Source organism: Nerophis ophidion, linkage group LG24, assembly GCF_033978795.1.
Source record: "Nerophis ophidion isolate RoL-2023_Sa linkage group LG24, RoL_Noph_v1.0, whole genome shotgun sequence".
Lineage (NCBI taxonomy): Eukaryota > Metazoa > Chordata > Actinopteri > Syngnathiformes > Syngnathidae > Nerophis > Nerophis ophidion.
The window spans coordinates 31,229,145-31,301,233 of NC_084634.1; the positions used below are offsets into that span (position 1 = coordinate 31,229,145).

Genomic DNA, 72,089 nt, shown 5'->3' on the forward strand with positions numbered 1-72,089 from the left:
ACGAAATGGTAAGCGATTCCAAGGAATTGATACACTCGGAAACAAAGAACGATTTTTGATTCCCAACCCTACCTAGATACCAACATCATATATTATTCAAATTGATATTTAGAGGACATAAATAGATTATTTGAACAAGTATCTCACTGCATGATTAACGGCTTATTGAATTAAGAAATGTGAAAATGGCAGACGATACTAAAATGTTTTTTGTGTTTAAACTCCAATAAAGTAACTGATGGTTACAACCCTGCATAAATAAATCATGCACATTTAAATTGGAGAAGCCTCACATTCTCCCTAATGATTGGGCAATTATCTCTCTTAAGCACTTTTGCTTCCCCTAAAAAGTGCTAACTTTTGTAACGTCTGCAAAAGTCTTCAACTGCCTTTGATGTCTGCCGTCCACCGGGAGGACAACTTTGGGAACTGACAAGGTTGGACCGCCGTCTCTCAGGATACAGGGTGCACTTTGTAGTTTGTACTGTACTTTCATTAGTTTAACTCACCGGTGTCAAACTCAAGGCCCGGGGGCCAGATCTGGCCCGCGACATTTTATCTGGCCCGCAAACACCTGGAAATTATGTGTCAATAAAGTATGTAATATTTTCTCAATAAATGTAATGAATTTTTTTCATTTTGACAGAAAAAACATATGTACTGCTAGAAATTGCATACGTTTTAAACTTCAATAGCATTCAATATTTAAACAAATATTACAGTATATTATCATACTTTCCAAACATGTTTTTCTATGAATACAAATAAATGAAAATACTTAACGTTACAGCAAACAAACCATCAAATTAATACAAATGACAATACATTTTGCTTTGTTTTTTTTTTTTTTTTTTAAATACCAGTTTTTGCCTTAAAATTCAGTTGTTTTTTTGTTTTTTTAAATTTGGTCCAAAATTCTGTTTATTGAACTGCCGGTTTTTGACTGTAAAATCTACGGTTGTTGTTTTTAAGGGTGTATTACTGGAAATGGAAAGACGATACATTTTTACAGTCGAAAAACTGGCAGCTAAATAGCCAAAATAAAAAAAGAACTTGCACTGTTTTTCCATTAACGACATAAAGTTGTACAAAGCAATGTACAAACCACGTATCTATATGAGTTGGGAAATTGTGTTAAATGTAAAAATAAACGGAATACAATGATTTGCAAATTCTTTTTAACCCATATTCAGTTAAAAATATGCTACAAAGACAACATATTTGATGTTCAAACTGATAAACATTTTTTTTTTGCAAAAAATCATTAACTTTAGAATTTGATCCCAGCAATACGTGACAAAGAAGTTGGGAAAGGTAGCAATAAATACTGATGAAGTTGAGGAATGCTCATCAAACACTAGTTTTTTTAAATCCCACAGGTGTGCAGGCTAATTGGGAACAGGTGGGTTCCTTGATTGGGTATAAGAACAGCTTCCCAAAAATGCTCAGTCTTTCACAAAAAAAGGATGGGGCGAGGTACACCACTGTGTCCACAACTGCGTGAGCAAATAGTCAAACAGTTTAAGAACAATGTTTCTCAAAGTGCAATTGCAAGAAATTTAGGGATTTCAACATCCATCCATCCATCCATCCATTTTCTACCGCTTATTCCCTTTCGGGGTTCATAATATCATCAAAAGGTTCAGAGAATCTGGAGAAATCACTCCATGTAAGCGGCATGGCCGGAAACCAACATTGAATGACCGTGACCTTCGATCCCTCTGACGGCACTGTATCAAAAACCGACATTAATCTCTAAAGGATATCACCACATGGGCTCAGGAACACTTCAGAAAACCACTGTCACTAAATACAGTTTGTCACTACATCTGTAAGTGCAAGTTAAAGCTCTACTATGCAAAGCGACAGCCATTTATCAACAACATCCAGAAACGCCGCCAGCTTCTCTGGGCCCGAGATCATCTAAGATGGACTGATGCAAAGTGGAAAAGTGTTCTGTGGTCTGACGAGTCCACATTTCAAATTGTTTTTGGAAATATTCGACATCGTGTCATCCGGACCAAATTGGAAAGGAACCATCCAGACTGTTATCGACGCAAAGTTCAAAAGCCAGCATCTGTAATGATATAGGGGTGCATTAGTGCCCAAGGCATGGGTAACTTACGCATCTGTGAAGGCACCATTAAAAGCTGAAAGGTACATACAGGTTTTGGAACAACATATGCTGCCATCTAAGCGCCGTCTTTTTCATGGACGCCCCTGCTTATTTCAGCAAGACAATGCCAAGCCACATTCAGCACGTGTTACAACAGTGTGACTTCGTGAAAAAAGGAGTTCGGGTACTTTCCTGGCCCGCCTGCAGTCCAGACCTGTCTCCCATCGAAAATGTGTGGCGCATTATGAAGTGCAAAATATGACAGCGGAGACCCCAGACTGTTGAACCACTGATGGGAAAGAATTCCACTTTCAAACCTTCAACAATTAGTTTCGTCAGTTCCCAAACGTTTATTGAGTGTTGTTAAAAGAAAAGCCAATGTAACACAGTGGTGAACATGCCCTTTCCTAACTACTTTGGCTTCTGTTGCAGCCATGAAATTCTAAGTTAATTATTATTTGCAAAAAAAAAAAAAAAAGTTTGAGTTTGATCATCAAATATCTTGTCTTTGTAGTGCATTGTTACGTTGCAGATGGCTCGAAGTCTAGGGATCATAGGGGAACGCAACATAAAAGTGTACAAATCAAATGAGTTGTAAATTAAAGACACTGAAGCCAAGAATTGAAAACAAAAACTAGTGTATTGAAAAGTGACCAGGTGGTGGGGCGGGTACAACAAGGACACAACGCTAGCCTAGCTTGGGACTACTGGTGCTGTCAAAGAAATGAACAAAACATACCAAAATACACCTCAAGAAAAGAAAGGTAAGCTGACTAACTAAAGCTATTTAATAAGCATAAACCAAAAACCTACCTAACTACTCCAACCAAAAAACATACAAGGGTGACAGCCACCACTAAGCCTGGTGTCTCTATACACAAACAAAAATCCTACGTGTGTAGTGTATAGAAGCCTCTGTCTAACCCAGTGGTTCCCAAAGTGGGCGGTACCGCCCCCCTGGGGCGGTGGAAAGATCTGGGGGGGCGGTGAGGAAGAAGGGGGCGGTAGGGGGGCGGCAGTCCGAAGTCGACGTCAGAAGTTCGAACGTTTGTTTGACGATTTGTACACAACACGTGCAGCAGGACGAGTCAGTGGACGACGCATCAGGGTCCGGTTACCACACGCCGCTCTGGCCCAGTCAGATCCGTCGTAGATCCGCGGGGATCTACGACTTCTTCTTAGTGAGTTCCAGCCTGATGTTGAGAAGCCTATGTCCCTGCACCAAGCACATCCATCCCATTAATATTAAGTGTGAGACAATGAAGGCTACTGGTGGAATGTTTATTTACCATTCTATGTTGCTGAAACACTTAAAACTGCTAAAAAATAAATTGGTTTACTAATTGGGTTTTATTTGTGAAATACACATTTGTGTTTAACCTTTTTATTTTCAAATTGCAGCATACCAAATATCACGAAAGAGGTGTTTGTTTCCATTGGTGTCTGTGGGGGTTGGGGGGGTTGGGGGTGCGCGCTAGGAATTCACTGGGCAGCCAAGGGGGCGCCAGCCTGCAAAAGTTTGGGAACCATTGGTCTAACCTTTCCCAAGACTAGGCTGCAGATACTCACAAAGGTTGAAAGGTCCAAAAAAACTGAAGAGAAAAAAAAAGTCCTCACCTATGGTCATGAGCTTTGGGTCATGACCAAAAGGATAAGATCACGGGTACAAGCGGCCGAAATGAGTTTCCTCCGCCGTGTGGCGGGGCTCTCCCTTAGAGATAGGGTGAGAAGCTCTGCCATCCGGGAGGAACTCAAAGTAAAGCTGCTGCTCGTCCACATCGAAAGGAGTCAAATGAGGTGGTTCGGGCATCTGGTCAGGATGCCACCCGAACGCCTCCCTAGGGAGGTGTTTAGGGCACGTCCAACCGGTAGGAGGCCACGGGGAAGACCCAGGACACGTTGGGAAGACTATGTCTCCCGGCTGGCCTGGGAATGCCTCGGGATCCCCCGGGAAGAGCTAGACGAAGTGGCTGGGGAGAGGGAAGTCTGGGTTTCCCTGCTTAGGCTGTTGCCCCTGCGACCAGACCTCGGATAAAAGGAAGAAGATGGATGGATGGATGGATGTCAGAAAATGAATTCCCCTTTCCAGTGGTGAGCAAGTGATTTAAAGCAGCACAGGAGGATGAATAGTGGACCGGGATTGGCTGGTTGATCAACAGGTGAAATGAGGAACAGCTGGGAACAGAAACCGGTTGATTGGCAGCAGAGGTCGTGGTTGAGTGTGACCTGTTCAAACGAAAGAAGAAACACAAACAACCACTACGTGGAACGTAACATGCATTCAATTGACTATGGGTTGAAATGGCTTTGCAAATCATTGTATTCCGTTTATATTTACATCTAACACAATTTCCTAACGGGCTTCACGGTGGCAGAGGGGTTAGTGCGTCTGCCTCACAATACGAAGTTCCTGCAGTCCTGGGTTCAAATCCAGGCTCGGGATCTTTCTGTGTGGAGTTTGCATGTTCTCCCCGTGAATGCGTGGGTTCCCTCCGGGTACTCCGGCTTCCTCACACTTCCAAAGACATGCACCTGGGGATAGATTGATTGGCAACACTAAATTGGCCCTAGTGTGTGAATGTTGTCTGTCTATCTGTGTTGGCCCTGCGATGAGGTGGCGACTTGTCCAGGGTGTACCCCGCCTTCCGCCCGATTGTAGCTGAGATAGTCGCCAGCGCCCTCCGCGACCCCGAAAGGGAATAAGCGGTAGAAAATGGATGGATGGATGGATGGACAATTTCCTAACTCATATGGAGACCAGTGTTTGTACATCCAACACAATTTGCCAACTCATATGGAGACCAGTGTTTGTACATCCAACACAATTTGCCAACTCATATGGAAACAGGGTTTGTAGTAGGGCTAAATCAGTTTCTGACCCCCGTCATAGACTAACAGGCCACATACAGACAAAAGTATTCACACTTGCATTCATACACCTCAGTTAAACTAACATTCAGGATTTTGGGATGTCAGAGGAAAGCACCCAAAGAAAACCCAGAAAGTGCAAACTCCACACAAAGATGTCCAGTTGAGACTCCAACACGATCTGTTGACTTGTGAACCACTATGATACCGTGATTCTACTTTTAAATTACAACTGTTAAAAATATACTTTAAGCAAAAAAAAACTATCTGTTTTACATTGTTTTTGATAAGAAAACAATGAGACCATAGCGGTTTTTCTACGTTCACGGCAACATAGCCTCCATCAACTCATACAATGAACCAAATCCCTCACACGGACCCAAGTGACCTATACAGAAAATAAACCAGAGTTTATCGCGGAGGTTCTTCATTCAGATTGGTGCCCTTTCAAAGCAGCTTTAGCAAGTCCTCCCTCTGTGGACGATTGTGCGGGAATTAGATGTCAGTCCTTTCCTTTGGAAATACAACACGCCTCTTCTGAAGGGTCGAGGCATTATGGAGTCTCCCCCCCCCCCCCCCCCCCCCTCCCGGTCACAATGGGGATTATTGTGAGATAAAGTGGCAATAACTCACGTCGCTGTGGGGGTGGACGCAGTCAACCGTTGAAATGTATCAATACGATGCAGAAAGACTTCTAAAAGAACAGGATTGCATTAACTCTGCTTCTTTGAACCGCTTTTTGGTTGAATTTTGCTAGTGTAAATATGATGATCATATCTATCACGAGCGGAGTTTTCTGTCGGTGAGATTTATGACGACGCACCCGGATGTTGTCTGAATGTCAAACATGGCACCCATGCGGCAGGGACTTGTTTCTTACATGTAAATATTACATTTTTGATTTAATGATGTAACAATGAGCGGTAAATCTCCTGACGATTGGTATTACTGTTTAAAATTAAACTGATCGTAAAACCGCGATAAACTCACGAACCGGTGATACTGATCATTTACTGGAGAAGCAAGCTAGCGCACTAATAGCGCCTTTTGGTCCGGGACCCTTTGGGACTGTGTGACAAGGGGTGTCACTTTCGTGACCTCTGTGGTGCTTTTTTTTGTGGACTTCTGGATCTGCCTCCCGGGAGCCTTTTGGCCATGGAGACCAGCTGCAGGGTCTCTGCCACACTGGAGTCGGTTTGGAGGGACTGGAGGAGATGCGGATGAGGGGACAGGGCTGCGGAGCTAGCACTGAGCGCTGGGACGGAGAGGCTTTGCGGTGTCTTGGCTGGGTGAGCAGGTGTCGGACACCTCAGTCTCCTTGGACGTATCATTGCTCATCCATGCGGACTGGACACTGGCCGAGAGTGGAGTCGGCTGTCTTGGTTGCTTTGTTGGGTCTGCTCCTGTCTCTGGCCATGCTCCCTCCACCCCAGCGGACGATGGCGTGGAACACCGCAGAGGCCACCACAGTGGATATGTTTATTTTACTTTTTATTCATAGCTGTATGTAGAAGTGTCTGGTTGTATCTGCTGCTTTAATGTCTTTAATGTCCTCTGTGTTCTTTGATGTTTGATGTTTCCCTCTTACACACATGGAAGAGGGATGTGTACTATGGCTATGAGTTGTTGTTTTTTTCCCTTGGCCTCAGTCTGCACCCCCTCTCCAGGGCACTGGCTAAGACCGATTTTTTTATTTTATTTTAATCTTCTATTTTTTTCTCCCCTCCTTGTTTACCTGTTTCTCATCTTTTTTTGTAAGGGGCGCTGGAAGCCGGCAGACCCGTCAGCGATCCTGTTCTGTCTCCCCTTAATGTTTGTCTGATCTTGAATGGGATTGTGCTGAAAATTTTAATTTTCCTGAAGGAACTCTGCTGACGGAATAAATAAAGTTCTATCTATCTATCTATCTATCTAATAGCTGGCTAACTAACTTAAATTGGCTATTGTACCCCAATGATTTTTTTTGTATTAATGTGACACTGTTGTTGCAAATATTCATTGCATTTGAGAGAAATGCTATTCAAATGGAAACGCATACCGTTTCAGTATCTTATTTTGGTAAACAAGATGTACTTAACAGGATGTTTCAGGAGGTGTTTGATATCCATGATGGCAAAATGTATATTTTAGTATGATTTTATTTTAACCACCATTTAAGGCTAAATGTTTGCATTGTGGTTTATTCTCCTTAATTGCCAGTGCCTAGGTTTTGTCAAAGATAAGACACTTTTATGACCCTTCTTGGGGCTTGCTGCGGATATCTCCAAACCCCTCGCCCACAGCTGTGATGGTGGTTGATCATTAATTTAGGTTGTATTCGTATTTTGGTCAAAATGTTACTCTGGTGGTGGCTCTTGTTCTTAGGAAATTGGACTCTTAAAAGATAGCGGTAGTTGGATTTTAGGAAGAAGCGTACTGTATATACAATAATGACATCGGGTAAGAGCCCCCACCGGTAGGAGTAGAGATCAGGGTTTGGAGGTCACCCGACTCCATTGAGCAAAGTGACAACGCCCAGGTGTTGTCTGCATTGTCTGCAAACAAACTGGGTGTTGTCCAAACTGGCCGGCCCCAAGGCTAAAACAAAGAGCAACTGTCTTTGTGTAAAAGGTATTTAAAGGGGAACATTATCACCAAACCTATGCAAGCGTCAATATATACCTTGATGTTGCAAAAAAAGACCATGTATTTTTTTAACCGATTTCCGAACTCTAAATGGGTGAATTTTGGCAGATTAAACGCCCTTCTGTTTATCGGTCTTTTAGCGATGATGTCAGAACGTGACGTCACCGAGGTAACACACCCGCCATATTAATTTTCACATTACAAACACCGGGTATCAGCTCTGTTATTTTCCATTTTTTCGACTATTTTTTGGAACCTTGGAGACATCATGCCTCGTCGGTGTGTTGTCGGAGGGTGTAACAACACTAACAGGGAGGGATTCAAGTTGCACCACTGGCAAGAAATCTGCCGCCAGACCCCCATTGAATGTACCAGAGTGTCTTCACATTTTGACCGGCGATGCTAAGACAAACATGGCACAGAGATGTATGGATAGCCTGCAGATGCATTTTCAACGATTAAGTCAACGAAATCACAAAGGTGAGTTTTGTTGATGTTGTTGACTTATGTGCTAATCAGACATATTTGGTCACGGCTTGACTGCCAGCTAATCGATGCTAACATGCTATTTGCGCTAGCTGTATGTACATTTGAAACTAGACACCCACATTTAATGCGAAACAAACACTTACCAATCGACAGATTTAAGTTTCTCCAGTGTCACAAGATGCGAAAGTCCTGATCGTTTGGTCCGCACATTTTACCGGCGATGCTAGTAAGGCAGCCATGCTATGGGCCACTTCATTAGGTACACCCACGCTATGGCCGAATAGCGTCAATAGCTATTCGCTCAATAGCTTCAATTTCTTCTTCAATTTCGTTTTCGCTATCTGCCTCCATACTCCGACCATCTGTTTCAATACATGCGTAATCTGTTGAATCGCTTAAACCGCTGAAATCAGAGTCTGAATCCGAGCTAATGTCGCTACATCTTGCTGTGGTAACCGCCATGTTGTTTGTATTGGCAGCCCTGTATGACGTCACAGGGAAATGGATATCGATTTCGAAGATAGCGAAAATAAGGCACTTAAAGCTTTATTTAGGGATATTCCGGGACCAGTAAAATTTTGAAAAAAAATAAAAAAAATACAACTAGCCACTGGGAACTGCTTTTTATTGTTTTTAACCCTTTTGAAATTGTGATAATGTTCCCCTTTAAGGATAGTTGTCCAAGAAGACAGGAGAAGAGTTATCAGGGCCATACTCTTTATCCTGGTAACTGCAGTTCCAATCTGCAGCTTGCTTGCTGAAACAAATAAAGCTTTTTGTTCGACGATTCCTTGTTGTCGTCTTTTTGGCTCATCACCCATCACACGACCAACAAATAAACAACACCAGTTTTTTTGCAGACTAGTTTGTTGTGCATAATATTTGACCGTCCAATGACCAGAGACCACAACATTTTGGACAACATTTTTGTCTAAAACAGAATTCCTCGAAAAATGGTGTGTACAAAAACCAATGTGCTATTACATTAGCATGTGATTCTGGACAGAAACTAAAGCTGCAAGCTTTGAATTTTTGACTTGATTAAATATGAAGTTCATGTGGTAACATGAATGATTAACAATATTGAATTAACAGCTTATCCAAGCATTAAGCTTTGGCTCACTGTGTGATGCAAGGAGTGAAACATACTGCCAAGTAACTTGAAAATTGTATGAATTATTTTTATATTGTACATAGTGTATATTCATTGACATGACTACATCCTTACCATAGGGTCAGAAAGCCTAATCAATGTCAGTAACATGTCATCAAAGAGTAAAAATGCATGTATTTCAAAATGCATCATAAAAAAAACGGAATATTAAAAGAATGGATAGATGTTGATAGTCCAACTCAAACTGACTGGTAAAACTGCATTTAGTTTAGATAATAATGGGTCATATATTAGAATGTGGGATCCTTTATACAAGTTTGTTTTAACTATTAAATGAACCTGAAATATGACTTATTTTAGCTTTTTGGAAATTATTGGACACAATGTGTTGTCAAGCTTATGAGATGCATTGCGATTCTAAGCCACTGTTCATTTTTAAAATATTTTTATTTTATTTTTTTATAAATGGCTGTGATGATAATGTCATTGAGGGATCTCTAATCACTGCTATGTTGGAATTCTTATTATTATTGATATTTATACTCCTTTTTTTTGTAGTAATTTTTTTAAATTACATTTTTAGAATTATTTTTTTTGGGGGGGGGGGCAGTAGTTTTGTCAGTATCTGTATTATGATTTCCCTATTAAATAAATAAATTATTATTATTAAAAAAAATATTGATACTGTTGTTGATATTATTCATTTTTGTTTGACTACTTTTGGATTGTTTTGTGTCATGATTGTGTGTCCTCTCAATTGCTCTGATTGCTTTTCTGAATGTTGCTGGGTTGGTTTTGGAATAAGGATTGTATTTTTATTGTATTAATGTTTATTATTTTGTTGGACTGATTAATAATGATTTAAATGAAAATACAATTAAAAATTGTATTTTCATTTAAATCGTATAAAGACTCCGGCTTATTAGTGATTCCTAGAGCCCAAAAAAAGTCTGCGGGCTATAGAGCGTTTTCCGTTCGGGCTCCAGTACTCTGGAATGCCCTCCCGGTAACAGTTCGAGATGCTACCTCAGTAGAAGCAATTAAGTCTCACCTTAAAACTCATCTGTATACTCTAGCCTTTAAATAGACCTCCTTTTTAGACCAGTTGATCTGCCGCTTCTTTTCTTTCTCCTATGCCCCCCCCTCCCTTGTGGAGGGGGTCCGGTCCGATGACCATGGATGAAGTACTGGCTGTCCAGAGTCGAGACCCAGGATGGACCGCTCGCCTGTATCGGTTGGGGACATCTCTACGCTGCTGATCCGCTTGAGATGGTTTCCTGTGGACGAGACTCTCGCTGCTGTCTTGGATCCGCTTGAACTGAACTCTCGCGGCTGTGTTGGAGCCACTATGGATTGAACTTTCACAGTATCATGTTAGACCCGCTCGACATCCATTGCTTTCGGTCCCCTAGAGGGCGGGGGGTTGCCCACATCTGAGGTCCTCTCCAAGGTTTCTCATAGTCAGCATTGTCACTGGCGTCCCACTGGATGTGAATTCTCTCCGCCCACTGGTGTGAGTTTTCCTTGCCCTTTTGTGGGTTCTTCCGAGGATGTTGTAGTCGTAATGATTTGTGCAGTCCTTTGAGACATTTGTGATTTGGGGCTATATAAATAAACATTGATTGATTGATTGAAAATTGAAAAGCCTAATCAGGCTTTTTTTTTTGTCTTTTTGACCCTGCATTTATTAAGGTAGTGAAAGAGCATCAGACTCAGCAGTTGCTTCAATCTTTACATGATTAGAGTTGATTATTTGACCATCCAACCAAATTTGCAGGCACGCACGATAAGAAGTGACTTGTCGAATTCCCGGAGAGTAAAAAAGAAATTCCATGCTGTTAAATTTTTGCAAGATAAACAATGTTTTGACTTGTTTGCAGTATCTGTATGCAGAGTCCACGCCACATAAATACCTCAAATGTGAGTGACAAGGCTTCTGTTTGAGAAGCCCACTTTAAATAATTAAGATTCAGGCTTTTGGCCCTCCTCCAATTGATGGATCTTTCATTATTTATCACAACAGTGGGTGGATGTGTGATTTCCATCAAATTTAAAAAAAAAAATACAAAGCTGACACTCACACACAGGGTAATGTTTTTACCAGCGCTGTCAAACGAATAAAATATTTCATTGCGATTAATCGCATTGTTCATAGATAACTCAAAAAGAATCGCAATAATCACAGAGGGGTATAATTTTTTAGTGATTAATTAGTAATTTATAGTATAGTGTCTTCATATTGCTGCAAGATTATTTAACCTTTTCTATTACCCCATTTTTCGGACTATAAGGTGCACTTAAAATCCTTTCACTTTCTCAAAATTTAGCAGTGCACCTTATAACCCAGTGCGCCTAATGAACGGAATAATTCTGGTTGTGCTTACCGACCTCCAAGCTATTTTATTTGGTACATGGTGAAATGATAAGTGTGACCAGTAGATTTCAGTCAAACATAAGAGATATGTGTAGACTGCAATACGATCGCCGTCACACATAAGAGATATGTGTAGACTGCAATATGACACCAGTAAACGACACCAAAAATGTATATGTTCCATTGAAAATATAGAACATGGCACTCAAAAATCTATCAAAATGCTTTAGTACGATTTTGGTAAGCTATGAAGCTGCACCGCTTGATGGATTGTACTGTGCTTCAACATACGAGTATTATTATGGCGTGTGTATAAGGTAAGACATATTATCTGGCGTTTTGTTTCGCAATATTATGCAAAAGCAAATTTTCTTACCTTCTGGTACGTGCTGATCTGTATTTGGGATCTGTATAAATCCTGAAATTTTTCGACACCGTAGTCCATGAACTTCTTCTTTTTCTCTACCTTTTTGTTATGGGACATTCATCCTCCGCTGATGACATTTTTAAAATAAAGTAGTGTAAAGATGTACTTATATCTGTCTGTAAACTTGTTATTAGAGAGTTCCGGTCCGACAGTTTTTCATGGGACACATTTCCGGCATTGTTGTTGCACGTGTGAACCACGGATGAGGAGATGCTGCTACCTTATTGATTGAAGTAAAGTCTGAATGTCATTAAAACAGTTAGCTCCATCTTTTGACACTTCTTCCATTCCCGACAAAGATGACGGAGAAAAAACGCTTTCGAAGGTGAGCCACGTAAATGAGACCGCCCACAAAATGGCGCATCCTGAATCGACTGTCAGAAAGTGACTTGAAGATGATCTGAAAAACATAATCCATGCAACATTTCCACCAGAGAACCACCATTACATGTTATGTAGACCAAAAGTAAGTGTTTTACATTTAGAAAAAATATCATGCTATGACCACTTTAGCAGATTGAGTCTCTAGGTCAGGGGTGTCAAACTCAAATACAGAGTGGGCCAAAATTTAAAACCGAACAAAGCCGCGGCCCGAGGTTGAACAAATGCACCTTTTAATAGGGACCCAAAGAAGTTTTGCATTGAATATTGAACAAGCAAGACTTATATATGACTTTATAGTGACATGCAAAATCGAGTTTCAAATAATAATAATAATTAAAAAATATCAATGGCATATCAAATAAAATGTAAAAAAAAATTGAATGCCTCTTTTCGGCGGTGGGGTTGAGGTGGACGGGGTTTGGTGATAGCGGGGGGTGTATATTGTAGCGTCCCGGAAGAGTTAGTGCTGCAAGCCGTTCTGGGTATTTGTTCTGTTGTGTTTATGTTGTGTTACGGATGAACTTACAGATGTTCTCCCGAAATGTGTCATTCTTGTTTGGTGTGGGTTCACAGTGTGGCGCATATTTGTAAAAGTGGTAAAGTTATTTATACGGCCACCCTCAGTGTGACCTGTATGGGTGTTGACCAAGTATGCCTTGCATTCACTCATGTGTGTGTATAAGCCGTATATATTATGTGACTGGGCCGGCACGCTGTTTGTATAGAGGAAAAGCAGACGTGGAGACAGGCTGTAGAGAACGCCAAAGGCAGTGCCTTTAAAGCCCACCCCAAATATTGTTGTCCGGGATGAAATTGGGGAGGGGAACTGAACTTCGGGAGTCTCCCGGAAATATCGAGAGGGTTGGCAAGTAAGAGTGTTAGCGGTGAATGCGGTCTTATTATGGCAGTCCGATCCCTGTATGATCAGTGTCAGAGCTTGGTCCGCATTGCTGGCAGTAAGTCTGACACGTTTCCAGTGAGGGTTGGACTCCGCCAAGGCTGTCCTTTGTCACCGATTCTGTTCATAACTTTTATGGACAGAATTTCTAGGCGCAGTCAAGGCATTGAAGGGTTCCGGTTTGGTGGCCGCGGGATTAGGTCTCTGCTTTTTGCAAACGATGTGGTCCTGTTGGCTTCATCTGACCGGGATCTTCAGCTCTCACTGGATCGGTTCGCAGCCGAGTGTGAAGCGGCCGGAATGAGAATCAGCACCTCCAAATCCGAGTCCATGGTTCTCTCCCGGAAAAGGGTGGAGTGCCATCTCCGGTTGGGGGAGGAGACCCTGCCCCAAGTGGAGGAGTGCAAGTACCTAGGAGTCTTGTTCACGAGTGGGGGAAGAGTGGATCGTGAGATCGACAGGCGGATCGGTGCGGCGTCTTCAGTAATGCGGACGTTGTACCGATCTGTTGTGGTGAAGAAGGAGCTGAGCCGGAAGGCAAAGCTCTCAATTTACCGGTCGATCTACGTTCCCATCCTCACCTATGGTCATGAGCTTTGGGTCATGACCGAAAGGATAAGATCACGGGTACAAGCGGCCGAAATGAGTTTCCTCCGCCGGGTGGCGGGGCTCTCCCTTAGAGATAGGGTGAGAAGCTCTGCCATCCGGGAGGAACTCAACGTAAAGCCGCTGCTCCTCCACATCGAGAGGAGCCAGGTGGTTCGGGCATCTGGTCAGGATGCCACCCGAACGCCTCCCGAGGGAGGTGTTTAGGGCACGTCCAGCCGGTAGGAGGCCACGGGGAAGACCCAGGACACGTTGGGAAGACTATGTCTCCCGGCTGGCCTGGGAACGCCTCGGGATCCCCCGGGAAGAGCTAGACGAAGTGGCTGGGGAGAGGGAAGTCTGGGCTTCCCTGCTTAGGCTGCTGCCCCCGCGACCCGACCTCGGATAAGCGGAAGAAGATGGATGGATGGATGGATGGATGGATGGATGGACGGTGAATGCGGTGTTACAGCGGCGGCCCAGCTCTAATGTTAATAAGGGCCAAATGAAATTACACGTCGGGCCAAATTTGGCCCGCGGGCCAGAGTTTGACACCCATGCTCTAGGTGCTTATTTATTTTGGCGTTGTCATTATGGACACCAGCGCAACAAACATTATCTGCTGTGATTACAGTTACTGTGATTGAGAGGAGATTGCCCTTCTGAAGGGAGCTTCATCATGTAATTATAAGCCATTAGGGGAAAACACCCTCTTTAGCACATAGACGAACTGTAATTTCATTGACGCTGCAACCAGTGGTGAGCCTCAATACTGATGATTTGCCTCTGATTGCATCACGCTGAGTTCTCTAAAGTGAACCCACTCACTTGTTAAAGTTGTTTAATTGGAGAGTCAAGCTAAAATACTGTAATATGAACTCCTTTCCCGTGCTCTATTTTCTTACCATAACTATATACTCGTTAAATTGCTCACTGAAATACTAACTAAACAACTCACCCTTTGATGACTCATAATAAAAGCTTGTGTTTGCGTCTCTGTGTTGCACTGAGAGAATAAAACTATATGTTTTTAAGATTATATAGACGTATAAATGTTATATATACAAAACCCAAAACTAGTGAAGTTGGCACGTTGTGTTAATGGTTAATAAAAACAGAGCAGACCAATTTTTTAAGCTTTTAAGGTGGAATCATTCCCCATTCTTGCTTGGGGTCTCCATTGTGGTATTTTAGGCTTCATATTGCGCCACACATGTTCAATGGGAGTCAGGTCTGGTCTACAGGCAGGTACCCACACTCTTTTACGACATAACCACGCTGTTGTTACACGTGCAGAATGTGGCTTGGAATTGTCTTGCTGAAATAAGCAGGGGCGTCCATGAAAAAGACGTTGCTTGGATGGCAACATATGTTGCTCCAATACCTGTATGTACCTTTCAGCCTTAATGGTGCCTTCACAGATGTGTAAGTTACCCATGCCTTGGGCACTAATACACCCCCATACCATCACAGATGCTGGCTTTTGAACTTTGAGCCTGTAACAATCGAGATGGTTCTTTTCCTCTTAAGTCTGGAGGACATGACGTCCACAGTTTTCAAAAACCATTTGAAATGTGGACTCCTCAGACCAGACCCATTGGTAAATAGCTTTGGCTTTGCATAGTAGAGTTTTAACTTGCACGTACAGAAATAGCGATGAAACTGTAGTTACTGACTGTGGTTTTCTGAAGTGATCCTGACCCCATGCGGTGATATCCTTCACACACTGAATTTTTTTTTTTTTATGCATTACGGCCTGAGGAATCGAAGGTCACAGCCTTGCCGCTTACGTGCAGTGATTTCTCCAGATTCTCTGAACCTTTTGATGAAATTACAAACCTTAGATGGTGAAATCCCTAAATTCCTTGAAATAGCTGGTTGACAAATGTTCTTCTTAAACTGTTCGACAATTTGCTAAAGCATTTGTTCACAAAATGGTGACCCACGCCCCATCCTTGTTTGTGAATGACTGAGCATTTTATGGAGGCTGCTTTTAGACCCAATCATGGCACCCACCTGTTCCCCAATTAGCCTGTTCAACTGTGGGATGTTCCAAATCCCACAGTTGATTAGCACACTCCACATAAGTCAATAACATCAACAAAACTCACCTTTGTGATTTCGTTGACTTTATCGTTGGACATGCATCTGCTTTGAGTGTCGTATATATATATATATATATATATATATGTATATATTACGGCTGTGGATCTTTGGGTGTCCCATGATTCGATTCAATATTGATTCTTGGGGTCACGATTCGATAATATAGCGATTTTTTTCGATTCGATTCGATTCTCGATTCAAAAACGATATTTTTCCGATTCAAAACGATTCTGTATTCATTCAATACATAGGATTTCAGCAGGATCTACCCCAGTCTGCTGACATGCCAGCAGAGTAATAGATTTTTTTTTAAAAAAGCTTTTATAATTGTAAAGAACAATGTTTTATCAACTGATTGCAATAATGTAAATTTGTTTTAACTATTAAACGAACCAAATATATGACTTATTTTATCTTTGTGAAAATATTGGACACAGTGTGTTGTCAAGCTTATGAGATGCGATGCAAGTGTAAGCCACTGTGACACTTTTTTTTTATTTTCATAAATGTCTAATGATAATGTCAATGAGGGATTTTTAATCACTGCTATGCTGAAATTATAACTAATATTGATACTGTTGTTGATAATATTCATTTTTGTTTCACTACTTTTGGTTTGTTCTGTGTCGTGTTTGTGTCTTCTCAATTGCTCTGTTTATTGCAGTTCTGAGTGCTGCTGGGTCAGGTTTGGTTTTGGAATTGGATTGCATTGTTATGACATTGCTGTGTAGTGGTTTGTTGGATTGATAAAAAAAAAATAATAATAATAAAAAAAAAAAATTTAATTTAAAAAAATCTATTTTTTAAAAATGAGAATAGATTCTGAATCGCACAATGTAAACGATTCGATTCGTATTCGAATCGATTTTTTCCCACACCTCTAATATATATATATATATATATATATATGTATATATATATGTATATATATATATATATATATGTATATATATATAAAATGGTAAATGGGTTACACTTGTATAGCGCTTTTCTACCTTCAAGGTACTCAAAGCGCTCTGACACTATTTCATTCACCCATTCACACATACATTCACCCACCGATGGCGGGAGCTGCCATGCAAGGCTCTAACCACGACCCATCAGGAGCAAGGGTGGAGAGTCTTGCTCAAGGACACAACGGACGTGACGTGGTTGGTTGAAAATGGGGAACCAGGAACCCTCAGGTTGCAACCGCGCTACACCGTCCTCATATATCCCAGATTGAAATATCCCTATTGATTTTCCAGAAAATGTAGTCGGATTCAATCTTTAAGTTATCCCAGTATTAACGTGATTGTGAAAGGACTCAATTATTGTCGACTGTTGTAGTCTTTTAATTTTAATAGACGATAAATTTTAAACTCTGAAAATAAATCACGTTGACCTTTGTGTTACAACTCCCGTTAACTGTTGACGCACATAATAGAGTGTGTGGGCGCACCCGAGCTGCTTAATTGAGCTCCGTGTCACCATGGCTTTTGCACGCTTTCCTCAGCCCCTTCTGCACTTTGCCTAGGTTAATGGAAGCAAGGGCGGGGCCATATATCTTGATTTACCTCGTATTTCACAGCCACGCGCCAACTTTATGAGATGTCGCGGGCAGTGAACCCTGTTTTTAATAGAGCTTTTGTAATTGTGCACCCGTTAACCACTAAGATGTTTGGATTGTCCCTCAGACAGACATTTGCATTTATGACTCACCAGGGTCATAAGCCGCCTCCTATTAATATTCAGGCACATTGTGGATAAAACACTTCAATGGGAAGACAGTTTAATGCAAACTACACATCGCGCTGGCTTATGCATAAATTTGTGCTTTCGCGATAGTAAAACAAAGCCGATCATTTGGCTTTTTATTCACCTCGGCCCCCACGCTTCAATGCAGGAACATTACAGGCATTCATCCGTTATCGGTTCATAATTCGGTGCGGGGAGGGCATTTGAATTCCACAGAAAGGCCATTTAAAACGTTTCTGCTTGTCGCATGCACGTTTTGTCTTAAATTAGATTAATGAAAAGGCCGAGCTCGTTTTAGTTTGCCTGTCACCTGGTTATTACGCTTGACAAGTGGCATTTAAAAATGAACGGAATGACCGGTCTCCTCTTTGTGAAGCCATGCATCTGGTATGTCTTCTACAAAACCCAAAACCGGTGAAGTTGGCACTTTGTGTAAATCGTAAATAAAAACAGTATACAATGATTAGCAAATCATTTTCAACTTATATTCAATTGAATAGACTACAAAGACAAGATAGTTAATGAACACAATTTGAGAATTTTATTTTTTTTGTGCAAATAATCATTCATTGCAAATACGGTGTTAGCTTTCACTGTTATGCTGATGACACCCAACTCTACATGCCCCTAAAGCTGACCAACACGCCGGATTGTAGTCAGCTGGAGGCGTGTCTTAATGAAATTAAACAATGGATGTCCGCTAACTTTTTGCAACTCAACGGCAAAAAAACGGAAATGCTGATTATCGGTCCTGCTAGACACCGAACTCTATTTAATAATACAACTCTAACATTTGACAACCAAACAATTAAACAAGGCGACACGGTAAAGAATCTGGGTGTTATCTCCTTTGAGGCACACATTAAAAGCGTTACTAAAACGGCCTTCTTTCATCTCCGTAATATCGCTAAAATTCGCTCCATTTTGTCCACTAAAGACGCTGAGATCATTATCCATGCGTTTGTTACGTCTCGCCTCGACTACTGTAACGTATTATTTTCGGGTCTCCCCATGTCTAGCATTAAAAGATTACAGTTGGTACAAAATGCGGCTGCTAGACTTTTGACAAGAACAAGAAAGTTTGATCACATTACGCCTGTACTGGCTCACCTGCACTGGCTTCCTGTGCACTTAAGATGTGACTTTAAGGTTTTACTACTTACGTATAAAATACTACACGGTCTAGCTCCATCCTATCTTGCCGATTGTATTGTACCATATGTCCCGGCAAGAAATCTGCGTTCAAAGGACTCCGGCTTATTAGTGATTCCCAAAGCCCAAAAAAAGTCTGTGGGCTATAGAGCGTTTTCCGTTCGGGCTCCAGTACTCTGGAATGCCCTCCCGGTAACAGTTCGAGATGCCACCTCAGTAAATGCATTTAAGTCTCACCTTAAAAATCATTTGTATACTCAAGCCTTTAAATAGACTCCCTTTTTAGACCAGTTGATCTGCCGTTTCTTTTCTTTTTCTTCTATGTCCCACTCTCCCTTGTGGAGGGGGTCCGGTCCGATCCGGTGGCCATGTACTGCTCGCCTGTGTATCGGCTGGGGACATCTCTGCACTGCTGATCGGCCTCCGCTTGGGATGGTTTCCTGCTGGCTCCGCTGTGAACGGGACTCTCGCTGCTGTGTTGGATCCGCTTTGGACTGGACTCTCGCGACTGTGTTGGATCCATTATGGATTGAACTTTCACAGTATCATGTTAGACCCGCTCGACATCCATTGCTTTCCTCCTCTCCAAGGTTCTCATAGTCATCATTGTCACCGACGTCCCACTGGGTGTGAGTTTTCCTTGCCCTTATGTGGGCCTACCGAGGATGTCGTAGTGGTTTGTGCAGCCCTTTGAGACACTAGTGATTTAGGGCTATATGAGTAAACATTGATTGATTGATTTAGAATTTAATGGCAGCAACATAGCAACAGTTATATTTGTGGTGTTCCTCAAGGTTGCATTTTAAGTCCTCTATTTGTCCCCATTTGGGGGGAGGATACATGATCTGAATGACTCTGACCACGTACAAGTCCATTTAAATGCACACTGCTTAATAACTTGGAACAATTCTGGCATTGATGGGTTCACTTTGGTTGAATTAAGTAAAATTAAAGACTGTATTAGGGCCACAAACAAAATCACTGGCATCACTAGCTTTTTGTTAAACAAATATAATAAGGAGACCACATTATTACAAAACCCAAAACCAGTGAAGTTGGCACGTTGTTTCAATGGTAAATAAAATGTTACGCCTGCTCGGCATCGATTCCCTCGAGGATGCGTCGAAATTGAACAGAGCAAAGGTAAGATAAACAGATTTATTTAAAAAACAAAAGGAGCTATATAACAAAAATGCTGGAGCTAGTAGAAAAAAAACAAACAAAGGACGCTAGCATAAAAGCTAGGAATAGTAATAGACAAAGTAATACTGGCTCGAAGGCACACAAAAACAGAAAAACTAATCTTCAGCGTGAGAGCTGGAATAATATAAGGGCAGAGTGTGAAAGCTAGCGTGAATAAACATATAGGAATGATCAGAAGAAACTAGTTGCGTGTAATCCATCCATCCATCCATCCATCATCTTCCGCTTATCCGAGGTCGGGTCGCGGGGGCAACAGCCTAAGCAGGGAAACCCAGACTTCCCTCTCCCCAGCCACTTCGTCTAGCTCTTCCCGGGGGATCCCGAGGCGTTCCCAGGCCAGCCGGGAGACATAGTCTTCCCAACGTGTCCTGGGTCTTCCCCGTGGCCTCCTACCGGTTGGACGTGCCCTAAACACCTCCCTAGGGAGGCGTTCGGGTGGCATCCTGACCAGATGCCCGAACCACCTCATCTGGCTCCTCTCGATGTGAAGGAGCAGCGGCTTTACTTTGAGTTCCTCCCGGATGGCAGAGCTTCTCACCCTATCTCTAAGGGAGAGACCCGCCACCCGGCGGAGGAAACTCATTTCGGCCGCTTGTACCCGTGATCTTATCCTTTCGGTCATGACCCAAAGCTCATGACCATAGGTGAGGATGGGAACGCAGATCGACCGGTAAATTGAGAGCTTTGCCTTCCGGCTCAGCTCCTTCTTCACCACAACGGATCGGTACAACGTCCGCATTACTGAAGACTGGAGCTGGAATGATCAGAAGAAACTAGTTGCGTGTAAGCAAACCAGAAATGCAGACGTACCGTTGTGTGAAAACAAACTTGGATCCCAGACTGAACAACAAAAGATGCAGGCTTATATAAGGCAGGTGATTAGTGAGGACAGGTGTGCAGGGCCGTGAGTAGCGGGTGAAACTGATAAGCTACCATGGTGACCGACTAAACAGGAAATAATAGGATCAGACGGAGAGTGAAAATAAAAATGGAACAAAAACAATATGTTGATGATCCGGCCATCGGATCACAACATAAAAACAGAATACAATGATTAGCAAATCCTTTTCAACCTATACTCAATTGAATGGACTGTAAAGACAAAATAATTAATGTTCAAATTGAGAAACTTCATTTTTTGGGCAAATAATTATTAACTTAGAATTCGATGTCAGAAACACATTGCAAAAAAGTTGTCACAGGGGAATTTTTAGCACTGTTTTAACAACGCTCTTTAAACGTTTGGGACTTGAGGAGACCAATTTTTGAAGCTTTTCAGGTGGAATCATTTCCTATTCTTGCTCGATGTACAGCTTAAGATGTTCAACAGTCTGGGGTCTCCGTTGTGGTATTTTAGGCTTCATATTGCACCACACATTTTCAATGGGAGACATGTCTGGACTACAGGCAGGCCAGTCTAGTACCCGCACTCGTTTACTACGAAGCCACGCTGTTGTAACACGTGGTTTGGCATTGGCTTGCTGAAATAAGTAGGGGCGTCCATGATAACGTTGCTTGGATGACAACATATGTTGCTCCAAAACCTGTATGTACCTTTCAGCATTAATGGTGCCATTACAGATGTGTAAGTTACCCATGCCTTGGGCACTAATACACCCCCATACCATCACAGTTGCTGGCTTTTGAACTTTGCGCCTAAAAAATCCGAATGGTTCTTTTCCTGTTTGGTCCGGAGGACACAACTTCCGCAGTTTCCAGAAACAATTTTAATTGTGGACTCATTAGACCACAGAACACTTTCGCTTTGCATGGTTGAGCTTTCACTTGCACTTACAGATGTAGCGACAAACCATAGTTACTGAGTGTCCGTAAGTGTTCCTGAGCCAATGTGGTGATATCCTTTACACGCTGAAGTCGGGTTTTTTTATGCAGTACCGCCTGAGGAATCGAAGGTCACGGCCTTGCCGCTTACGTGCAGTGATTTCTCCAGATTCTCTCAACCTTTTGATAATATTACGGACCATAGATGGTGAGATCTTTAAATTCCTTGCAATAGCTCGTTTGAGAAATGTTGTTCTTAAACTGTTTGACAGTTTACTCATGCATTTGTTCGCCCCATCCGTGTTTGTGAATGACTGAGCATGTTATGGGATGTTCCAAATAAGCGTTTAGATGAGCATTCCTCAACTTGATCTGTCTCGTTTGCCACTTGTGCTAGCTTTTTTGAAACATGCTGCAGGCATCAAATTCCAAATGAGCTAATGTTTGCAAAAATAAAGTTTTCCAGTTCGAAGATTTAGTATCTTCTCTTTGCAGTCTATTCAATTGAATATCAGTTGAAAAGGATTTGCAAATTATTTTATTCTGTTTGTATTTACGATTTTACACTATGTGCCAACTGCACTGGTTTTGGGATTTGTATTAAAGCACATTTTTTTTATGTCATTAAATCAGCTTGAAGGGGAACATTATCACCAGACGTATGTAATCGTCAATATATATACCTTGATGCTTTTTAACAGATTTCCGAACTCTAAAAGGGTGAATTTGGCGATTTAACGCCTTTCAATTGTTCACCTGTCAGAGCAATGACCTTTCACCCGTGACGTCACGTCGTGAAGCGACCCGCCATTTTCTCAAACACATTACACACACCAAGTCAAATCAGCTCTGTTATTTTCCGTTTTTTTAGACTGTTTTCCGGTACCTTGGAGACATCGTGCCTCGTCGGTGTGTTGTCGGAGGGTGTGACCAAACGAACAGAGACGGATTCAAGTTGCACCAGCTGGTCAAAAGATGCGAAAGTCCCTCGTTTGTTCTGCACACTGTACCGACGACAGCTATGCAACGACAGAGATGGCAAGAATGTGTGGATATCCTGCGACACTCAAAGCAGATGCATTTCCAACAATAAAGTCAACGAAATCAAAAAGGTGAGTTTTGTTGATATTATTGACTTATGTGGGGGTGTGATAATCAGAACATATTTGGTCACGGCATGATTGCAAGCTAATTGATGCTAACATGCTATTAGGCTAGCTGTATGTACATATTGCATCATTATGCCTCATTTGTAGCTATATTTGCATCCAGCCTTTCCCTCCACCCACATTTAATGCCAAACAAATATACACCAATCTTTGGTTAGAAGGCGATCGCCGAATTCGTCCGCGCTTCCTTCCGTGCCGCTGTCTGTCGTGATATGGCTCAAAAGCTTCTGTTTCTTCTTTAATTTCGTTTTCGGCACCTGCCTCCACACTCCAACCATCCGTTTCAATACATGCGTAATCTGTTGAATCGCTTGCGCCGCTGAAATCCGAGTCTGAATCCGAGCTACTATGCTATACCTTTCTGTGCTATCCGCCATGTTTGTTTTCTGTGGCTTCACACAGTGGACGTCACAGGACAATAGACGGGTGGATATAGCGATGTGTAAATCAGGCACTTGAAGCGTTTTTCGGGATATTGCGTGATGGGTAAAATTTTGAGAAAAACTTTGAAAATAAAAAAGCCACTGGGAACTGATTTTTATTGGTTTTAACCCTTCAGAAATTGTGATAATGTTCCCCTTTAAATAGACCAAAATTGGTAGACGTCAATTAAAATTTGCCAATGGCAAATAAAAACATCCATGTTAAATCAAAACTATACCACAGAAGAGGATTAGTGGGCCAAATCAAGAATTGCTACAGCTCTCAGTGTTTAAAATCCTCATTCTTGGGTCTCATGATTGGGGGAGTTTAAGATCTTCAGTGAGGTCAAAACAATCTGAAAACTCAATTGAAACTAGGGGTCTACTGATCCAATATTGATATCTGAGATCAGTCCAATACAAGAAAAAAAAAACAAGTATTAGATTATATCATCTTGCATTTACTGTATTTTTTCTACTATAAGGTTTACTTAAAATCCTTTCATTTTCTCAAAATTCGAACAGTGCGGCTTATAACCCGGTGACCCTAATATACGGAATAATTCTGGTTGTGCTTACCGACCTTCAAGCAATTTTATTTGGTACATGGTGTAATGATAAGTGTGAGCAGTAGATGGCAGTCACACAGAACAGTAATTTTGATTGTCTAATATAACTAATATAGACACTTATATCACTGTTGCCTTCATTATAACACAGTATATCAATCAATCAATCAATATTTACTTATATAGCCCTAAATCACTAGTGTCTCAAAGGGCTGCACAAACCACAACACAAACCACTACGACATCCTCGGTAGGCCCACATAAGGGCAAGGAAAACTCACACCCAGTGGGACGTCGGTGACAATGATGACTATGAGAACCTTGAGAGGACGAAAGCAATGGATGTCGAGCGGGTCTAACATGATACCGTGAAAGTTCAATCCATAGTGGATCCAACATAGCCGCGAGAGTCCAGTCCAAAGCGGATCCAACACAGCAGCGAGAGTCCCGTCCACAGCGGAGCCAGCAGGAAACCATCTCAAGCGGAGGCGGATCAGCAGCGCAGAGATGTCCCAAGCCGATACACATATAAGACTTTTGAATTTTTGCGGATCCAGGCAGATTTTTTTTTTTAAATGTTTTTGTATTTTTGCTTCAATATGGCTCTTTTTAACATTTTGGGTTGCTGACCTCTGGCTTAGTTTTATTGGCCTCATTTTCATGTTGTGTTGGACAGATTTTTTGTAAAAAAAAAAAAATAATATTCAGAATGTTTGAGTTTATTGTTGTCTGTTAATGAAATAATTGAAAAGTTAAAATGTAAATAAATTCCAACAATTTGGGTTGGATCAGTTTTGGTCAATACTCAAGAGTCCAATGTCAATATCATGAACTGAAACGGTTGTATCAGGACATCCCTAGTTGAATGGACAGCCATGGTGGTTGTCCATTCAACTGGGAAAGAACGTGAAAAGGCTCAAATTGAGTGTAAAATTACAAGAATTGCCTTGAAATTTGATCAAATATTAGGACATGAACACAACATTTTGAGAAGCTGCTTTTAAAACAGGATATTGGGCTTGTATCCGTTATTAGAATGAACATGTAGGGCTTTTTTTTTCATTGTGCCTTTAGCTTTATTTTTTTTTTTGTTTGAATTATTCGCAATGTTTCACAAGCCAATAAAAAACAAGCTAAATGGCCACACTTTTGACACCTTTGCTTCTATAGCTTTTTGTTAGCACTGACAACTCTGAGCAACCACAACTGTCATCGACTGTTTAGCTTTGTCACGCCTATAAATCTGGTTTTATGTTTGATCATGTTTTGTTTTGTTTTCTGGACTCTTGTCCCGTTTTTTTCACTTCCTGGTTTGTTTTTGTTACCATGACAACTCATTGATTTTCACCTTGCCCTCCTAGTCACGCCCATGCCCTCATTACCTGTTCCTCATTACCACTGCCACTATTTAAGCATTTTACTTTCTGTCCATCAGTCTGGGATTTTTGCATGTGCTTGCCTTCATGCCTTCATGATTACCTGCTACGCACCCTGCTATCCATGCCCCTTGTTTCGGTCACAGTAAGTGTTTTTGTTTTAGTTGTTCATAGTTCTGCCACAGTGCAAGTTTAAGTTTATAGTTTATCGTCTTTCATGCCATCGAGGAGGTGTTTTGTTTTCCTGCTTGTATTTTTGTAGCCAAGTTTTGTACCTCTTTGTGAGCGCCCTTAGTTCGATTATTTTTGTATTTAGCATTCCAAATAAACCGTGTACTCACAGTAACGTCTGGCTCGTCCCGTATTCTCCTTGCATCGAAGAAGCAAAAATAATCCATGTCTCGGTGTGACAAGCTTTTCGCCTTCTTCAGAATGAGCATGCAAAAATGATTATTAATCTACTTGTTCATTTACTGTTAATATCTGCTTATTTTCTGTTTCAAAAGGTTGTATCTACACCTCTATTGAAATGTTATAATCACTTATTCTTCTGTTTGGATGCTATACATTAGTTTTGGATGATACCACAAATGTAGGTATTGATCTGATACCAAGTAGTTACAGGGTCATACATTGGTCATAATTTAAGTACTCATTTGTCCAGGGACATATTTACTAAGTTTATAAACATAATATGATTTTTTTATGTTATTTTTTCTGACCAAAAGAAATATAGATGTAATCATATTGGAATCGACTAGATACGCTCTTGTACATGGTATCGTTACTTGGTATCGACATCCATTGCTTTCGGTCCCCTAGAGGGGGGGGGGTTGCCCACATCTGAGGTCCTCTCCAAGGTTTCTCATAGTCAGCATTGTCACTGGCGTCCCACTGGATGTGAATTCTCCCTGCCCACTGGGTGTGAGTTTTCCTTGCCCTTTTGTGGGTTCTTCCGAGAATGTTGTAGTCGTAATGATTTGTGCAGTCCTTTGAGACATTTGTGATTTGGGGCTATATAGATAAACATTGATTGATTGATTGATTGATACAGTGGATGTCAGGTGTAGATCCACCCATGGCGTTTGTTTGCATCGTCACACCGGTGAGCTATTCCTCGTCCTGCAGCGATGATACTTGTTAGAAACTCGCTTAATTTTGTCCCCATGGAGGCCAGGATTAGTGATTTAGAAGTAGCTAAAACACTGCCAATTATGAATGGATATTAGCCGCTAACTAGCTAGCAATGATTTAATGCACCTCTTCCTGAGGGCGTTTCAGTGTTATAGCTTCACCTTTATCGTTAGTTTTTAAGCCAAAATGCGACCATTCTCCCTTTTCTGCCTACACACTGTATCTGCTTGTAAGTACTCCAGGATTGTGCGCTGCCGAACATGCTCCTCTGCTCCTCAGCAATGTCATGACATGACGACGATGCCTGTAAAAAAAAAAAAATATGGCGAACCGGTACTTTTCAAACAGAGTACAGCACCGTTTTTGATTCATTAGTACCAGTACTGGTATACCGTGCAACCCTAGTTGGCATATTACACAGTCAACGTTTCCATTCCCTGAGTCTTTGACTGTAAGACGTCAGTATTTGACAAATCAATTTACTTTTTAGGAAGTTACCCAACTTTGTTTCTCAGTAACTAACAGAATGATGGCAACAAGCTTTGCATAAACTTTTAAACCCATACTAGGAAAAATAAATTTTGACAGAAGAAGATGCTGTCGGTAGCTAATCAGCCAGCCTTATGTAGCCTCTTAACACAGTACGGAACAAGGCTTTGTAGAAAGTTCCAAGTTTGGAGATCGCCGATGGAAAGCGTTGTGATTCTCCTCAAGTTGCCTTGCTTTGACCCGTCGCAGTTAAATTGGAATTATTCTAGCCGGTATACCTCATGTCACCCTGTCCTTCATCACAACAGCGCAGCCTTCCCGCCACGCTAACATGCTCCCGTGCTCAAATTAGATTAAAACTTGCAGAAAGGCTGGCTTCTAATTATCAAGGTGCCGCATGGGAGTTTTGCGGTATGAATTATTCAAGACCGCCTTTCATTAGCTGACAAAGGAGCCAAGAAATAATTGATCCAATACCTTAAATATATTGAAAATAATTATGTCTTTTACTAAACCCAAAACCAGTGAAGTTGGCATGTTGTGTAAATGGTAAATAAAAAGAGAATAAAATGATTTGTTAATTATTTTCAACCTATATTCAATTAAATAGACTGCAAAGACATGATACTTAACGTTCGAACTGGTGAACTTTGTTATTTTTTGCCAATTTTAGCTCATTTGGAATTTGATGCCTGCAAAAAGTTTCAAAAAAGCTGGCGCAAGTGGCTAAAAAGACTGAGAAAGTTGAGGAATGCTCGTCAAACACTTATTTGGAACATCCCAAAGGCGAACAGGCTAATTGGGAACAGGTGGGTGCCATGATTGGGTATAAAAGCAGCTTCCATGAAATACTCAGTCATTCACAAACAAGGATAGGGCGAGGGTCACCATTTTGTGAACCCACGCGTGAGCAAATTGTCAAACAGTTTTAAGAACAAACTTTTCTCAACGAGCTATTGCAAGGAATTTAGGAATTTCCTCATCTACGGTCCGTAATATCGTTAAAAGTTTTAGAGAATCTGGAGAAATAACTACACGTAAGCGGCAAGACCGAAAACCAACATTGAATGCCTGTGACCTTCAGTCCCTCTGCATCAAAAAGCGACATCAAAGGTGCAAAGGATATCACCGCATGGGCTCAGGAACACGCAGAAAACTATTGTCAGTAACTACAGTTTGTCGCTACATCTGTATGTGCAAGTTAAAACTCTAGTACGCAAAGTGAAAGCCATTTATCAACAACACCCAGAAACAACGCCGGCTTAGCTGGGCTCGAGCTCATCTAAGATGGACTGATGCAAAGTTTTGGGTTTTGTAGATTTTTGTTATATTAGAAGACTAAACCAAATAATGTGTTTAGTCTTGTTGCTTAACCCTCCAAAAATACCAGAAGCCTGTCTGTTGTAAAGTAATATTTGTTTGGTGTTTTTATATACATCCCTAACTACAAAGTCGCCCATTGTGGATAAAAACACAACAAAATATCATGTGGTAACAGCTCCTCTGTGTCAATGTATCATCCATTACCCAGCTACCTGTTATTATACACCTAGCTCAGGGATCGGCAACCCAAAATGTTGAAAGAGCCATATTGGACCAAATATACAAAAGAAAAATGTGTCTAGAGCCGCAAAAAAATTGAAAACCTTATATAAGCGTAATAATGAAGGCAACACATGATGTAAGTGTCTATATTAGCTATATTAGCCTACTATCAAAATGACGCAAGCTGACGCAAATCTTCATTGACAGAAGTGTTCAAATGTAATATTTATTATACACATTTTTACAACATTGGGAAATATGAGTAAAATGGAGGCTTCTCAGAAGGTGAGCTAACTCCTGGAAATTACTGGCTCAGAATGGCCAAAGGTATAGATGTGTGTGTCCAAGTTAAAAAAATAAAAAAAAAAGGCAGGCTGTCTTCTTCTAATGGATTTTTTACAATCTTTGCAGGCTGAGTAAAGTTTGCTGTGGTCTGGAACAACATGGCACACAAACAACTATCAGAAATGCTGCCAATATTACATACAGATAATGTGTCATGATGCAAATACAAAACCCAAAACTAGTGAAGTTGGCACGTTGTGTGAATCATTTAATAAAAACAGAATTAAATGATTTGAAAATCATTTTCAACTTATATTCAAATGAGTAGACTGCAGATACAAGATATTTAATGTTTTAACTGACAAACTAATTTATTTTTTTGGCAAATAATCATTAATTTAAAATTTAATGGCAGCAACACATTGCACAAAAGTTGTCACGGGGGCATTTTTACCACTGTGTTACATGACCTTTCCTTTTAACAACACTGGGGGAGAACTGAGGAGACCAATTTTTGAAGCTTTTCAGGTGGAATTATTTGCCGTTCTTGCTTGATGTATAGTTTAAGTTGGTCAACAGTCCAGGGTCTAGGTTGTGGTATTTCAGGCTTCATAATGCGCCACACAAAAGCCGCGAAGCCGGCGGCGTTTCTGGGTGTTGTTGATAAATGGCTTTGGCTTTGCATAGTAGAGTTTTAACTTGCACTTACAGTTGAAGTGACAAACTGTAGTTACTGATAGTGGTTTTCTGAAGTGTTCCTGAGCCCATGTGGTGATATCTGACACCGATGTCAGTTTTTGATGTTGTGTTTTGTCATTTCCCTGTCTTTTCCCTGTTTTTGGTGTCTGTTTGTCTTCAGTAATTAGTCCCCAGCGAGGCACACCTGTAACAAATCGCTAAGTTTGTCACCGCCAGCTGTTCCCTGCCGGTTATTGTTTCCTATACCTCCCCCGTTTTACCTCATCAGCCTTGGTATGTAGTTTTTCCTTATTCCTACAATTCCTCACCTCTCTGTGTTTACTTCCTAGCCTCCCTGAGGTTCAAAGGATTTCTGTGTTGGACCTTTTGTGCTCCAGTGCGCCCAGGCCAATTCCCCTGCCGACCACTGAGTGACTTGTTAGAGTTGTTTATTTATGGTGTGCACTTCTGCTCCATCGCCTTTTGTTGAGCTTTTGGACTCATTAAATTATTATTTTGTTATAATTCTACCTGGCCTACCGTCTCTGCATCCTGGGGTCAATTCCTTGATCAGAACCTAACATTTGATCCAGTACCTACCGCCTGAGGGATCGAAGGTCCGTAATATTATCGCTTAAGTGCAATGATTTCTCCAGACTGTCTGAACCTTTTGATGTGAAGTGAAGTGAATTATATTTATATAGCGCTTTTTCTCTAGTGACGCAAAGCGCTTTACATAGTGAAACCAAATATGTAATTTTTACATATAGACCAGTGTGGGTGGCACTGGGAGCAGATGGGTAAAGTGTCTTGCCCAAGGACACAACGGCAGTGACTAGGATGGCGGAAGCGGGAATCGAACCTGCAACCCTCAAGTTGCTGGCACGGCCACTCTGCCAACCGAGCTATACCGCCCCTTTGGATGATATTACGGACCTTAAATGGTGAAATCCATAAATTGCTTGCAATAGCTGGTTGAGAAATGTTGTTCATAAACTGTTAATTTGCTCACACATTTATTCAATGATATATCAATCAATCAATCAATCAATGTTTATTTATATAGCCCCAAATCACAAATGTCTCAAAGGACTGCACAAATCATTACGACTACAACATCCTCGGAAGAACCCACAAAAGGGCAAGGAAAACTCACACCCAGTGGGCAGGGAGAATTCACATCCAGTGGGACGCCAGTGACAATGCTGACTATGAGAAACCTTGGAGAGGACCTCAGATGTGGGCAACCCCCCCCCCCCCCCCCCCCCCCCCCCCCTCTAGGGGACCGAAAGCAATGGATGTCGAGCGGGTCTAAGTTGAAAAAGATTTGCAAATCATTGTATTCTTTTTTTATTCACCATTTACACAATGTGCCAACTTCACTGGTTTTGGGTTTGTAATTCAATCATCAAATAAATATTTAAAACTTGAAATAATTAATTTAAATAAATACATGTACTATTATTTAAAATATAAAAACACATCCAGGCATTGTATTCCAATTAAAATAAATTAAATGCCATTGAAGTAATTATTTAAAGATTATTTTGTATAAATATTTGTAACATTTGGCCATCAAAAGTAAATGTCAATTAATAGTGAAATGCCGTCACTCCTAAATATGTATCTGAGTAAAGTAAACAAAACAATGTAAACAAAATAAATGAATAATTATAAATAAAATATAATAAGATAATATAAAAAAACTAAATAAATGTGTCAGCAATTCAAGTCCATGCAGCCCCCTAAAACTAAGCATCTGTCCCAAGACTTCCCCATGAATACTAATTGAACCCCCACTAATTCCCTATCTGGAATATTCTCCTTCACCTCCCGTCTTCTCTTTAATAGGATTAAAGTTGTGCGTTTATAAGACAAGGAAGGGAAAAGTGCAAAGGCTGCGTTTTTTACAACTGAAATGTCAAATTGAAGAGGGCTAAAGATTGATGTGTTACTTTTATGTCATAGTAGTCAAAAGGTGGGGAATTTTAAAAAACTGTCACAAGGAAATTATTTTTGCCAAGGTTGCAAAATTAAGGAATGCATCTGTTTTAGGGAAGAAAAACACTTATGTTGTTTAATCAGGAATTAACTCCAACTAAGCAGCCAGTAGGGGTGCAACGAATTATTTATATATGCAATATATTTAGGGCTGCACCAAACAAATATTTATTGAATTCGTTAATTTATTGTTTATTTTTTTTTCGATCAATCAACTAATCCATGGGTCGGCAACCCAAAATGTTTAAACAGCCATATCGGACCAAATATAAAAAATTTAAAATCCTTCTGGAGCTGCAGACAATTAAAAGCCTTGTATAAGTCTTATAATGCAGGCAACACATGACGTAAGTGTCTATATTAGCTATTAACTATCAAAATGACTATGTGTCGCAGACTGACACAAATCTTTGTTGATAGAAATATTGAAATGTAATTTTTATTTTACACATTTTTAGAACATTGGAAAACATTAGTAAAACAGAGACTTCTCAGAAGGTGAAATAACTCCTGGAAATTGCTGGCTTAGAATAGCCAAAGGTATAGATGTGTGTGTTCATGTTAAAGGAAACGGCAGGCTGTCTTTTTCTATTTGATTTATTACAATCTTTGCAAGCTGGGTAATGTTTACTGTGGTCTGGAACAACATGTCACACAAACGACTATCTGAAATGCAGCCAATATTACATGCGGATAATGTGTCATGAGAATGTAAATATAAACTAAATACAAAGTAAAGGAAATGAAATGAGCTCAAATATACCTACAAACGAGGTATAATGATGCAATATGTATATACAGCTAGCCTAACTAGCACGTTAACATCGATTACCTTGCAGTCATGCAGTGAGCGAATATGCCTGATTAGCACTCCACACGAGTCAATAACATCAACAAATCTCCCCTTTGTGCATTCACGCACAGCATAAAATGTTTGGTGGACAAAATGAGACAAAGGATGAATGGCATAACATGTATTTCTGTGTCAGCTACATGCAAACCTAACTACAGTGCATTCAAGGACCGCCAAATCCTCTCATCAGTAAAGCATGTTTAATATAAACAGTGGAATTTCTAACAATTAGGAAGGTTTGTGTCATGTTTGCTCTCTTACAGAAACAATATTAAAACAAAAATTCCATTATTTCCACCATCTTTTCCATTTAAAAATGTTCATATGTTGTTCATATTCAGTGTTTTATTGTTCATAGCTAATATTAGTTAGCTAAACATGCTTCATTACACACCGTAGGAGGATACAATAGCTCACCGGCGTCACAATGTAAAAAATATCCTGGGTGGATCTATACCTGACACCCTCTGTAATGATACCAAGTACAAGAGCGTATCTAGTCGATACTACTATGATTATATCGTCATTTTTTTCGTCATAACATTTTTCTTTCATTTTTTTAAAATCATATTAGGTTCATAAACTCAGTAAATATGTTACCTGGACACATGAGAACTTTGAATACGACCAATGTATGATCCTGTAACTACTTCGTATCGGATAGATGCCTAAATTTGTGGGATCATCCAAACCTAATGTAAAGCATCCAAACAACAGAAGAATAAGTCAATATTACATTTTAACAAGTGTAAATAGAACATGTTGAAACAGAAAATAAGCAGATATTAACAGTGAACTAACAAGTGGATTAATAATTCATTTTTACAGTTTGTCCCTCATAATGTTGACAAAATATTAGAATGATATATCACACAATACGTTACTGCATATCTCAGCAGACTAATTAAGAGCCATTGTTTGTTTACTTACTACTAAAAAACAAGTTGTTTAGTATGTTCACTATTTTATTTAAGGACAAATATGTTTATCGATTGTAATAAAAACATATGTTTAATGTACCTAAGATTGTTTGTTAAAATATAGCAAATAAAGCTTTTTTGTGGTCCCCTTTATTTAGAAAAGTATCAAAAAGTATGAGAAAAATATTTTGAAATACATTTTGGTACAGGTACCAGTACCAAAATATTGGTATCGGGACAACCCTAGTATAAATTATTGTAGTTTTTGTAAAACCCACATTAGTCGCTTGGAGTGATGAATGAAGAAGCCATATGTTATTGACGGCTATTAGATGGAACAGCACTTATCCTTCCGGTTCAAGGCACCAAACAAAAGGAAATACTGTAGACCAGGGGTGCCCATTACGTCGATCGCGAGCTACCAGTCGACCGCGGGGGGTGTGTCAGTTGATCTCCAGCCAGGCTTTTAAAAAAAAATAGACCTAAAAATTAGTGATCATCAATCTTCACCAAGACGTCACTTAAATGACATTCACGGTACCGGAGGGTCTTGTGAGATGACGCTGGCTGCTGCAAGATCATTTTTATGAAAATATGACCGAGAGGAAGGCGAGAAACACTTTTTATTTCAACAGACTCTCGCGCCGTACCTTCCGTCAAAACTCTAAAGGCCGACTGCACCCATTTCCTATCTTCACAATAAAAGCCCTGCTTCATGCTGCCTGCGCTAACAAAATACAGAGTCTCGGAAAACTGGCGTGCACAAGCAATCCCTCAGATCGCTTGTGCACGAAGCAGGACTTTTATTGTGAAGATAGGAAATCAATCAATCAATCAATCAATGTTTACTTATATAGCCCTAAATCACTAGTGTCTCAAAGGGCTGCACAAACCACTACGACATCCTCGGTAGGCCCACATAAGGGCAAGGAAAACTCACACCCAGTGGGACATCGGTGACAATAATGACCCAGTGGGACGTCGGTGACAATGATGACTATGAGAACATGATACTGTGATACTGATGATACTGATGACTATGATAACATATGAGGACATGATACTGTGAAAGATCAATCCATAATGGATCCAACACAGTCGCGAGAGTCCAGTCCAAAACGGATCCAACACAGCAGCGAGAGTCCCGTTCACAGCGGAGCCAGCAGGAAACCATCCCAAGCGGAGGCTGATCAGCAGCGCAGAGATGTCCCCAGCCGATACACAGGCGAGCAGTACATGGCCACCGGATCGGACCGGACTCCCTCCACAAAGGAGAGTGGGACATAGAAGAAAAAGAAAAGAAGCGGCAGATCAACTGGTCTAAAAAGGGAGTCTGTTTAAAGGCTAGAGTATACAAATGAGTTTTAAGGTGAGACTTAAATGCTTCTACTGAGGTAGCATCTCGAACTGTTACCGGGAGGGCATTCCAGAGTACTGGAGCCCGAAATGAAAAAGCTCTACAGCCCGCAGACTTTTTTGGGGCTTTGGGGATCACTAATAAGCCGGAGTCCTTTGAACGCAGATTTCTTGCCGGGACATATGGTACAATACAATCGGCAAGATGGGATGGAGCTAGACCGTGTAGTATTTTATACGTAAGTAGTAAAACCTTAAAGTCACATCTTAAGTGCACAGGAAGCCAGTGCAGGTGAGCCAGTACAGGCGTAATGTGATCAAACTTTCTTGTTCTTGTCAAAAGTCTAGCAGCCGCATTTTGTACCAACTGTAATCTTTTAATGCTAGACATTGGGAGACCCGAAAATAATACGTTACAGTAGTCGAGGCGAGACGTAACAAACACATGGATAATGATCTCAGCGTCTTTAGTGGACAGAATGGAGCGAATTTTGGCGATATTGCGGAGATGAAAGAAGGCCGTTTTAGTAACGCTTTTAATGTGTGCCTCAAAGGAGAGAGTTGGGTCGAAGATAATACCCAGATTATTTACCGTGTCGCCTTGTTTAATTGCTTGGTTGTCAAATGTTAGAGTTGTATTATTAAATAGAGTTCGGTGTCTAGCAGGACCGATAATCAGCATTTCCGTTTTTTTGGCGTTGAGTTGCAAAAAGTTAGCGGACATCCATTGTTTAATTTCATTAAGACACGCCTCCAGCTGACTACAATCCGGCATGTTGGTCAGCTTTGGGGGCATGTAGAGTTGGGTGTCATCAGCATAACAGTGAAAGCTAACACCGTATTTGCGTATGATGTCACCTAGCGGCAGCATGTAGATGCTGAAGAGTGCAGGGCCAAGGACCGAACCCTGGGGAACTCCACACGTTACCTTAACGTAGTCCGAGGTCACATTGTTATGGGAGACACACTGCATCCTATCAGTAAGATAAGAGTTAAACCAAGACAGGGCTAAGTCTGACATACCAATTCGTGTTTTGATACGTTCTAATACAATATTATGATCGACAGTATCGAAAGCAGCGCTAAGATCGAGGAGCAGCAACATAGATGACGCATCAGAATCCATCGTTAGCAATAGATCATTAGTCATTTTTGCGAGGGCTGTCTCCGTCGAGTGATTTGCCCTGAAACCGGATTGAAAGGTTTCACATAGATTGTTAGACGCTAAGTGTTCATTTAACTGCTCCGCAACAATTTTTTCGAGGATTTTTGAAATAAAGGGAAGGTAAGACACCGGTCGGTAGTTTACCATGAGGTCAGGATCGAGGTTAGGTCTTTTAAGAAGAGGATGAATAACCGCTTTTTTGAATGCTAGGGGAACAGTGCCCGAGGAAAGTGATAAGTTTATAATATTTAGCACTGATGGACCTAATAATACAAAGAGCTCCTTGATCAGTTTCCCAGGAAGAGGGTCAAGTAAACATGTTGTTTGTTTTATTCCATTTATACGTTGTAACAATTCCTCTAATGTTATTTCCTCAAAACGAGAGAAACTATTTTGGAGGGCAGTATCCGCCGTATATACCATCGTATCAGTGTTAATAGAACCCCGTTGTAGCTGGGACGCATTGTCTTTAATCTCCTTTCTAATGACTTCAATTTTCTTACTAAAGAATTGCATGAAGTCATCAGCTGAGTGGGTGGAGCTACTGGAAGGAGTCCCTTGTTGGGTTAGCGATGCTACCGTACTAAACAAAAATTTAGGATCGTTTTTATTACGGTGGATGAGATTTGAGTAATAATTAGTTTTAGCTAGGGTAAGCATGCGTTTATAAGTTATTAAACCATCACTCCATGCTTGATGGTGCACCTCAAGTTTAGTCGTGCGCCATTTGCGTTCCAGCTTTCTACATAATAATTTCTGAGCTCTAGTTTCTTCTGTAAACCACGGGGTGCGCTTTTTTGGAGCCTTTTTTAACTTTAGCGGTGCTATGTTATCAATGGTTTCGCGCAGGGCGTCGTTAAAGTTGTTAGTGAGGTTATCAATAGAGCCCACATACTTTGGGAATGGTGCCATTACCGAGGGCAGTAGGTCCGCAAGAGTTGTCGTTGTGGCTGTATTAATGTTGCGGCTGCTATAGCAGTTATGATTATTATTAGTTTGACGAACATGCGTCTGAACCTCGAATTTTATAAGGTAATGATCGGACAATACTTTAGTATACGGGAGTATCGTAACTTTGGAAGCGGTGATACCCCTGACAAGCACTAGGTCTATCGTATTACCGTTGCAATGCGTGGGTTTATTTATTATTTGTGTGAGACCACAGCTATCAATTATAGTCTGGAGCGCTACGCACGGTGGGTCCGATAGGGTATTCATATGGATATTAAAGTCCCCCATTATGATTATATTATCGGCGTGTGTCACTAGATCAGCAACGAACTCTGAGAATTCATTGATAAAGTCCGAATAGGGCCCTGGGGGGCGGTAAATAACAGCCAGGTGTAGAGGCAGCGGTGTGACAGACCTCATAGTAAGCACCTCAAACGATTTATATTTATTATTTATGTTAGGACTAAGGTTAAAGTTTTCGTTGTATATTAGTGCGACCCCCCCACCCCTTTTAAGCGGACGGGCAATATGCGCATGTGTAAAGTTAGGAGGACATGCCTCATTTAGCGCAAAAAAGTCATTTGGTTTAAGCCAGGTTTCACTGAGACCGATGACGTTAAGATTGTTGTCTCTGATAATATCATTAACTAATAACGTTTTGGGAGACAATGATCTTATGTTTAAAAAACCTATATTATAGGTAGTGGGCTGTTTTAGGGAATTTTTGATCAAATTATCCGTAGTAGCAATATTAATAATGTTGTGTTTATTATGCCCAGTGCATTCAGTATAATTACGACCATATCTAGGAATTGATACGACGGGAATGTTCCGATTGTTTGATTGCTGCTTTGATAAACTGCACGCATCATGGTTAGCCTCCTCAGTAACGGGGATTTTCCGATTGTTTGTTTGTTGCTTTGATAAACTGCACGCATCATAGTTAGCCACCTCAGTAAAACACATGTCCAACTCTGAAACACTCAAAGCAGAAAAAACTTGTTCTAATTTAACAGACTCCTTACCCAGACCAGTAGTCTCGCATCTTTCATCTAAATCCGTCTTCAGGATGGAGGGAAGTGGTGTTCTGTGGGGATTAGCCTTCTGCTTTGTTTTTAGCCCCGCTCGGCATCCGCGTTTCCGATCACACCGCTGGCATCTGCTCCGTAGACGGCCCCCGCTGCTACTAGACTCCGCTGCTTCACAGGCCGCTGGATGTAGCCGCCGACGTATTCCCATGCTAGTTAGCATGTTTAGCACGCACGCGTCTTTCAGTCCAAAACGGCCCGATATGTCCACATCCAGAAGTGTCTGGCGGTCGTACGTGATCACGGAGTGACCACGATGCGACCCAGCCATGAAGTCTGCAGAACTGTCCGGCATTTCCGCCAAATGTTCCATCTTTAGCAAGAGCACCGCAGTGTCGCAGCCCGTCCGGGCGCCGCCATCTTGCTTTTTTGTGCAGTCGGCCTTTAGAGTTTTGACGGAAGGGACGGCGCGAAAGTCTGTTGAAATAAAAAGTGTTTCTCGCCTTCCTCTCTGTCATTTTTTCATAATAATGAACTGGCAGCAGCCAGCGTCATCTCATAAGACCCTCGGGTGCCGTGAATGTCAATCAAGCAAGCTACGGAATTTGCCGCCAATGTTTTTCTTGTAAAGTGTATGGAAGCTGAATGAATTAGATGCCAAAAACCAACCACTTTCATGTGGTATTGTACAGAAACGACAACTTTTTTTCTCCTCCATTTGAAAATGTGGGCGTTATCATCATTACTGTCTGATTCCAATCAATGCAAGTCATCAGAATCAGGTAATACACCAACTTATATTCTTGTCTTTGTGAAAGAAAGACATTTATATGTGTTACACATGCTTGTATAATCATTAAACACATTTAACTTGTTTACAAAAATGTCTCTTTAATAAATAAATAAATATAAATGATATATATAAATGAGGTAGATCCCCTCGAGTTGGTCAATTGAAAAGTAGCTCGCCTGCAGAAAAATTGTGGGCCCCCCCTGCTGTAGACTTTCAACCCGCAGCACCTGCAATGAGCTAATTTGTCCAAAAGATGGACAAATAGCACGAACAGTAACAAACTTGTTTTGGTCAATGTTACTACTGTGTAAGTAACATTATGGCCATTGGCAAAGAGAAATCCCTAGATTAGCTGCATATTTGTATAAACCACAGGGTTCACAGTTTAGGAAAGTAAGTAGCGGCTTATAAAGTCGACATGTTTACGCCATCGCATGATTGCATCAATATTTCTTGCATAGCATCAGATATCAACAATGCTTGTTAGACGTCCAAAGCTATTATATCAAGCCATTAAAATGCAAATGCTTTTATGTGCATAATGATTATTTTCAAACAATTATCACATCATCGCTGTATCGGTATTGTTTGTTGGAAAAAAATATTACTGAAGACAGAAAACAGTAAAAAAAAAAAAACTAAATAGTTGTGTTTACTTACTTTCAGCACTTTGCTGTGATGAAAAGATGTTAGTTATGTCAAGAGATGATGGATTGACAAAAAAGGTCCGTCTGGCACAAACTTGAACAGCAACAGCAAAAAAGGAAGAGATTGTTTCCAGCAGTACCGGGAGGATACACCCACTCTGCCAAAAACAAAAAAGGATATGTGATTGATGTCAGTGAACCTTAACCTCCATTCCTTGGTAGAAGTACGCCTATTTTGTACACAATGGCAGCTGAAAAAACAACAATTTGCTGAAGAAACTTGTTCTAATATTTAATTTTGTGCAACACTTTGCTGATATTTTCTTCACAAAATAGATCAGTTTATATTACTGTCACACAACATGAACTGATAGCACAATTCTGTATGACACCCATTTTTTTATTACCCAAACAGCATGGTAAATAGTCTAGCTCAGTCCTGGGCAAATTAAGGCTGGGGGGCCACATGCAGCCCGTAAAGCTTTTCAATCTGGCTCGCCGAACATTCCCAAATAATTTTTTTTTGGTCTTTAAGATGGAAACTGTGGCTGCCATTAGGATGTGCAGTGATGTTTTCAAATGACCGTAAGTCTTGAACTATACAAAGTATTTCGATGGTTGGAATCCGTAAGTCTTGAACTATACAAAGTATTTCAATGGTTGGAATCCGTAAGTCTTGAACTATACAAAGTATTTCAATGGTTGGAATCCTTAAGTCTTGAACTATACAAAGTATTTCAATGGTTGGAATGCGTAAGTCTTGAACTATACAAAGTATTTCGATGGTTGGAATCCGTAAGTCTTGAACTATACAAAGTATTTCAATGGTTGGAATCCGTAAGTCTTGAACTATACAAAGTATTTCAATGGTTGGAATCCTTAAGTCTTGAACTATACAAAGTATTTCAATGGTTGGAATCCGTAAGTCTTGAACTATACAAAGTATTTCAATGGTTGGAATCCGTAAGTCTTGAACTATACAAAGTATTTCAATGGTTGGAATCCGTAAGTCTTGAACTATAAAAAAGTATTTCAATGGTTGGAATCCGTAAGTCTTGAACTATACAAAGTATTTCAATGGTTGGAATCCGTAAGTCTTGAACTATACAAAGTATTTCAATGGTTGGAATCCGTAAGTCTTGAACTATACAAAGTATTTCAATGGTTGGAATCCGTAAGTCTTGAACTATACAAAGTATTTCAATGGTTGGAATCCGTAAGTCTTGAACTATACAAAGTATTTCAATGGTTGGAATCCGTAAGTCTTGAACTATACAAAGTATTTCAATGGTTGGAATCCGTAAGTCTTGAACTATACAAAGTATTTCAATGGTTGGAATCCGTAAGTCTTGAACTATACAAAGTATTTCAATGGTTGGAATCCGTAAGTCTTGAACTATACAAAGTATTTCAATGGTTGGAATCCGTAAGTCTTGAACTATACAAAGTATTTCAATGGTTGGAATGCTTAAGTCTTGAACTATACAAAGTATTTCAATGGTTGGAATCAGTAAGTCTTGAACTATACAAAATATTTCAATGGTTGGAATCAGTAAGTCTTGAACTATACAAAGTATTTCAATGGTTGGAATCCGTAAGTCTTGGACTATACAAAGTATTTCAATGGTTGGAATGCGTAAGTCTTGAACTATACAAAGTATTTCGATGGTTGGAATCCGTAAGTCTTGAACTATACAAAGTATTTCAATGGTTGGAATCCGTAAGTCTTGAACTATACAAAGTATTTCAATGGTTGGAATCCTTAAGTCTTGAACTATACAAAGTATTTCAATGGTTGGAATCCGTAAGTCTTGAACTATACAAAGTATTTCAATGGTTGGAATCCGTAAGTCTTGAACTATACAAAGTATTTCAATGGTTGGAATCCTTAAGTCTTGAACTATACAAAGTATTTCAATGGTTGGAATCCGTAAGTCTTGAACTATACAAAGTATTTCAATGGTTGGAATCCGTAAGTCTTGAACTATACAAAGTATTTCAATGGTTGGAATCCGTAAGTCTTGAACTATACAAAGTATTTCAATGGTTGGAATCCGTAAGTCTTGAACTATACAAAGTATTTCAATGGTTGGAATCCGTAAGTCTTGAACTATACAAAGTATTTCAATGGTTGGAATCCGTAAGTCTTGAACTATACAAAGTATTTCAATGGTTGGAATCCGTAAGTCTTGAACTATACAAAGTATTTCAATGGTTGGAATGCTTAAGTCTTGAACTATACAAAGTATTTCAATGGTTGGAATCAGTAAGTCTTGAACTATACAAAATATTTCAATGGTTGGAATCCGTAAGTCTTGAACTATACAAAGTATTTCAATGGTTGGAATCCGTAAGTCTTGAACTATACAAAGTATTTCAATGGTTGGAATCCGTAAGTCTTGAACTATAAAAAGTATTTCAATGGTTGGAATCCGTAAGTCTTGAACTATACAAAGTATTTCAATGGTTGGAATCCGTAAGTCTTGAACTATACAAAGTATTTCAATGGTTGGAATCCGTAAGTCTTGAACTATACAAAGTATTTCAATGGTTGGAATCCTTAAGTCTTGAACTATACAAAGTATTTCAATGGTTGGAATCCGTAAGTCTTGAACTATACAAAGTATTTCAATGGTTGGAATCCTTAAGTCTTGAACTATACAAAGTATTTCAATGGTTGGAATCCGTAAGTCTTGAACTATACAAAGTATTTCGATGGTTGGAATCCGTAAGTCTTGAACTATACAAAGTATTTCAATGGTTGGAATCCGTAAGTCTTGAACTATACAAAGTATTTCAATGGTTGGAATCCGTAAGTCTTGAACTATACAAAGTATTTCAATGGTTGGAATCCGTAAGTCTTGAACTATAAAAAGTATTTCAATGGTTGGAATCCGTAAGTCTTGAACTATACAAAGTATTTCAATGGTTGGAATCCGTAAGTCTTGAACTATACAAAGTATTTCAATGGTTGGAATCCGTAAGTCTTGAACTATACAAAGTATTTCAATGGTTGGAATCCGTAAGTCTTGAACTATACAAAGTATTTCAATGGTTGGAATCCGTAAGTCTTGAACTATATAAAGTATTTCAATGGTTGGAATCCGTAAGTCTTGAACTATACAAAGTATTTCAATGGTTGGAATGCTTAAGTCTTGAACTATACAAAGTATTTCAATGGTTGGAATCCGTAAGTCTTGAACTATACAAAGTATTTCAATGGTTGGAATCCGTAAGTCTTGAACTATACAAAGTATTTCAATGGTTGGAACCCGTAAGTCTTGAACTATACAAAGTATTTCAATGGTTGGAATCCGTAAGTCTTGAACTATACAAAGTATTTCAATGGTTGGAATCCGTAAGTCTTGAACTATACAAAGTATTTCAATGGTTGGAATCCGTAAGTCTTGAACTATACAAAGTATTTCAATGGTTGGAATACGTAAGTCTTGAACTATACAAAGTATTTCAATGGTTGGAATCCGTAAGTCTTGAACTATACAAAGTATTTCAATGGTTGGAATCCGTAAGTCTTGAACTATACAAAGTATTTCAATGGTTGGAATCCGTAAGTCTTGAACTATACAAAGTATTTCAATGGTTGGAATCCTTAAGTCTTGAACTATACAAAGTATTTCAATGGTTGGAATCCGTAAGTCTTGAACTATAAAAAAGTATTTCAATGGTTGTAATCCGTAAGTCTTGAACTATACAAAGTATTTCAATGGTTGGAATCCGTAAGTCTTGAACTATACAAAAGTATTTCAATTGTTGGAATCCGTAAGTCTTGAACTATACAAAGTATTTCAATGGTTGGAATCCGTAAGTCTTGAACTATACAAAGTATTTCAATGGTTGGAATCCGTAAGTCTTGAACTATACAAAGTATTTCAATGGTTGGAATCCGTAAGTCTTGAACTATACAAAGTATTTCAATGGTTGGAATCCGTAAGTCTTGAACTATACAAAGTATTTCAATGGTTGGAATACGTAAGTCTTGAACTATACAAAGTATTTCAATGGTTGGAATGCGTAAGTCTTGAACTATACAAAGTTTTTCAATGGTTGGAATCCGTAAGTCTTGAACTATACAAAGTATTTCAATGGTTGGAATCCGTAAGTCTTGAACTATACAAAGTATTTCAATGGTTGGAATCCGTAAGTCTTGAACTATACAAAGTATTTCAATGGTTGGAATCCGTAAGTCTTGACTATACAAAGTATTTCAATGGTTGGAATCCGTAAGTCTTGAACTATACAAAGTATTTCAATGGTTGGAATCCGTAAGTCTTGAACTATACAAAGTATTTCAATGGTTGGAATCCGTATGTCTTGAACTGTACAAAGTATTTCAATTGTTGGAATCCGTAAGTCTTGAACTATACAAAGTATTTCAATGGTTGGAATCCGTAAGTCTTGAACTATACAAAGTATTTCAATGGTTGGAATCTGTAAGTCTTGAACTATACAAAGTATTTCAATGGTTGGAATCCGTAAGTCTTGAACTATACAAAGTATTTCAATGGTTGGAATCCTTAAGTCTTGAACTATACAAAGTATTTCAATGGTTGGAATCCGTAAGTCTTGAACTATACAAAGTATTTCAATAGTTGGAATCCGCTCATTTGCGTGATATGCTAGTTACTATGGTAATCTAATTGACATATTTCTTTGAATAGCCACTGGGCACGTAATATGCGCCTGCCTTGAATTACTGCCGGGTATAACACACTCCTCAAATTATTAAGCACATGCTTACTTTTACAGCTGGATCAAATTTGTGAAACCACAAGTGACGCATCCGCTCTCCATCCATCCATCCATTTCTACCGCTTATTCCCTTTCGGGGTCGCGGGGGGCGCTGGTGCCTATCTCAGCTACAATCGGGCGGAAGGCAGGGTACACCCTGGACAAGTCGCCACCTCATCGCAGGGCCAACACAGATAGACAGACAACATTCACACTCACATTCACACACTAGGGCCAATTTAGTGTTGCCAATCAACCTATCCCCAGGTGCATGTCTTTGGAGGTGGGAGGAAGCCGGAGTACCCGGAGGGAACCCACGCATTCACGGGGAGAACATGCAAACTCCACACAGAAAGATCCCGAGCCTGGATTTGAACCCAGGACTGCAGGAACTTCGTATTGTGAGGCAGACGCACTAACCCCTCTGCCACCGTGAAGCCCGCTCTCTTCATTTTCAAAATGGCAGAGGAGTATTAATTTTGCTTCTACTGTGTGTAAACCAGGGGTCTTGTTCCACAGCCATACAGATCACACTAACGGTTGTGATATAAAACAATTTTAACACTTACTAATATGCGCCACACTCTGTGAACCCTAACCAAACAAGAATAACAAACACATTTCAGGAGAACATTGGCTCTGTAATACATTATACATTATTCAGTAGAAGCATTTAAGTCTCACCTTAAAACTCATCTGTATACTCTAGCCTTTAAATAGACCTCCTTTTTAGACCAGTTGATCTGCCGCTTCTTTTCTTTTTCCTATGTCCCCCCCTCCCTTGTGGAGGGGGTCCGGTCCGATGACCATGGATGAAGTACTGGCTGTCCAGAGTCGAGACCCAGAATGGACCGCTCGTCGGGACCCAGGATGGACCGCTCGCCTGTGTCAGTTGGGGACATCTCTACGCTGCTGATCCGCCTCCGCTTGGGATGGTTTCCTGTGGACTGGACTCTCGCTGCTGTCTTGGATCCGCTTGAACTGAACTCTCGCGGCTGTGTTGGAGCCACTATGGATTGAACTTTCACAGCATCATGTTAGACCCGCTCGACATCCATTGCTTTCGGTCCCCTAGAGGGGGGGGGGGTTGCCCACATCTGAGGTCCTCTCCAAGGTTTCTCATTGTCAGCATTGTCACTGGCGTCCCACTGGATGTGAATTCTCCCTGCCCACTGGGTGTGAGTTTTCCTTGCCCTTTTGTGGGTTCTTCCGAGGATGTTGTAGTCGTAATGATTTGTGCAGTCCTTTGAGACATTTGTGATTTGGGACTATATAAATAAACTTTGATTGATTGATTGATAAACGCAAAATAAGAATTACCCAGAATTCCAATGCATCCATGACTTTTGGCTATATTATACACCCGCTTGCACCCCCCCCCCCCCCCCCCCTTCCGTGTCGGTTGAGGTGGGCGGGGTTGGGGGGCGCGTGTATAATATAGCCAAGAGTCATGGATGCATGGCATTGTGGGTAGTTGTTATGTTGCGTTTATAATGTGTTACAGAGCCAATGTTCTCCAGAAATGGGTTTGTTATTCTTAATTGGTTAGGGTTCCCAGAGTGTGGCGCATATTAGTAAGAGATTTAAAGTTGTTTTTATCACAACCATCAGTGCAAACGGTATGGCTGTCGAGCAAGTATGCATGCCATATAGCAGATAGCACGGTGCAAAGGTGGGCGCGATGACATTTTGTAGCACAGTGGTCGCAGAACAGTTTTTTATTATTTTTTTTTTATCACACTAAATTTTTTACTGCATGCCATTGGTAAGCTCAGGGGTGTTTAGAGGTTTTAAAATTATTAGCGCCTGCTTACTTTTGCCGCGTGCCTTCAATAAGCGCAGGAGTTAGAAGAGGTTTTAAATTAATTAGCTATTCTTTTGAGAAGAGGTTTTAAATTAATTAGCGCCCCGGCGGCTATTCAAGGAAATACGGTAGTTATTTTGGTAATCTAATTAGTTACCAATCGAACAAGCACAGAGTACACCTGAAATAGGTCGGCATTTTAAAGTATATGATGAAATAGTATAAGCATCAGAATGTTCCTGAAGAAAACACTTTAATCACGTGACATGACCCCAGCACATCCCAGCATTTTGAGAGAACTGCTAAACAGAAACCTCTTAAAACAATAACTAAAAAAGCGATATTTTTGAATGTCTCTGATGGTCTGGCGCTAGTGTGCGGGACGTCACACCTGGTGGTCAGACTTTAAACTTGACACCTCATTGGCTGGTTCTGAGACAGGATCGATTGCTTCAGCATTAATTTACCAGAAGTGAGTCTTGGTTTTTGAAGCAGGAAATGTTTTGACACTGAATTTGTCAGCACTGATTTTTTTTTTACACTGAAAATGTATACACTGAATTTTTTTTGGACTGAAATTTTACAATGCATTTTTTTATCTTTTTTTTTTTTTTCTTTACACTGAAATTTTATAGTCATTTATTTACACTGAAAATGTATACACTGAATTGTTTTACATTTAATTTTTATAGTGTGTTTTTTTACACTGAATTGTACACTGTATTTTTATACACTGGATTTTTTCTACACTGAATTTTTATTGTAGTTTTTTCACTGAAAATGTATACACTGAATTTTTTAAACTGAATTTTTTTCTTACACTGAATTTTATACATTACATTTTAAAACAACATTTTAAAATACTGAATTGTTTTAGATGAAATCGTCAGAATAATTTGATGTATAAAAAAAAATGAAAAAAGAAAGAAAGAAATGCATCCATCCATCCATCCATTTTCTACCGCTTATTCCCTTTCGGGGTCGCGGGGGGCGCTGGCGCCTATCTCAGCTACAATCGGGCGGAAGGCGGGGTACACCCTGGACAAGTCGCCAGCTCATCGCAGGGCCAACACAGATAGACAGACAACATTCACACTCACATTCGAAATGCAGTTTTATAAAATTTCAAACGCAAAAATTTCAGTGTCAAAAAAAAGCTTTCATGATAAAGACACAAATTAACTTTCATGGTCTACTCAGTGGCCCAGTAGTTAAAGCAGGGGTTATCAACGCGGTGCCCGTGGGCACCAGGTAGCCTGTTAGGACCAGATGAGTCGCCCGCCAGCATGTTTCAAAAATAGCTCAAATAGCAGCACTTACCAGTGAGCTGCCTATATTTTTAAAATTGTATTTATTTACTAGCAAGCTGGTCTCGCTTTGCTCGACATTTTTAATTCTAAGAGAGACAAAACTCAAATAGAATTTGAAAATCCAAGAAAATATTTTAAAGACTTGGTCTTCACTTGTTTAAATAAATTCATTAATTTTTTTTACTTTGCTTCTTATAACTTTCAGAAAGACAATTTTAGAGAAAAAATACAACTTTAAAAATGATTTTAGGATTTGTAACACATACAACATTTTACCTTTTAAATTCCTTCCTCTTCTTTCCTCACAATTTAAATCAATGTTCAAGTAAATTATTTTTTTTATTGTAAATAATAATAAATACATTTTAATTTAATTCTTCATTTTAGCTTCTGTTTTTTCAACCAACAATATTTGTGAAATATTTCTTCAAACTTATTATGATTTAAAATTTAAAATTCTGGCAAATCTAGAAAATCTGTAGAATCAAATTTAAATCTTATTTTGAAGTATTTTAAATTTATTTTCAAAATTTGTGTTCTGGAAAATCTAGAAGAAATAATGATATGTCTTTGTTAGAAATATAGCTTGGTCCAATTTGTTATATATTCGAACAAAGTGCAGATTGGATTTTAACCTATTTAAAGCATGTCATCAAAAATATAAACTTATTGTGAGAAATCATTAAGATGATCAGTGTTTCCACAAAGATAAATATCATTCATTATTAATAATAACATAGAGTTAAAGGCAAATTGAGCAAATTGGCTATTTCTGGCAATGTATTTAAGTGTGTATCAAACTGGTAGCCCTTCGCATTAATCAGTACCCAAGAAGTAGCCCTTGGTTTCAAAAAGCTTGGTGACCCCTGGACTAGACCATACTTGCCAACCTTGAGACCTCCGATTTCAGGAGGTGGGGGTGTGGTTGTGGGCGGGGCGTGGTAAAGAGGGGAGGAGTATATTTACAGCTAGAAAAGTGCACATTGGATTTTAACCCATTTAAAACATGACATCAAAAATATATATTTATTGTGAGAAATCATTAAGATGATCAGTGTTTCCACAAAGATAAATGTCCATCCATCCATTTTCTACCGCTTATTCCCTTTTGGGGTCGCGGGGGGTGCTGGCGCCTATCTCAGCTACAATCGGGCGGAAGGCGGGGTACACCCTGGACAAGTCGCCACCTCATCACAGGGCCAACACAGATAGACAGACAACATTCACACTCACATTCACACACTAGGGACCATTTAGTGTTGCCAATCAACCTATCCCCAGGTGCATGTCTTTGGAAGTGGGAGGAAGCCGGAGTACCCGGAGGGAACCCACGCATTCACGGGGAGAACATGCAAACTCCACACAGAAAGTTCCCGAGCCTGGATTTGAACCCAGGACTGCAGGAACTTCGTATTGTGAGGCAGACGCACTAACCCCTCTGCCACCGTGAAGCATTTATTATTAATAATAACATAGTATTATTAATAATAACATAGTTAAAGGTAAATTGAGCAAATTGGCTATTTCTGGCAATTTATTTAAGTGTGTATCAAACTGGTAGCCCTTCGCATTAATCAGTACCCAAGAAGTAGCTCTTGGTTTCAAAAAGGTTAGTGACCCCTGGGTTAGAGTGTCCGCCCTGACATCGGTAGGTTGGGAGTTCAAACCCCGGCCGAGTCATACCAAAGACCATAAAAATGGGACCCATTACCTTCCTGCTTGGCACTCAGCATCAAGGGTTGGAATGGGGTGGTTAAATGACCACAAATGATTCCCGGGCGTGGCACCGCTGCTGCCCACTGCTCCCCTCACCTCCCAGGGGGTGAACAAGGGGATGGGTCGAATGCAAGAGGACACATTTCGCCACACCTGGTGTGTGTGTGACAATCATTGGTACTTTAACTTGAACTTAACACACCATAACTTAACTTTAATTTGGGCACACAGCTACTTGGCTTGATAACAAAATGAGCAGAGTCTAAACCGCTACACGTAACATAAACTAATAAACTGATAGGACTGAATTTTGTAACAATTTGTGTTATCTTTAACAACAAGTGTTTTACCTTCTACGTGTCTTATATTCATGGTATTGTTTTTGGTGTTTACTAATGATTATATTTTTCTTAAAGCCAAAAGTGGCAACCATAAATCACAATGAATAGTGTCAATAAGGTGAAGTGAAGTGAGGTGAATTATATTTATAGAAAGCTTTATATTATAATCTAACCTAATCCTAGATTACGGCAGACCATATACAATATTGTTCAATGTGTTTAATGCCTTTTATTTTTTATTTTAATCATCGGAAATTGTTCTTTGATTGCAATAAGATACAAATCTTTAGATTTAGCCAATTACATTTTTTGTGGTCCCCTTTATTTTGAAAAGCATCAAAAATTAATCCAAATTCGTTCATTAGGTCTTTAAATTGTTATGCGATTTGTTATTCTTATAGCCAGACCTGTGTTTGTATTTCCGTATCTGGTGGTTCCTGGGTTGTCACGTGATGTGACGTCAAATCATGTGATAACTTCTAAGGAAGGCAACGGTCAGGTACGGAAATAAACACACAGGTCTGGCTATAAGAAATTGCTGTATTGAAAAGTATCTACGTACATTTCGGGGTACATAAATGTTATAAATATACATAGATGTATTAAATTAATTAGTTTGCTTATTAATTATAAATGCGGTCAAGTGTTACGACATGTACATTGTAGTATATTTTACACCAGTGTAAATGTCATTAATACACGATGGACACAAAATTTGGAAAAAATTCAAAATATGTATTGGAATAATATTGTTTTTTATCATATTTAATATTTGACAACCTGGCTGTAATATATCAGATAACAGTGTAGGTCTAAGTTGTAATGGTAGTATGTACAAGTACGCCATCTAACGGTAAAATATATCATTACAGTCACGTCCAATATTGCGCAACATACTAGAAAAGTTAAAAAATATGGCGGCTTTTGACTCATAAATCAGTGGCGATTGTATTAATACATTTTGAACTGTATGAATTATAACATTTTGATATGTTATTGACGCTCCTCGGGCGGAATTTGTGATATGTTCTTTTTTTTTTTTTTTTAAACATATCCTTCTGCGCATGCCCATTCAATCTATTTAAATGATTATTTCTCTATCGTGATAAAAGTAGTTCGTTTTGAAAGTAATATAGCTTATTTGGATTGCATTGGCACTCACACGATTGACAGCAGACCTTTAAAAAAGTTAATTAAACCGGTAAAAAAAAAAAAAATTAATTTAGCATAGAATAGAAACGACGGTAAATTGCTCGTGGAAAACACACCGAACAAAAATGCATGTTTCACATCAATTGTACGTTTGTTGGGTTTTTTAGATCCCCTTTATTCTGAAAATTATCAAAAAGTAATCCATATAGGTTCATACGGTCTTCAAAATAATTATGCAATTTTGTATTGTATTACCATGAATTGATTAACGTGGACCCCGACTTAAACAAGTTGAAAAACTTATTCGGGTGTTACCATTTAGTGGTCAATTGTACGGAATATGTACTAAACTGTGCAATCTACTAATAAAAGTTTCAATCAATCAATCAATATTATTATAGCCAGACTTGTGTGTTTATTTCCTTATCTGACGGTTTCCGGGTGATGTGATGTCACATCCAATAAGGAAAACAACGGTTGATTAGTGGTACGTGCTTATTTTTAAACATATGCTTCTGCGCATGCCCATTCAATCTATTTAAATGATTATTTCTCTATCGTCATAAAAGTAGTTCGTTTCATCCATTTTCAAATAGACACGAGAGTAAATTGCTTGTTGATAACACACCGAACAAAAATGCATATTCACTTCGATGTAATTAAAAAGAAGTTGTCAGAAGTGGGATTCGAACCCACGCCTACAGAGTAGACTACGACCTGAACGTAGCGCCTTAGACCGCTCGGCCATCCTGACGTAGTTCACCCTCGTCGCAATTTGCTTTTTTGTATACTGATATTATGTTTCTGTGATCATTATTGTTATATCTATATGTATATAAATAGTTGGATACAATACATAACATCACTCAATGGTTGTGTGTTCATTGACAGCTCACAAACAGAAGGTGTGTAGTCACACTGTAAATTTATAGCAGCGATAAAGAGGGACACGTGTATTGTGGTGCAGGACTTACAAATCAAAGCTGTCAGGCCTCATATTGACCACACTGTCTTCACCAGCAAGATTTATTGGGAGAAAGACAGAGAAGGAGTATGCCAGACGCTCTGCAAAAATGTTACCGGCACACACAGACATGGACAAAGTCATTACTTCAACAACAGCCTTCCAAAAATAAAACAAAAAAAAATCTGTCTGAAGCACCAAAAAAGTTAAAAGCCTTATGTAAATGTTATAATGAAGGCAACACATTAACTAAGTGTCTCGATCAGAAGTGAGATAACTCCTGGAAATTACGGGCTTAAAACTGCCAAAGGTATAGATGTGTGTGCCTAAGTTAAAGGAAAGGACAGGCGGTCTTCTTCTAATGGATGTATTACAATCGTTGCAAGCTGGGTAATGTTTGCTGTGGTCTGGAACAACATGGTAATGTTTGCTGTGATCTGGAACAACATGCCCCACAATCAAAAATGCAGCCAGTATTACATACATATGACACCTGCAAATATAAATTACACACACAGAGGACATGAGTAAAGGAAATTAAATGAACTCAAATATACCTACAAACGATAAAGCTTGCGGGTTAAATTCCCCGGATTATGGTTGTTGAATTGTTGTAAAAAACGGATTTTTATACACTAAATGCTGTTAATGCACGTTGCTATGTAGCATTAAGCTAGTGCACGATTAGCTAGCTTAATGCTATATAGCATTAAACTAATCCACTTCGATTATCTTAATGCTATATAGCAGTGGTCCCCATAAAAAAATAGATATATATATTTTTTAAAATTATTAAATCAACATAAAAAACACTATATACATTGTATATCAATGTAGATCAATACAGTCTGCAGGGATACATTCCGTAAGCACACATGATTGTATTTCTTTATAACGTTTCTGTTGCCCGAACTTGTGGTATGCAAATTCATAAATTTCTTGTTTAAAAATAATTGCTTCTCTTTCTGCTTGGAATAACCTATTCTGTCTATGTTCTGACCAGGTCTCTTGTAAGAGAGAGACCTGATACATCATCAATAATAATAATATTCCGTTCAGCTCTACAGCTAATTTGAAACTCATGTTCATTTTAACATATTCAATTTTAGACAACTACAAAGACGCATTAAAAATAATGCAACAATATGGAAAGGGCTGCAACACCTCAGACCTGCAATCTCAGGCAGAGAATGAGATTGAGCTGCTGGAAAAAAGGAACAGGAAGCCAGTGTAAGTGTGTTCTGTCTTGTTTTTGTCATTTTTCTACAGTAAAAGGAAGGTTATTTCCGGTAGCATTCAAAAATAGACCAAAGATGCTTGTACTATATGTATATTTGGCAATTTTGGTAATGCAAAAATCTTAAAGATATGGTTACCCAACAGCCATCGTCTCGGGGACTCTGATGATAGCGAAGAAGACCCGGGAAATCAATCAATCAATCAATCAATGTTTATTTATATAGCCCCAAATCACAAATGTCTCAAAGGACTGCACAAATCATTACGAATACAACATCCTCGGAAGAACCCACAAAAGGGCAAGGAAAACTCACACCCAGTGGGCAGGGAGAATTCACATCCAGTGGGACGCCAGGGACAATGCTGACTATGAGAAACCTTGGAGAGGACCTCAGATGTGGGCAACCCCCCCCCCCCCCCCCCACCTCTAGGGGACCGAAAGCAATGGACGACGAGCGGGTCTAACATGATACTGTGAAAGTTCAATCCATAGTGGCTCCAACACAGCCGCGAGAGTTCAGTTGAAGCGGATCCAAGACAGCAGCGAGAGTCCCGTCCACAGGAAACCATCTCAAGCGGAGGCGGATCAGCAGCGTAGAGATGTCCTTAATCGATACAGGCGAGCAGTCCATCCTGGGTCCCGACGAGCGGTCCATCCTGGGTCTCGACTCTGGACAGCCAGTACTTCATCCATGGTCATCGGACCGGACCCCCTCCACAAGGGAGGGGGGGACATAGGAGAAAGAAAAGAATCGGCAGATCAACTGGTCTAAAAAGGAGGTCTATTTAAAGGCTAGAGTATACAGATGAGTTTTAAGGTGAGACTTAAATGCTTCTACTGAGGTAGCATCTCGAACTGTTCCCGGGAGGGCATTCCAGAGTACTGGAGCCCGAACGGAAAACGCTCTATAGCCCGCAGACTTTTTTGGGCTCTAGGAATCACTAATAAGCCGGAGTCTTTTGACCGCTGATTTCTTGCCGGGACATATGGTACAATACAATCGGCAAGATAGGATGGAGCTAGACCGTGTAGTATTTTATACGTAATTAGTAAAACCTTAAAGTCACATCTTAAGTGCACAGGAATCCAGTGCAGGTGAGCCAGTACAGGCGTAATGTGATCAAACCTCGCATCTCTGGGGTTGGCAATCCAATTGCACATGCAGGCAGAGTAAGGAATAATCTCTTAATATCTAAAAAACGAAACCACCACATTAATATTAAAGATATGATTAACATTCTTCGTGCTAAAGATATTCCCCTCTCCTTGTATCCCTTCTCCCAGCTCCACCGTCTCGCCGAGTGCCAGCAAGAGTCATTAGTACTCGTCAACTCAACTCCTCAACTGGAGATAACTTTCTAGGTAAAGACTGATATCCGAATTAATATCTCAGCATCCAGTAACAATGGTTGACAGATCACAATCATTTAATACCAATTTATCTCCCTTAGCACCTCACCATGGGGAAGGACGTATTCATATGCTTTCACCAGCACCTGCATTAAACATACAGAGAGTTACACAAGGTAGGGACTGATCTCTGAAATATTAGTAAATAGATAGGCCCCTTGTGTATTATCAGTCATTGTTAACTGATGACTCTCTCACAATGCCCACCTCACTCGGAACGGCAGTCCCTCCTCGACTCCCTCAACATGTGGCAGACAGAGGAGCCTGAATCCCGCCTGGCCTATAGGCCAACATGGCGTAGGGGAAGAATGGCTAACAACATTTCCTGATCTGGTGATCAATAACTGACAAATACCGGATGGTGTGCCACAGATATATTTGTATATTTACTTTATAGAGTGAATTGACCGTGTTTTGTTTCTGCCAATTGACAATATTGTTAGTTTAAAAATACAAGGCAGTGCATATTTATAAGCTTAGGCCTACATTGCTGTAGTAGGGCCTAGTGATACATCACTAGGATAAAATAGGAAACTAACACTACAGTGTTAGTTTCCTATTTTATCCTACAGCAAGAACAGAAGGGATTTTGAAAATCAGATAAACGGGTCCAAAATGGACCGGGGCCAGATGAGGCAAGGTTTTTATGGGTCCGTTGCTGGTCCGCGGCGGATATACGTGCGGCATTTGTAGGTCCTAAGCGCACCCGCCGCGGAGGTAAGGTTTTGATCATTGAGCTCGGACTCACGGCGGGTCCGCGACCAGCCTCCGTGGCGGATCCGTTCCTGATGACAGGTGGATCCCGATATGGGTCCGTTTCGCGGGTCCGTTTCGGAAAGCGCAGTACCTGTTTTTGCTGTGTGGGTAGGGCGGTTCTAAAGAACCGGATGCGGCTCGAGAGCCACAGTTAGCTGACCCCCGCCCTAGACTATGGGAAGACACTGTTTGTATGTTTGTGGAAAGTTTTTATTTGTTTGCCCAGAAATAAACATTTGTGATGTCAGAGGTCACTGATGATGTACCTGAGTGAGGGTCTCAGCTCCAAACCTAACTTTATGGAGCGTGTGGTTTATAGGTAGAAAAAAATGTGTGTAGCTTCTGTTTACTGCTGCACAATCCAACTTTCTGCTTTGTAAAGCAAGCGATGCCATTAGTGAATAATGAAAGTGCTTGCTTTACTGTATGTTGTTGGCAACAGACAATTTTACTTTGGGGATTAAACAGAGGTGGGACCAAGTCATTATTTTGCAAGTCATAAGTAATTCTCAAGTCTTTGCCTTCAAGTCCTGAGTCTCGTCCCAAGTCAAGACAGGCAAGTCCCGAGTCAAGTCCAAGGTCAAGACTGGAAAGTCTCAAGTCAAGTCCCAAGTCCTGCATTTTAAGTTTCGAGTCCTTTCAAGTCAATATGTTTACACTAATAGTGTATGCTTTTAAAACGCTGTATTTATTTATTAAAACAAGTGCATTTGAAATTGCAGGAAAAAAGTAGTGCTGACATTGCACTTCATAATAACACTATGAACCAGTCATTTTAATCATTTAACTCATTCCTTTTCAGAATAAACACATTTGTGTGCAACTGTACTTATTTGCACAAAAGTGTTTACATTGTATTTCCATGGCATATTGCATTGTAACTAGTTCCGCAGCAGTTTCTATCCTGTTCTTACCTTATCTCATTGATCTAGTCTCATACTGTATGTGTTGATGAAAATCATAAGTACATGAACATAATGAACAGAGTTGTACTTTTTAGATGTTAGGGCCCTATGCAATATGTACACAAATTCTAAATATAGTATACATTTTAACTGACATTTATTTGACTATGTTTGTCTTTTTGTTGGTGGCTAAAATACGATGTGCTTCTGACCGCCGTCTAACATTATGTTACTGTGTGTGATACACTGACTAACGTAACGTTATGTGTAGATACCTCATGCAACCCTGCTTAGAAAAATCACTTTACAAAAAGTATGAAGAAGGTAGCGAACTGTAGTGGATGCAAAAGATTGCTGTGTTTGCAATGACCAGAGACATCTTATATGTAGACGCAGCATTGGCTGCTGTGATGTGAGAAATTGGGCGGCCATCTTGAAGTGGTGATGAGGTGCCGGAGAGCAGCCTAAACTGACAGTTGACAGGCAGACAACAAAGATGGTGTTCAGCGTTTTCCTGCTCAAGTGAGCGGACTGTTGAAAATAGGAATCGGGGGATTACTTTTCACATGTAACATTTAACATTAACATACTATTGGTTGTATTTCGTGAAAATAATATTACCACAGAGTTGAGTAGGAGCAAAGATCTTCAATATTTGTATGCGAAAATCACAAAGAAATCTTCCGGAGGAGTAGGACCCCCCTACAGGGGTTTGGTGTACAAACTTTAAGCCTCACCTAAAACAAAATTCACCACCTGCCACTGATTATGATGCATTCTCATTTTAGGCAAAGTATAAGAAAACACTTTAACAGTATAATTGTAACCAGGAATAAGTATTCAAGTAACAATATTCAAATAATAACATTGATGGGTAGGACAGAATTTGGTTTTATTCTGAATCAAGTGAAACAGATTGGTGGTTTTAGCTGATGTATACCCACACAGCTATAAGACTCCTTGGTGGATCCCCCGCGGAGGTATCGCACTTTTCGGAATGGACCCGCGGCAGGTGCGCTTGGGACCCGCACATACATCCGCCGCGGACCAGCAATGAACTCGTAGAAACCCTGGATCATCTGGCCCGGGTCCATTTTGTACCCCTTTATCTTATTTTGATCATCCCATCTGTTCTTGCTGTAAGATAAAATAGGAAACTAACATTATCACTAGGCCCTACTACAGCAATATAGGCCTAAGCTTTAATATGCATTGCCTTGTATTTTTAAACTAACTATATTGTCAATATAAATATTAAATTTATTAGGCTACAACTTCAACGAAATGCTGCTCATGCACAGCTAACATATCAGAAAATGAATAACTGGTGAATGACAAGAAGTTAAATAAAAGGTTGTTTATTGGTACATTTTTATTCCTCCTGATCTGTCTGTGGAGGTGGAGGTGGGACTCGTCTCCTCGCTGCCCGATCCGCCACCAGGTTGAACCACCTGTTCGTGTGTTTGGGGACCTCAGCATCCGTGGCTGACCTTGTCACCACATTTTTTCTCACAGCACCTGTAATCAAACAAGATTACAAGACAGATACGTTTATGTTTATGGTATGAAGCATTCAAAGCCAAGTATTCTTACACGATACAAAATATGAGCTAGGTATTAGGGAGATTACATTTGAAAAAGAAACATGACTTAAAGTTACAGGAGGTGGTTAAAATAAGAGGTGTGTAAACTATGAGTTTGTGATCAGGGTATAGGTTTGCAAGACATCCAAAATGTTCAAAAAATATCGTTATTTGTTTTTTTTTATCAGAGTACAGCATGTGGATATATCTGTGTGGTTTCGTCATGTTTGTTTGGCTCTGTTGGATGACAGCGGCGGCGGGTGGGGGTGTTGGGGGTTGGGTTTAAAAATATCCATAACCCAACTTTGGGAAGTTGACATTGTTTTGTTATTATAGTTGTACTATCATTCTATGTTTGTATACCTGTAGGCCAATTAACAGGACCTCACATCATATAAATAGCCGAGTGCGGACCTGAACACACGTCACTGAACTTATAACCAATAGGAACCATTCCGCTTTGAAGGGGCGTTTGGCGAGCCGGTTGCAGTCGCACTACAAGGAACCATAGACAAGGAACGCCTCCTGAAGACTAGCTCCCGCGATGTTATGGGTCACGTGATATGATCGCGACACTGTGACGTTGGCTTGTTGTTGACACCCTTCCAATTGATCTGATGTGAAACTTCATCTGTGAAGATCCTGCCCAGGATGTTCCAGGTCACCCGCTTCACATCCTGGCCTCCAATGATGGCCAAAGAAGAAATCTAAAAGGCAAAAGACATCTCTATAAACAAATAGGTAAATATTTTTAAGCTTAAGTTGCTTCCTGTTGAACGCGTCAGGAAATGTAGAAAAACAGAACCTGTTCTCTTGGCTCATGGACCTATGCTACCTTTACACACGTTGTCAAACCAGGCAGATTGTGATTCACTGACAATCTTGCCGCTGGGAAAAGGCGGTTCAGAAAGACCTGATTGTCAGGGCTGATTCAAGAGAATATTTGCATAATCGTGGACAATCAATAATTCTAATGAAACCATTAATATTAAGTATGAACCCTCACCACTGTTTGTCGAGCTGGGCCATTTGATTGTTCCTTCAAAAATGCCTCAAAAGCCTCCACTGTCTCCAACTGTTCCAGTGGAAACTGGATATTGACCGGCATTTCAGGTAGTGGTCAACCTGCTGGTTAAGAAGTTGACCTTTGCCATCAGCAGGCCTTGGCTGTGTTCAATCGTTTCCAGCAGGCTAAGGATCTGGACCTCAGCCGCTGTTGACAAACAGCAGTATAAAATATATCATGTTTCAGTGTTTATCCTCATTACTCATAATCCTGACATTAGCTATTGACCTTCGTTAATGACAAAAGTTATTGACAAAGTTTGGAGAAAATATGTGATTGGTTGTGAATTTGAATTTTTTCCAAAATCTGTGGCACAGAATGACCATCCGGTATTTGTCAGTTATTGCTCACCAGAACAGGAAATGTTGTCGGCCATTCTTCCCCCTCTCCATGTTGGCCTGTAGGCCAGTCTGGATCCAGGCTCCTCTGTCTGCCACATGTTGAGGGAGTCGAGGAGGGACTGCCGTTCCTAGTGAGGTGGGCATTGTGAGAGAGTCATCAGTTAACCATGACTGATAATACCCAATGGGCCTATCTATTCACTAATATTTCCGAGATCAGTCCCTACCTTGTGTAAACTCTCTGCATGTTTAATGCAGGTGCTGGTGAATTCATATGAATAAGTCCTTCCCCATGGTGAGGTGCTAAGGGAGATAAAATGGTATTAAATGGTTGTGATTTTTTATGCAGTATGCAGAAATCGGAGCTCAGATGCAATCTAATTTGAAACCAAGTGACCATGGATGTGTTAATATACAGTAGAATGGGCCCACTGTATTCAATATTATTTCGGAGATCAGTCTTTACCTAGAAAGTTATATCCAGTCGAGGAGTTGAGTTGCTGGCACTCGGCGAGACGGTGGAGCTGGGAAAAGGGATACAAGGAGAGGGGAATATCTTTAGCACTAAGAATGTTAACCATATCTTTAATATTAATGTGATGGTTTTGTTTTTTCGATGTTAAGAGAGTATTCCTTACTCTGCATGTGCAATTGGCTTGCCAACCCCAGAGATGCGAGGTCACCATTTTCTTCCTCGCTATCATCCGAGTACCCGAGACGATGGCTGTTGGGTAAACATATCATTAGGATTATTGCAATACCAAAATTGCCAAATATGCATATAGTACAAAAACAAGACAGAACACACTTACACTGGCTTCCTGTTCCTTTTTTTCTGGCAGCTCAACCTCATTCTCTGCCTGAGATTGCAGGTCTGAGGTGTTGCAGCCCTTTCCATATTGTTGCATTATTTTTAATGCGTCTTTGTAGTTGTCTAAAATTGAATATGTTAAAATGAAAATGAGTTTCAAATTAGCTGTAGAGCTGAACGGAATATTATTATTATCAATGATTATGTATCAGGTCTCTCTCTTACGAGAGACCTGGTCAGAACATAGACAGAATAGGTTATTCCAAGCAGAAAGAGAAGCAACTAAGACATTATTTTCAAACAAGAAATTTATGAATTTGCATACCACAAGTTCGGACAACAGAAACGTAATATCTTGGCCGCCCTTTTTTGAACGTCTGCACGTGTCCTTCGTCTTAAGTTTGATAAAGAGACAGGCACAGTCTTTCTATTTATGTTTGCGCTAAAAGACAAGAAAATACAGTAAAGTTTATCATTGATCATTGTTTCTAATGTATTATTTTCGGGTCTCCCCATGTCTAGCATTAAAAGATTACAGTTGGTACAAAATGCGGCTGCTAGACTTTTGACAAGAACAAGAAAGTTTGATCACATTACGCCTGTACTGGCTCACCTGCACTGGCTTCCTGTGCACTTAAGATGTGACTTTAAGGTTTTACTACTTACGTATAAAATACTACACGGTCTAGCTCCATCCTATCTTGCCGATTGTATTGTACCATATGTCCCGGCAAGAAATCTGCGTTCAAAGGACTCCGGCTTATTAGTGATTCCCAAAGCCCAAAAAAAGTCTGCGGGCTATAGAGCTTTTTCATTTCAGACTCCAGTACTCTGGAATGCCCTCCCGGTAAAAGTTCGAGATGCCACCTCAAAACTCATTTGTATACTCTAGCCTTTAAATAGACTCCCTTTTTAGACCAGTTGATCTGCCGTTTCTTTTCTTTTTCTCCTATGTCCCACTCTCCCTTGTGGAGGGGGTCCGGTCCGATCCGGTGGCCATGTACTGCTTGCCTGTGTATCGGCTGGGGACATCCCTGCGCTGCTGATTCGCCTCCGCTTGGGATGTTTTCCTGCTGGCTCCGCTGTGTACGGGACTCTCGCTGCTGTGTTGGATCCGCTTTGGACTGGACTCTCGCGACTGTGGTGGATCCATTATGGATTGAACTTTCACAGTATCATGTTAGACCCGCTCGACATCCATTGCTTTCCTCCTCTCCAAGGTTCTCATAGTCATCATTGTCACCGACGTCCCACTGGGTGTGAGTTTTTCCTTGCCCTTATGTGGGCCTACCGAGGATGTCGTAGTGGTTTGTGCAGCCCTTTGAGACACCAGTGATTTAGGGCTGTATAAGTAAACATTGATTGATTGATTGAATGTTATATTTTAATAAATACATTGTTAAATGGTGGTGTTGTCTGTTTCATTGCTACAAACTAGACAAGATATAGGGCAACGTTAAATTGTGGGTGCACTTCTTGATTTGGCCGCATGAATAGGCCAAGAGCTGCTAGAAAAATGTGTGAGCAACATTACCTTTTAAACAACCAGAAAGTATCTTACTTGATTAAGCGAACGCAGATGAAAGTCTATAGACTTTCAGGTGTTTATATATGTTTATGTTTAAGTATTTGGAAGACGCTTTTGTCCAAAGCGACATACACTATATATATATATATATATATATATATATATATATATATATATATATATATATACAAAACAATCACTGTAAACATTGTCATTTAAGGAAAGAATGTAATACAAAATATCAGTACAAAGTGTTAAGACGGAGTAAACTCTTTGCAGCTGCAGCAACAGAGATACAGTCTGTAGGTCCCTAAGATATATAGATATCTAATGTATTCATACATTGTTTATGTAGGATATACGCATGTTTATATAACCTAATCATACTGTTTCTTGAACTTAGAAATAGCTGACGGTTTTTTCCCCCCCTTCTCTGGGATTATATTCCCAGTTTTGATCTCGGACATCTGATCACTTATAGCATATCAATCAATCAATCAATCAATGTATTTTATTTCGGCAATCTTCACATAAAACAAAGAACAACCACAAAAAAAGAAAAGAAAAAAAAAAACACTCATTTGAGCAATGATTGAGCCGAAAGGGTGTAGGTTGAAGCAACGCTTATATAAACCTACCCCATCACAACAAGAACAAGGTTCAAAATATATAAAATCTAAAACATGCTTCACTTATATTACTTTTTTTTTAAACAATATATAAGTAACTTATATGTAGCACACGTCTTATATACACAGTTTAACATTTAAATCAAACATATACATTTGTACACTTATATATCCATCCATCCATTTTCTACCGCTTATTCCCTTTCGGGGTCGCGGGGGGCGCTGGCGCCTATCTCATATATATATATATATATATATATATATATATATATATATATATATATGTATATTATATATACACAATTTATTTAAATTCCATATAAAGTGATAATATATACATTTTAATATAACCTATATGTATAATTATGCAATCATAAATTGTATTTATATACATATTATATATTATTGTCTTTCTAAAACAATGTTTGCTCTTCTTTCTTATATTTACTAATGATAAATGATTTAAAAAGCTTTTTAAACTGGTTTATGTTGGTGCTGTGTTTTATTTCATCCTTTAAACAGTTCCATATTTTAATGCCTGCTATTGTTATACTCATTCGTTTCTGCGTTGTTCTACAATATTGGATCTTAAAAAGTAGTTCTCCTCTTAAATTATAATTCCCTTCTCTCTGTAAAAATCTTCTCTGTAACCCTGTTGGAAGTAAATCTTTACTTGCTTTATAAATCATTTGGGCAGTCTTTAGTTGGATGAGATCTGGTAGTTTTAAATCAAATGTTTTTATAAATAATCCATTAGTGTGTTCTTGGGGTCCTGTGTTATGTATCAGTCTGATGGCCCTTTTTTGCATTATGAACAGTGGTTGAATGTTCGTCCTATATGTATTTCCCCAAACTTCTAGACAGTAACTCAAATATGGTAAAACAAGTGTACAATAAAGAGTGTGTAATGTTTTTTGATTAAGAATGTGCCTTGTTTTACCCAGGACAGCAATACTTCTCGCCAACTTCCCTTTGATGTATGTAATGTGTGACTTCCAGCAGATCCTGTGGTCCAAGATCACAGCCAACAATTTGATTTTGTTTACTCTTTCTATACTAACATTGTCTGTATATAATTTCCTTTATAAATATATTTATTGAATAATACTTCAACAAAATATGAATTAAGTTCATAAACTGTTGAGAGAAAAAATACAACACTGCAATATTCAGAGTTGACAGCTAGATTTATTGTGGACATGTTCCATAAATATTGATGTTAAAGATTTCTTTTTTGTGAAGAAAAGTTTAGAATTAAGTTCATGTGTCGTGATCCGTTCCCCGGATCATATTATGTTTAGGTTTTTTTTTTTTTTTTTTTTTTTTTTTTTTGTGCAAATATATTTTATTAGATTTTACAGTTAAAATGACAAACAGTCACATCCACTCATACACACACACATACACACTTGAGGAGAGAGGTGCACATGAACTTTAACAACTCAAGGTTTACAGTACAGACATTATTAGAAAATATACCCATATATTGTATATATATATACATACACACACACATATATATATCCATACATATATATATATATACATATATATCCATCCATCCCGCTGCGGCTCACGATCAGCAGGCTATCGAGATCACAGCAAAATAGATGAACATACCTCGGCATCAAGGATCCTCCGGAAGTGTTCACAAGATCACCTCCCGAGGGCCTGTCCACCGTACACACTTAGAGGGAAAAAAAAGGAAAAGTTACAGGGCTTGATCAATACAAAACAATAATCACAAAAAAAAAAAAAAAAAACAGAACAAAAAAGCAAGTAAACCATGACAAAACCATATCAGAAGTGACACAAGAAAAACAAATGTAGTGTTGAATCAGTACAAAAGATAATAACAATAACAATTAAAAATAAAAAAGGAATACAACTACAAAAAAATGGCAGTTTAGTTTTCCTTTAAATGTCTATAAGTTATGCTTCAATATATGTCAGTAAAGGTTTCCAGGTTAATTCCCATTTATTCATATTTGTAGAGTTTATAAATCTTATTTTTTCAAGAGTCATTACATTCACAAGTTCATTTAACCAGTTCCTGAAGTTGGGTGCAGATAGAGTATTCCAGTCTCTGAGAATGAGTCTTTTGGCCAAAACCGTCCCAAGCAGCAACACAGTTCTAATATGTTTTGGAAGCTTTTGTGTTTCTGAAGACCACCCAAATAAGATCATATCCCTATCAGGGACAATTTTTCTCTGATATACCCCCGAGTAAAAAAAGAAAATGCTGGACCAAAATGATTGAATAATTGGACATCCCCAAAACGAGTGAGACAATGATCCTTCAGCAGATTTACATTTATCACAAAGTGGAGATGTATCCGGATAAAATTTGTGTAATAAAACTTTAGAATAGTAAAAACGATGAATCACTTTAAACTGTATGAGCCTATGTCTGCTGTTAATTGAGCACTTGTGAATTTGAGAGAGTGTCTGTTCCCATTGCTGATTGGGTATTGTTGTTCTTAGTTCCTGTTCCCATGCTCTTTTAACACTGTCTGCTGATGTCATGGACATAATGAAGCAGCTGACAAATTTAGCGATAAACTTTTTACTTGTGGGTGGTAAATTTAATAGTTCTAAAAGAGGATGTTTTTCATTTACCAGCTGAGACTTTGAAATGTTTTCTTTAATAAATGTTTTTACCTGCAAATAGCAAAACCAACTGAATTGGGACAAATTGAATTTGATTCGCAATTGCTCAAATGACACAAGACTGTCCTCGACATAAATGTCTTTTATGCATTTAATTCCATTTGAGTACCAGTCCAAAAATGTTTTATCTGTTATCGATGGAATAAATGCATGATTGTGATATATTGGTGAATACATAGTTACATTGGAAATATTCAATTGTTTTTTAATTTGAGAAAGAATTTTGATAGAATTTCGTACTACGACACTATGACTTATTGATTTAATTGAAGAGACTGGTTTAGTAAAAAGTAACGATAGCAATGATGTATAAGGTTTCACTAATGACTGCAGTTCCAATTTCAGCCATAAGGGAGCAGAATTAAGAGATTCATTATTTGGGGACCCCATCTTCCAATAGGTCAATGCGTTCAGATTTGATGCCCAATAATAATTTTTGAACATTGGAAGACCCAGTCCCCCTTCCTCTGTAGATCTAAATAAGTGCTTTTTGGATATTCTGCGTTTTTTACATCCCCACACTGTATATAATTTTACATCTATATCCTTTCTCTTATTTCCAAATAACATAAAGTTAGTTTTATTTAGGTTTAATGATAATTTATTAGCATCAACCCATTTTTTTAGTTTACACATCTCCATGGTGACGGTCCTCAGGAGCTGCTGCAAGTCCACATCAGAACAGAGTACATTGGTGTCATCCGCAAATAACACATATTTAAGGTTTTCAGTTACTTTACAAATATCATTTATATACATGATGAACATCTTGTATATAAGAATATTGTATTACTGTTAAGCAAACTATGAATAATAAAACACGCCAAAACATGTGTCCTTTATCATAGCTACACGTATGTCCAAAAAAACATAAAAATCAGTGGTATTCAGTGAGGTAAAATGAATTAAATGCACTGACAGTTCATTGCTCCTTCCAAATGAATTGCACTGACTGGAGCGGATCACCACTCCAAGATGGCGGCCCCGCCCCGCGTCTCCTCAGCGCCAGTAGGCATTAGGGCTCGATGCTGTGTCTACTTATAAGATGTCTATGGTTATAGCGTTAGTGAGTTTACAGCCTCAATGATTTAACTACACAGCAACTAAAAGTGACGTTACTTAGCCAATAAACGTTAGCTTACATTAAAACTAACTGTTCTGCAAGTTCAAATGTCAAACGAAGTTGGAAGTTGTTGCGTGTCCGTCTGAAACCTTTGAACAGCATGTTTTGCATACTGCAAAGTCTTTTGTGTTGACCACCTTGTAATTTTTAAACCCAAACTAAATTATTTTAGGTATCATTTTGTGGGGCTTCACGGGGGCAGAGGGGTTACTGCGTCTGCCTCACAATACGAAGGTCCTGCAGTCCTGGGTTCAAATCCAGGCTCGGGATCTTTCTGTGTGGAGATTGCATGTTCTCCCCGTGAACGCGTGGGTTCCCTCCGGGTACTCCGGCTTCCTCCCACTTCCAAAGACATGCACCTGGGGATAGGTTGATTGGCAACACTAAATTGGCCCTAGTGTGTGAATGTGAGTGTGAATGTTGTCTGTCTGTCTGTGTTGGTCATCCTGCGATGAGGTGGCGAATTGTCCAAGGTGTACCCCGCCTTCCGCCCGATTGTAGCTGAGATAGGCGCCAGCGCCCCCCGTGACCCCGTAAGGGAGAAAGCGGTAGAAAATGGATGGATGGATCATTTTGTGCTCACTGGCGCGTTGTTTGAAAGCTCTTATTCGTTGGCTTTCCTCCAATTTGATTGCTTGAATGCTGAAAGATGAAAAAAACGTGGATCTAATTTGATTGGATGTTGAACTGACAGGCAGCACACACACACTGACAGACACACGTACACAATAAAAGATTGGAGCGCTCCTGAATGACCTTTTAATCTTTGAGTTTTGGGGAAAGTAACAAGTCCTGTCAAGTCACAAGGCTCAAGTCCAAGTGTATAGTCACAAGTCATTGATGTTAAAGTCTAAGTCGAGTTGCAAGTTTCTTTACATTTTGTCAAGTCGATTCTAAAGTCATCAAATTCATGACTCAAATCTGACTCGAGTCCAAATCATGTGACTCGAGTCACGCCTCTGGGATTAAAGGATGCAAGTTGGCATTATATTATTGCAGCTGCAGTAGCACGTTAACAAAGAAGATTTCTTAATATATTAAAATAAATGGGAAATTATAAGGTAAAAATACAAAACCCATCCATCCATCCATCCATCATCTTCCGCTTATCCGAGGTCGGGTCGCGGGGGGAACAGCCTAAGCAGGGAAACCCAGACTTCCCTCTCCCCAGCCACTTCGTCTAGCTCTTCCCGGGGGATCCCGAGGCGTTCCCAGGCCAGCCGGGAGACAACGTGTTCTGGGTCTTCCCCGTGGCCTCCTACCGGTTGGACGTGCCCTGAACACCTCCCTAGGGAGGCGTTCGGGTGACATCCTGACCAGATGCCCGAACCACCTCATCTGGCTCCTCTCGATGTGGAGGAGCAGCGGCTTTACTTTGAGTTCCTCCCGGATGGCAGAGCTTCTCACCCTATCTCTAAGGAAGAGCCCCGCCACCCGGCGGAGGAAACTCATTTCGGCCGCTTGTACCCGTGATCTTATCCTTTCGGTCATGACCCAAAGCTCATGACCATAGGTGAGGATGGGAACGTAGATCGACCGGTAAATTGAGAGCTTTGCCTTCCGGCTCAGCTCCTTCTTCACCACAACAGATCGGTACAACGTCCGCATTACTGAAGACGCCGCACCGATCCGCCTGTCGATCTCACGATCCACTCTTCCCTCACTCGTGAACAAGACTTCTAGGTACTTGAACTCCTCCACTTGGGGCAGGGTCTCCTCCCCAACCCGGAGATGGCATTCCACCCTTTTCCGGGCGAGAACCCTGGACTCGGACTTGGAGGTGCTGATTCTCATTCCAGTCGCTTCACACTCGGCTGCGAACCGATCCAGCGAGAGCTGAAGATCCCGGTCAGATGAAGCCATCAGGACCACATCATCTGCAAAAAGCAGAGACCTAATCCTGCGGTCACCAAACCGGAACCCCTCAACGCCTTGACTGCGCCTAGAAATTCTGTCCATAAAAGTCATGAACAATTTGAGGAATGCTCATCAAACACTTATTTGGAACATCCCACAGGTGAACAGGCTAATTTAGAAAAGGTGGGTGCCATGATTGGATATAAAACCAGCTTCCATGAAATGCTCAGTCATTCACACACAAGGATGGGGCGAGGGTCACCACTTTGTGAATAAATGCGTGAGCAAATTGTTGAACAGTTTAAGAAGAAAATATCTCAACGAGCTATTGCAAGGAATTTAGGTATTTCACCATTTACGGTCCGTAATATCAAAATGTTCAGAGAATATGGAGAAATCACTGCACGTAAGGGATGATATCACGGACCTTGGATCCCTCCGGCGGTACTGCATCAAAAAGCGACATCAGTGTTCCTGGGCTTAGGAACACTTCAGAAAACCACTGTCAGTTACTACAGTTCATAGCTACATCTGTAAGAGCAAGTTAAATCTCTCCTATGCAAAGCCAAAGCCATTTATCAACAACACCCAGAAACGCTGCCGGCTTCGCTCGGCCCAAGCTCATCTAATATGGACTGATGCATAATGGAAAAGTGTTCTGTGTGCTGACGAGTCCACATATCAAATTGTTTTTGCAAACTGTGGACGTTGTGTCCTCCAAATTATTATAGGCGCAAAGTTCAAAAGCCAGCATCTGTGATGGTATGGGGGTGTTTTAGTGCCCAATGCATGGGTAACTTACACTTCTATGAAGGCACCATTAATGCTGAAAGGTACATACAGGTTTTGGAGCAACATATGTTGCCATCCAAGCAACGTTATCATGGACGCCCCTGCTTATTTCAGTAAGACAACGCCAAGCCACGTGTTACAACAGCGTGGCTCTATAGTAAAAGAGTGCGGGTACTAAACTGGCCTGTCTCCCATTGAAAATGTGTGGCGCATAATGAAACCTAAAATACCACAGCGGAGACCCCGGACTGTTAAACAACTTAAGCTGTACATCAAGCAAGAATGGGAAAGAATTCCACCTGAAAAGTTTCAAAAGTTGGTCTCCTCAGTTCCCAAACTTTTACTGAGTGTTGTTAAAAGGAGAGGCCATGTAACACAGTTATAAAAATGCCCCGTGCCAACTTTTTTGCAATGTGTTGCTGCCATTAAATTCTAAGTTTATGATTATTTCCAAAAAAAATAATTTCTCAGTAATGGCCTGGTCGAGGGCGGAGGGCCGTTTTTTATTATCAATTTACATTATGCATGCAGGTAATAACCTGTGATTAGTCATGATTAATCAAAATGCATATGCATTTGATTATCCGATTATTATTTTTTTGTATAACTTGCTTTAACACAAATAAAGGTGACAAGCAGATACAAACCCCGTTTCCATATGAGTTTGGAAATTGTGTTAGATGTAAATATAAAAGGAATACAATGATTTGCAAATCCTTTTCAAGCCATATTCAGTTGAACATGCTACAAAGACAACATATTTGAAGTTGGGAAAGGGGGCAGTAAATACTGATAAAGTTGAGGAATGCTCATCAAACACTTATTCGAAACATCCCACAAGTGTGCAGGCTAATTGGGAACAGGTGGGTGCCATGATTGGTTATAAAAACAGCTTTCCAAAAAATCTTTAGTCTTTCACAAGAAAGGATGGGGCGAGGTACACCCCTTTGTCCACAACTGTGTGAGCAAATAGTCAAAAAGTTTAAGAACAACGTTTCTCAAAGTGCAATTGTAAGAAATTTAGGGATTTCAACATCTACGGTCCATAATATCAACAAAAGGTCCAGAAAATCTGGATAAATCACTCCACGTAAGCGGCATGTCCGGAAACCAACATTGAATGACCGAGACCTTCGATCCCACAGACAGCACCGACATCAATCTCTAAAGGATATCACCACATGGGCTCAGGAACACTTCAGAAAACTACTGTCACTAAACACAGTTTGTCGCTACATCTGTAAGTGCAAGTTAAAGCTCTACTATGCAAAGCGAAAGCCATTTATCAACAACATCCAGAAACGCCGCCGGCTTCTCTGGGCCCGAGATCATCTAAGATGGACTGATGCAAAGTGGAAAAGTGTTCTGTGGTCTGACGAGTCCACATTTCAAATTGTTTTTGGAAATATTCGACATCGTGTCATCCGGACCAAAGGGGAAGCAAACCATCCAGACTGTTATCGAAGCAAAGTTCAAAAGCCCACATCTGTGATGGTATGGGGGTGCATTAGTGGCAAAGGCATGGGTAACTTACATATCTGTGAAGGCACCATTAATGCTGAAAGGTACATACAGGTTTTGGAACAACATATACTGCCATCCAAGCGCCGTCTTTTTCATGGATGCTCTGCTTATTTCAGCAATACAATTCCAAGCCACATTCAGCACGTGTTACAACAGCGTGGCTTCGTAGTAAAAGAGTGCGGGTATCTTTCTGGCCCGCCTGCAGTCCAGAACGGTCTCTCATTGAAAATGTGTGATGCATTATGAAGCGTAAAATACGACAGCGGAGACCTAGGACTGTTGAACGACTGAAGCTCTACATAAAACAAGAATGGGAAAGAATTCCACTTTCAAAGCTTCAACAATTACTTTCCTCAGTTCCCAAACGTTTATTGAGTGTTGTTAAAAGAAAAGGTGATGTAACACAGTGGTGAACATGCCCTTTCCCAACTAATTTGGCACGTGTTGCAGCCATGAAATTCTATGTTAATTATTACTTGCAAAAAAAATAAAGTTTATTAGTTTGAACATCAGATATCTTGTCTTTGTAGTGCAGTCAATTGAAAATGGGTTGAAAGGATTTGCAAATCATTGTATTCCGTTTATATTTACATCTAACACAATTTCCCAACTCATATGGAAACGGGGTTGGTATTTAAATATTTGTTTTTATCTCACAAATTTGCAATACCGTGTATCATAATATAAGTGGCATGATCAGATAATATTGAATATAATTTATTTATTGTCTTGTACTGTATAGTACACGCAATGTTTCTTTTAGTCGACTGTACTACATCCCTGAGACCTGTTTTTAATATTTTTGCGACCTTAACACTCAATGGTTTTTTTTTTAGTCGACTGTACTATACATCCCTGAGACCTGTTTTTAATATTTTTATAACTTTTTAATGGGAGGGTCAAAATATGAAAAGATGCATGAGTAATCACTACAAACTGCAATAACACAATTTTCCAATTTTCAATTGTTGCATTTATTTACAGTTGTACCCTGCCAAATTTCGCGTTAAAATACTATGGGATATTTTTAAAGTATTTTCTTGGAAAAAAAAAAAAAAGATAAAAATAAAACGTCCTATTTTAAGCATTTTCAGGCATGAAACTGGCTTAAATGAACTAAAGAGATAGCTACTAGAATAGAACAATCGAATCAAACATTGTGGACATTTATTGGCTCGGACTATCCATCCATCCATCCATCCATTTCTACCGCTTATTCCCTTTCGGGGTCACGGGGGGTGCTGGCGCCTATCTCAGCTACAATCGGGCGGAAGGCGGGGTACACCTTTTTAAATTACAAGAGTGTAAAGGCGACTAAATTCTGTTATTTGGGCTCTCTTGATGATTACAAATGTATTTAGAAGGTAATAAACAGGCTATCTATGCCCTTGTTATGAAAATAATGGATTTATCATTAATGACTCCTACTTAGCATGATAAAAGTGTACATAAACTGATTATTCAATTTTAATACAGCAACTATGGGTGCTTTTTTTGTACATTTAACCATTATAAAGATGGCAAAATACATACACTACATACATAAACACTATAGATTCCTAAAGGGGTTGGGTGACGTCATTTCCTGCTTTAAAAAAAATAAACTATTGACAAATTTGCATGTTGGCTGGAGACCAATTTGATGCACACGCAACATAAAAGCAACCCAAATCATCCCATATCCCTGCAAAAACGAAACAGATGTTTCAAAATATTTTTTTTTTTACGAAATAAATGTGTGACGAAGATGAAAAAGGGGGCGTGTCGTCTTCGGTGACAATATACGAGTGTGGCAGCAGGGGGCGCCAGACAGACGACACGGAGGAGCAGCGAGCACAGGAGGAGACAAAAACAGACAATCTCCATCATTAGTAAGCCTCTATCATCCTCATCTTCATCATTTGTTTGTTTTTCTGGATAAAAGTGGCCGTTCCCTGCCGCCATACGAAGGTTTTATGTCCATTGATGTCACGCTGTCGCGTCAACATGGCCTGCACACAAGGCACTAAAAAAGACGCTCAGTGATACCTCTGCGTGGAATTTGTGTCGGTGCATTGGGACACTCCGTGGTTTTTTTGTCTATTTGCATCCTACTTATTGCTCTCGCTAATATTTGGCCCCATTCATATCCCAACCAGCAAAATATTAGAAACAGATGCACTGCACGTGTAATAATACTGTATTAGTATTTAGCAGTGAGCATTATTACATTTTTTTCAAGCCATTAAAGCGGTCTTTTTCATAGCATAGACCAGTGGTTTTCAACCTTTTTTGAGCCAAGACACATTTTTTGCGTTGAAAAAATCCGGAGGCAGACTACCTGCAGAAATCAATAAAAAAAAAAGGAACTCGGTTGACAGTAAAAAGTCCATCCATCCATCTATGTTCTACCGCTTAATATTTGGATATGACTTTAAACCAGTGGTTCTCAACCTTTTTTCAGTGATGTACCCCCTGTGAACATTTTTTCAAATCAAGTACCCCCTAATCAAAGCCAATAATTTTTGGTTGAAAAAAAAGAGATAAAGAAGTAAAATACAGCACTATGTCATCAGTTTATGATTTATTAAATTGTAT

At 39.9% G+C, this 72,089-nt stretch overlaps 1 protein-coding gene, 1 long non-coding RNA gene and 1 other non-coding gene across 6 annotated transcripts in view; 1 reads left to right on the plus strand and 2 right to left on the minus strand.

The window, feature by feature from the left end:
• Positions 1 to 22,456: 22,456 nt before the first annotated feature.
• LOC133542082 (uncharacterized) lies at positions 22,457 to 49,603 on the minus strand. Of its 2 annotated transcripts, none has more exons than XR_009804045.1 (3): positions 49,569 to 49,603; positions 39,255 to 39,399; positions 22,457 to 22,879 (listed from the first exon to the last, which is right to left on the minus strand). It is a non-coding gene; the product is annotated as an uncharacterized LOC133542082 (long non-coding RNA). The 2 variants fall into 2 exon arrangements; XR_009804044.1 differs by lacking the exon at positions 22,457 to 22,879 and adding an exon at positions 23,561 to 26,834.
• A 1,381-nt stretch (positions 49,604 to 50,984) lies between these two features.
• Positions 50,985 to 51,067, minus strand: trnal-cag (transfer RNA leucine (anticodon CAG)). Its single transcript has one exon. It is a non-coding gene; the product is annotated as a tRNA-Leu (tRNA).
• Positions 51,068 to 71,305: 20,238 nt separating this feature from the next.
• baalcb (BAALC binder of MAP3K1 and KLF4 b) overlaps positions 71,306 to 72,089 on the plus strand; it is a 23,899-nt gene continuing 23,115 nt past the window's right edge. For 2 of the 3 annotated variants that reach the window (XM_061886084.1, XM_061886086.1), the window contains exon 1: positions 71,306 to 71,383. The gene's annotated coding sequence lies outside the window, so the exon portion shown is untranslated. The remainder of the gene's footprint in view (positions 71,384 to 72,089) is intronic. The other variant, XM_061886087.1, reaches the window with a different exon arrangement.